At 35.1% G+C, this 72089-nt stretch overlaps 1 protein-coding gene and 1 long non-coding RNA gene across 2 annotated transcripts; one reads left to right on the forward strand and one right to left on the reverse strand.

The window, feature by feature from the left end:
* Window positions 1-14751: 14751 nt before the first annotated feature.
* On the reverse strand, window positions 14752-31242 carry LOC142229926 (uncharacterized). Its single transcript, XM_075300527.1, has 3 exons — window positions 30543-31242; window positions 15793-16960; window positions 14752-15553 (listed from the first exon to the last, which is right to left on the reverse strand). The coding sequence occupies exons 1-3, from the start codon at window positions 31240-31242 to the stop codon at window positions 14752-14754; spliced, it is 2670 nt and encodes an 889-aa protein (XP_075156642.1).
* Window positions 31243-35653: 4411 nt separating this feature from the next.
* LOC142240812 (uncharacterized) lies at window positions 35654-36265 on the forward strand. Its single transcript, XR_012723398.1, has 3 exons — window positions 35654-35730; window positions 35815-35913; window positions 35989-36265. It is a non-coding gene; the product is annotated as an uncharacterized LOC142240812 (long non-coding RNA).
* The last annotated feature ends 35824 nt before the right edge of the window (window positions 36266-72089 follow it).

Raw genomic sequence — 72089 nt, forward strand, 5'->3', positions numbered from 1 at the left:
TTAAAATTGCTTCAGATTTAAACGTTTCCCATATTTATACCCTTCACCACTACTGTGGTACAGGGTATAATAAGTTTGTGCATTTGTATGTAACGCCAAGAAGAAGTAATCATAGACCAACCTTTTAGTATACGGATCGGCTTAGAATTAAATTCTGAGTCGATTTAGCGATGTCCGTCTGTCTGTCCGTCTGTCTGTCCGTCTGTCTGTCTGTCTGTCTGTCTGTCTGTCTGATGATGTATTTTTGTGTGCAAAGTACAGCTCGCAGTTTTAGTCCGATTGTCCTAAAATTTGGTATAGGGTCCTGTTTCGGCTCAAAGACGATCCCTATTGATTTTGGAAAAAATCGGTTCAGATTTAGATATAGCTGCCATATATATTTTTCACCGATCTGGTCATAATTGGCGTGTATATCAACCGATCTTCCTCAAATTCCGTACATCCGAATATTTTATGAGTCTCGAAAAACTTGCAAAATATCAGCAAAATCGGTTCAGATTTAGATATAGCTCCCATATATAGCTTTCGCCCGATTTACACTCATTTGCCCACAGAGGCCAATTTTTTGCTCCGATTTAGCTGAAATTTTGCATAGGGAGTAGAATTAGCGTTGTAACTATTCGTGCCAAATTTGCTTGAAATCGGTTCAGATTTGGATATAGCTCCCATATATATGTTTTTCTGATTTCGACAAAAATGGTCAAAATACCAACATTTTCCTTGTAAAATCGCCACTGCTTAGTCGAAAAGTTGTAAAAATCGCTCTAATTTTCCTAAACTTCTAATACATATATATCGAGCGATAAATCATAAATAAACTTTTTCGAAGTTTCCTTAAAATTGCTTCAGATTTAAACGTTTCCCATATTTATACCCTTCACCACTACTGTGGTACAGGGTATAATAAGTTTGTGCATTTGTATGTAACGCCAAGAAGAAGTAATCATAGACCAACCTTTTAGTATACGGATCGGCTTAGAATTAAATTCTGAGTCGATTTAGCGATGTCCGTCTGTCTGTCTGTCTGTCTGTCTGTCTGTCTGTCTGTCTGTCTGTCTGTCTGTCTGTCTGTCTGTCTGTCCGTCTGTCTGTCTGTCTGTCTGTCTGTTGATGTATTTTTGTGTGCAAAGTACAGCTCGCAGTTTTAGTCCGATTGTCCTAAAATTTGGTATAGGGTCCTGTTTCGGCTCAAAGACGATCCCTATTGATTTTGGAAAAAATCGGTTCAGATTTAGATATAGCTGCCATATATATTTTTCACCGATCTGGTCATAATTGGCGTGTATATCAACCGATCTTCCTCAAATTCCGTACATCCGAATATTTTATGAATCTCGAAAAACTTGCAAAATATCAGCAAAATCGGTTCAGATTTTGATATAGCTCCCATATATAGCTTTCGCCCGATTTACACTCATTTGCCCACAGAGGCCAATTTTTTGCTCCGATTTAGCTGAAATTTTGCATAGGGAGTAGAATTAGCGTTGTAACTATTCGTGCCAAATTTGCTTGAAATCGGTTCAGATTTGGATATATCTCCCATATAAAGCTTTCGCCCGATTTACACTCATATGACCACAGAGGCCAATTTTTAACTCCGATTTAGTTGAAATTTTGCACAGGGAGTAAAATTAGCATTGTAGCTATGCGTGCCAAATTTGGTTGAAATCGGTTCAGATTTAGATATAGCTCCCATATATATGTTTCTCTGATTTCGACAAAAATGGTCAAAATACCAACATTTTCCTTGTAAAATCGCCACTGCTTAGTCGAAAAGTTGTAAAAATGACTCTAATTTTCCTAAACTTCTAATACATATATATCGAGCGATAAATCATAAATAAACTTTTTCGAAGTTTCCTTAAAATTGCTTCAGATTTAAACGTTTCCCATTTTCCCGATTTAGCGATGTCCGTCTGTCTGTCTGTCCGTCTGTCTGTCCGTATGTCTGTCTGTCTGTTGATGTATTTTTGTGTGCAAAGTACAGCTCGCAGTTTTAGTCCGATTGTCCTAAAATTTGGTATAGGGTCCTGTTTCGGCTCAAAGATGATCCCTATTGATTTTGGAAAAAATCGGTTCAGATTTAGATATAGCTGCCATATATATTTTTCACCGATCTGGTCATAATTGGCGTGTATATTAACCGATCTTCCTCAAATTCCGTACATCCGAATATTTTATGAGTCTCGAAAAACTTGCAAAATATCAGCAAAATCGGTTCAGATTTAGATATAGCTCCCATATATAGCTTTCGCCCGATTTACACTCATTTGCCCACAGAGGCCAATTTTTTGCTCCGATTTAGCTGAAATTTTGCATAGGGAGTAGAATTAGCGTTGTAACTATGCGTGCCAAATTTGTTTGAAATCGGTTCAGATTTGGATATATCTCCCATATAAAGCTTTCGCCCGATTTACACTCATATGACCACAGAGGCCAATTTTTAACTCCGATTTAGTTGAAATTTTGCACAGTTTTAGTCCGATTGTCCTAAAATTTGGTATAGGGTCCTGTTTCGGCTCAAAGACGATCCCTATTGATTTTGGAAAAAATCGGTTCAGATTTAGATATAGCTGCCATATATATTTTTCACCGATCTGGTCATAATTGGCGTGTATATCAAGCGATCTTCCTCAAATTCCGTACATCCGAATATTTTATGAGTCTCGAAAAACTTGCAGAATATCAGCAAAATCGGTTCAGATTTAGATATAGCTCCCATATATAGCTTTCGCCCGATTTACACTCATTTGCCCACAGAGTCCAATTTTTTGCTCCGATTTAGCTGAAATTTTGCATAGGGAGTAGAATTAGCGTTGTAACTATGCGTGCCAAATTTGGTTGAAATCGGTTCAGATTTAGATATAGCTCCCATATATATGTTTTTCTGATTTCGACAAAAATGGTCAAAATACCAACATTTTCCTTGTAAAATCGCCACTGCTTAGTCGAAAAGTTGTAAAAATCGCTCTAATTTTCCTAAACTTCTAATACATATATATCGAGCGATAAATCATAAATAAACTTTTTCGAAGTTTCCTTAAAGTTGCTTCAGATTTAAACGTTTCCCATATTTATACCCTTCACCACTACTGTGGTACAGGGTATAATAAGTTTGTGCATTTGTATGTAACGCCAAGAAGAAGTAATCATAGACCAACCTTTTAGTATACGGATCGGCTTAGAATTAAATTCTGAGTCGATTTAGCGATGTCCGTCTGTCTGTCCGTCTGTCTGTCTGTTGATGTATTTTTGTGTGCAAAGTACAGCTCGCAGTTTTAGTCCGATTGTCCTAAAATTTGGTATAGGGTCCTGTTTCGGCTCAAAGACGATCCCTATTGATTTTGGAAAAAATCGGTTCAGATTTAGATATAGCTGCCATATATATTTTTCACCGATCTGGTCATAATTGGCGTGTATATCAACCGATCTTCCTCAAATTCCGTACATCCGAATATTTTATGAGTCTCGAAAAACTTGCAAAATATCAGCAAAATCGGTTCAGATTTAGATATAGCTCCCATATATAGCTTTCGCCCGATTTACACTCATTTGCCCACAGAGGCCAATTTTTTGCTCCGATTTAGCTGAAATTTTGCATAGGGAGTAGAATTAGCGTTGTAACTATGCGTGCCAATTTGCTTGAAATCGGTTCAGATTTGGATATATCTCCCATATAAAGCTTTCGCCCGATTTACACTCATATGACCACAGAGGCCAATTTTTAACTCCGATTTAGTTGAAATTTTGCACAGGTAGTAAAATTAGCATTCTAGCTATGCGTGCCAAATTTAGTTGAAATCGGTTCAGATTTAGATATAGCTCCCATATATATGTTTTTCTGATTTCGACAAAAATGGTCAAAATACCAACATTTTCCTTGTAAAATCGCCACTGCTTAGTCGAAAAGTTGTAAAAATGACTCAAATTTTCCTAAACTTCTAATACATATATATCGAGCGATAAATCATAAATAAACTTTTTCGAAGTTTCCTTAAAATTGCTTCAGATTTAAACGTTTCCCATATTTATACCCTTCACCACTACTGTGGTACAGGGTATAATAAGTTTGTGCATTTGTATGTAACGCCAAGAAGGAGTAATCATAGACCAACCTTTTAGTATACGGATCGGCTTAGAATTAAATTCTGAGTCGATTTAGCGATGTCCGTCTGTCTGTCCGTCTGTCTGTCTGTCTGTCTGTCTGTCTGTCTGTCTGTTGATGTATTTTTGTGTGCAAAGTACAGCTCGCAGTTTTAGTCCGATTGTCCTAAAATTTGGTATAGGGTCCTGGTTCGGCTCAAAGACGATCCCTATTGATTTTGGAAAAAATCGGTTCAAATTTAGATATAGCTGCCATATATATTTTTCACCGATCTGGTCATAATTGGCGTGTATATCAACCGATCTTCCTCAAATTCCGTACATCCGAATATTTTATGAGTCTCGAAAAACTTGCAAAATATCAGCAAAATCGGTTCAGATTTAGATATAGCTCCCATATATAGCATTCGCCCGATTTACACTCATTTGCCCACAGAGGCCAATTTTTTGCTCCGATTTAGCTGAAATTTTGCATAGGGAGTAGAATTAGCGTTGTAACTATGCGTGCCAAATTTGTTTGATATCGGTTCAGATTTGGATATATCTCCCATATAAAGCTTTCGCCCGATTTACACTCATATGACCACAGAGGCCAATTTTTAACTCCGATTTAGTTGAAATTTTGCACAGGGAGTAAAATTAGCATTGTAGCTATGCGAGCCAAATTTGGTTGAAATCGGTTCAGATTTAGATATAGCTCCCATATATATGTTTTTCTGATTTCGACCAAAATGGTCAAAATACCAACATTTTCCTTGTAAAATCGCCACTGCTTAGTCGAAAAGTTGTAAAAATGACTCTAATTTTCCTAAACTTCTAATACATATATATCGAGCAATAAATCATAAATAAACTTTTTCGAAGTTTCCTTAAAATTGCTTCAGATTTAAACGTTTCCCATATTTATACCCTTCACCACTACTGTGGTACAGGGTATAATAAGTTTGTGCATTTGTATGTAACGCCAAGAAGGAGTAATCATAGACCAACCTTTTAGTATACGGATCGGCTTAGAATTAAATTCTGAGTCGATTTAGGGATGTCCGTCTGTCTGTCCGTCTGTCTGTCTGTCTGTTGATGTATTTTTGTGTGCAAAGTACAGCTCGCAGTTTTAGTCCGATTGTCCTAAAATTTGGTATAGTGTCCTGTTTCGGCTCAAAGACGATCCCTATTGATTTTGGAAAAAATCGGTTCAGATTTAGATATAGCTGCCATATATATTTTTCACCGATCTGGTCATAATTGGCGTGTATATTAACCGATCTTCCTCAAATTCCGTACATCCGAATATTTTATGAGTCTCGAAAAACTTGCAAAATATCAGCAAAATCGGTTCAGATTTAGATATAGCTCCCATATATAGCTTTCGCCCGATTTACACTCATTTGCCCACAGAGGCCATTTTTTTGCTCCGATTTAGCTGAAATTTTGCATAGGGAGTAGAATTAGCGTTGTAACTATGCGTGCCAAATTTGCTTGAAATCGGTTCAGATTTGGATATATCTCCCATATATAGCTTTCGCCCGATTTACACTCATTTGCCCACAGAGGCCAATTTTTTGCTCCGATTTAGTTGAAATTTTGCACAGGGAGTAAAATTAGCATTGTAGCTATGCGTGCCAAATTTGGTTGAAATCGGTTCAGATTTAGATATAGCTCCCATATATATGTTTTTCTGATTTCGACAAAAATGGTCAAAATACCAACATTTTCCTTGTAAAATCGCCACTGCTTAGTCGAAAAGTTGTAAAAATGACTCTAATTTCCAAGAAGGAGTAATCATAGACCAACCTTTTAGTATACGGATCGGCTTAGAATTAAATAAACTTTTTCGAAGTTTCCTTAAAATTGCTTCAGAATTAAACGTTTCCCATATTTATACCCTTCACCACTACTGTGGTACAGGGTATAATAAGTTTGTGCATTTGTATGTAACGCCAAGAAGGAGTAATCATAGACCAACCTTTTAGTATACGGTTCGGCTTAGAATTAAATTCTGAGTCGATTTAGCGATTTCCGTCTGTCTGTCTGTCCGTCTGTCCGTCTGTCTGTCTGTCTGTCTGTTGATGTATTTTTGTGTGCAAAGTACAGCTCGCAGTTTTAGTCCGATTGTCCTAAAATTTGGTATAGGGTCCTGTTTCGGCTCAAAGACGATCCCTATTAATTTTGGAAAAAATCGGTTCAAATTTAGATATAGCTGCCATATATATTTTTCACCGATCTGGTCATAATTGGCGTGTATATCAACCGATCTTCCTCAAATTCCGTACATCCGAATATTTTATGAGTCTCAAAAAACTTGCAAAATATCAGCAAAATCGGTTCAGATTTAGATATAGCTCCCATATATAGCTTTCGCCCGATTTACATTCATTTGCCCACAGAGGCCAATTTTTTGCTCCGATTTAGCTGAAATTTTGCATAGGGAGTAGAATTAGCGTTGTAACTATGCGTGCCAATTTGCTTGAAATCGGTTCAGATTTGGATATATCTCCCATATAAAGCTTTCGCCCGATTTACACTCATATGACCACAGAGGCCAATTTTTAACTTCGATTTAGTTGAAATTTTGCACAGGGAGTAAAATTAGCATTGTAGCTATGCGTGCCAAATTTGGTTGAAATCGGTTCAGATTTAGATATAGCTCCCATATATATGTTTTTCTGATTTCGACCAAAATGGTCAAAATACCAACATTTTCCTTGTAAAATCGCCACTGCTTTGTCGAAAAGTTGTAAAAATGACTCTAATTTTCCTAAACTTCTAATACATATATATCGAGCAATAAATCATAAATAAACTTTTTCGAAGTTTCCTTAAAATTGCTTCAGATTTAAACGTTTCCCATATTTATACCCTTCACCACTACTGTGGTACAGGGTATAATAAGTTTGTGCATTTGTATGTAACGCCAAGAAGGAGTAATCATAGACCAACCTTTTAGTATACGGATCGGCTTAGAATTAAATTCTGAGTCGATTTAGCGATGTCCGTCTGTCTGTCTGTCCGTCTGTCTGTCCGTCTGTCTGTCTGTCTGTTGATGTATTTTTGTGTGCAAAGTACAGCTCGCAGTTTTAGTCCGATTGTCCTAAAATTTGGTATAGTGTCCTGTTTCGGCTCAAAGACGATCCCTATTGATTTTGGAAAAAATCGGTTCAGATTTAGATATAGCTGCCATATATATTTTTCACCGATCTGGTCATAATTGGCGTGTATATTAACCGATCTTCCTCAAATTCCGTACATCCGAATATTTTATGAGTCTCGAAAAACTTGCAAAATATCAGCAAAATCGGTTCAGATTTAGATATAGCTCCCATATATAGCTTTCGCCCGATTTACACTCATTTGCCCACAGAGGCCAATTTTTTGCTCCGATTTAGCCGAAATTTGCATAGGGAGTAGAATTAGCGTTGTAACTATGCGTGCCAAATTTGCTTGAAATCGGTTCAGATTTGGATATATCTCCCATATAAAGCTTTCGCCCGATTTACACTCATATGACCACAGAGGCCAATTTTTAACTCCGATTTAGTTGAAATTTTGCACAGGGAGTAAAATTAGCATTGTAGCTATGCGTGCCAAATTTGGTTGAAATCGGTTCAGATTTAGATATAGCTCCCATATATATGTTTTTCTGATTTCGACCAAAATGGTCAAAATACCAACATTTTCCTTGTAAAATCGCCACTGCTTTGTCGAAAAGTTGTAAAAATGACTCTAATTTTCCTAAACTTCTAATACATATATATCGAGCAATAAATCATAAATAAACTTTTTCGAAGTTTCCTTAAAATTGCTTCAGATTTAAACGTTTCCCATATTTATACCCTTCACCACTACTGTGGTACAGGGTATAATAAGTTTGTGCATTTGTATGTAACGCCAAGAAGGAGTAATCATAGACCAACCTTTTAGTATACGGATCGGCTTAGAATTAAATTCTGAGTCGATTTAGCGATGTCCGTCTGTCCGTCTGTCTGTCTGTCTGTCTGTCTGTCTGTCTGTTGATGTATTTTTGTGTGCAAAGTACAGCTCGCAGTTTTAGTCCGATTGTCCTAAAATTTGGTATAGGGTCCTGGTTCGGCTCAAAGACGATCCCTATTGATTTTGGAAAAAATCGGTTCAAATTTAGATATAGCTGCCATATATATTTTTCACCGATCTGGTCATAATTGGCGTGTATATCAACCGATCTTCCTCAAATTCCGTACATCCGAATATTTTATGAGTCTCGAAAAACTTGCAAAATATCAGCAAAATCGGTTCAGATTTAGATATAGCTCCCATATATAGCTTTCGCCCGATTTACACTCATTTGCCCACAGAGGCCAATTTTTTGCTCCGATTTAGCTGAAATTTTGCATAGGGAGTAGAATTAGCGTTGTAACTATGCGTGCCAAATTTGCTTGAAATCGGTTCAGATTTGGATATATCTCCCATATAAAGCTTTCGCCCGATTTACACTCATATGACCACAGAGGCCAATTTTTTACTCCGATTTAGTTGAAATTTTGCACAGGGAGTAAAATTAGCATTGTAGCTATGCGTGCCAAATTTGGTTGAAATCGGTTCAGATTTAGATATAGCTCCCATATATATGTATTTCTGATTTCGACCAAAATGGTCAAAATACCAACATTTTCCTTGTAAAATCGCCACTGCTTAGTCGAAAAGTTGTAAAAATGACTCTAATTTTCCTAAAATTCTAATACATATATATCGAGCAATAAATCATAAATAAACTTTTTCGAAGTTTCCTTAAAATTGCTTCAGATTTAAACGTTTCCCATATTTATATCCTTCACCACTACTGTGGTACAGGGTATAATAAGTTTGTGCATTTGTATGTAACGCCAAGAAGGAGTAATCATAGACCAACCATTTAGTATACGGATCGGCTTAGAATTAAATTCTGAGTCGATTTAGCGATGTCCGTCTGTCTGTCTGTCCGTCTGTCTGTCTGTCTGTTGATGTATTTTTGTGTGCAAAGTACAGCTCGCAGTTTTAGTCCGATTGTCCTAAAATTTGGTATAGTGTCCTGTTTCGGCTCAAAGACGATCCCTATTGATTTTGGAAAAAATCGGTTCAGATTTAGATATAGCTGCCATATATATTTTTCACCGATCTGGTCATAATTGGCGTGTATATTAACCGATCTTCCTCAAATTCCGTACATCCGAATATTTTATGAGTCTCGAAAAACTTGCAAAATATCAGCAAAATCGGTTCAGATTTAGATATAGCTCCCATATATAGCTTTCGCCCGATTTACACTCATTTGCCCACAGAGGCCATTTTTTTGCTCCGATTTAGCTGAAATTTTGCATAGGGAGTAGAATTAGCGTTGTAACTATGCGTGCCAAATTTGCTTGAAATCGGTTCAGATTTGGATATATCTCCCATATAAAGCTTTCGCCCGATTTACACTCATATGACCACAGAGGCCAATTTTTAACTCCGATTTAGTTGAAATTTTGCACAGGGAGTAAAATTAGCATTGTAGCTATGCGTGCCAAATTTGGTTGAAATCGGTTCAGATTTAGATATAGCTCCCATATATATGTTTTTCTGATTTCGACAAAAATGGTCAAAATACCAACATTTTCCTTGTAAAATCGCCACTGCTTAGTCGAAAAGTTGTAAAAATGACTCTTATTTTCCTAAACTTCTAATACATATATATCGAGCGATAAATCATAAATAAACTTTTTCGAAGTTTCCTTAAAATTGCTTCAGATTTAAACGTTTCCCATATTTATACCCTTCACCACTACTGTGGTACAGGGTATAATAAGTTTGTGCATTTGTATGTAACGCCAAGAAGGAGTAATCATAGACCAACTTTTTAGTATACGGATCGGCTTAGAATTAAATTCTGAGTCGAGTTAGCGATGTCCGTCTGTCTGTCTGTCCGTCTGTCTGTCCGTCTGTCTGTCTGTCTGTCTGTTGATGTATTTTTGTGTGCAAAGGACAGCTCGCAGTTTTAGTCCGATTGTCCTAAAATTTGGTATAGGGTCCTGTTTCGGCTCAAAGACGATCCCTATTGATTTTGGAAAAAATCGGTTCAGATTTAGATATAGCTCCCATATATAGCTTTCGCCCGATTTACACTCATTTGCCCACAGAGGCCAATTTTTTGCTCCGATTTAGCTGAAATTTTGCATAGGGAGTAGAATTAGCGTTGTAACTATGCGTGCCAAATTTGCTTGAAATCGGTTCAGATTTGGATATATCTCCCATATAAAGCTTTCGCCCGATTTACACTCATATGACCACAGAGGCCAATTTTTAACTCCGATTTAGTTGAAATTTTGCACAGGGAGTAAAATTAGCATTGTAGCTATGCGTGCCAAATTTGGTTGAAATCGGTTCAGATTTAGATATAGCTCCCATATATATGTTTCTCTGATTTCGACAAAAATGGTCAAAATACCAACATTTTCCTTGTAAAATCGCCACTGCTTAGTCGAAAAGTTGTAAAAATGACTCTAATTTTCCTAAACTTCTAATACAAATATATCGAGCGATAAATCATAAATAAACTTTTTCGAAGTTTCCTTAAAATTGCTTCAGATTTAAACGTTTCCCATATTTATACCCTTCACCACTACTGTGGTACAGGGTATAATAAGTTTGTGCATTTGTATGTAACGCCAAGAAGGAGTAATCATAGACCAACCTTTTAGTATACGGATCGGCTTAGAATTAAATTCTGAGTCGATTTAGCGATGTCCGTCTGTCCGTCTGTCTGTCTGTCTGTCTGTCTGTCTGTCTGTCTGTCTGTTGATGTATTTTTGTGTGCAAACTACAGCTCGCAGTTTTAGTCCGATTGTCCTAAAATTTGGTATAGGGTCCTGTTTCGGCTCGAAGACGATCCCTATTGATTTTGGAAAAAATCGGTTCAGATTTAGATATAGCTCCCATATATAACTTTCGCCCGATTTACACTCATTTGCCCACAGAGGCCAATTTTTTGCTCCGATTTAGCTGAAATTTTGCATACACTGAAAAAACAGTGAACCCTTTTCCATTGCAAAATGAACTAAACTGTAGTAATATTGACCATGATTTAGCCCTGGGAGCCACCGTGGTGCAATGGTTAGCATGCCCGCCTTGCATACACAAGGTCGTGGGTTCGATTCCTGCTACGACCGAACACCAAAAAGTTTTTCAGCGGTGGATTATCCCACCTCAGTAATGCTGGTGACATTTCTGAGGGTTACAAAGCTTCTCTAAGTGGTTTCACTGCAATGTGGAACGCCGTTCGGACTCGGCTATAAAAAGGAGGTCCCTTGTCATTGAGCTTAACATGGAATCGGGCAGCACTCAGTGATAAGAGAGAAGTTCACCACTGTGGTATCACAATGGACTGAATAGTCTAAGTGAGCCTGATACATCGGGCTGCCACATAACCTATCCTACCTATCCTATGATTTAGCCCTTAAGATTTTTTTTAACTTGTCTAGTTTATACTTTTCTTCAATTTTAGTTCATCTATAACATTGTAGTTTAGTTCATTTTTACAACCCCATAAGATTTATATACCCCTACCAAGTTAAAAAGTCAGTATTATTTTGGTTTACTTGCTTATTTTGTGGGTAACCCGATAATAAAAATTGGTTAACAGTATCTTTAAAATGTCGAAAACTAAACTATTTTTAAATCAATCATTCCACAGTACAGAGAAATTATATAATTAAAGGAACAACAAACCGTTTTACTAAATATTATGAAAATTTTCATACATTAAAATTAAACTTTCTTTAAGCAAAAGTACTTTATTATAAAAACTTATGATGAAAGTTCTTAATACAATGTTTTTTGTGAATAAAAATTATGAACACGTGGAACAGAGAGTAGTTCATTTGAACCCGCTGGTTGGACATTTTGACTTATCCTTTTTTTATTCATCGTAGGTAGTTTTTCACATATCTTGCTGGAAAAAATGGAAACAATTATGAAAATTGTTAAAAATAGGTCGAAAACCTTAGTTGTTAGTACCTTCATTTTTTTGTATTTATTTTCATAATTTATTATGATTTTAAATAAACTAATAATAATAATAATAATAATAATAATAATAATAATAATAATAATAATAATAATAATAATAATAATAATAATAATAATAATAATAATAATAATAATAATAATAATAATAATAATAATAATAATAATAATAATAATAATAATAATAATAATAATAATAATAATTGTTACAAATTAACACCATGTAATGAAATATAATTTTTATACCCTCCACTATAGGATGGGGGTATATTAACTTTGTCATTCCGTTTGTAACACATCGAAATATTGCTCTAAGACCCCATAAAGTATATATATTCTGGGTCGTGGTGAAATTCTGAGTCGATCTGAGCATGTCCGTCCGTCCGTCTGTTGAAATCACGCTAACTTCCGAACGAAACAAGCTATCGACTTGAAACTTGGCACAAGTAGTTGTTATTGATGTAGGTCAGACGGTATTGAAAATGGGCCCTATCGGTCCACTTTTACGTATAGCCCCCATATAAACGGACCCCCAAATTTGGCTTGTGATTGCTCTAAAAGAAGCAACTTTCATCCGATCCGGCTGAAATTTAGTACATGGTGGTAGTATATGGTCTCTAACAACCATGCAAAAATTGGTCCATATCGGTCCACTTTTGCGTATAGCCCCCATATAAACGGACCCCCAAATTTGGCTTACGATTGCTCTAATAGAAGCAAATTTTATCCGATCAGGCTGAAATTTGGTACATGGTGTTAGTATATGGTCTCTAACAACCATGCAAAAATTCGTCCATATCGGTCCACTTTTACGTATAGCCCCCATATAAACGGACCCCCAAATCTGGCTTGCGATTGCTCTAAGAGAAGCAAATTTCATCCGATCCGGATGGAATTTGGTACATGGTGTTAGAATGTGGTCTCTAACAAGCACGCAAGAATTGGTCCATAATGATATATAGCCCCCATATAAACCGTTCCCCAGATTTGATCTCCGGACCCTCTTGGATGAGCAAAATTCATCCGATCCGGCTGAAATTTGCAACGTGGTGTTAGTATAAGGCCGCTAAGAACCATGCCAAAATTGGTCCATATCGGTCTATAGTTATATATAGCCGATCCCCAATCACACAAAAATTGGTCCATATCGGTTCATAATCATGGTTGCCTCTCGAGCCAAAAATAATCTACCAAAATTTTATGTTTATAGAAAACATTGTCAAAATGTTATTTCTATAGAAAATTTTGTCAAAATTTTATTTCTATAGAAAATTTTGTCAAAATTTTATTTCTATAGAAAATTTTGTCAAAATTTTATTTCTATAGAAATTTTTTCCCAAATTTTATTTCTATAGAAAATTTTGTCAAAATTTTATTTCTATAGACTCTTTAAACTTAATTATATACGTATTTATCGGCCTTTTTTAGTTTAATATACCACGTACGGACTATGTGGTATATATTACGGTGTTAGGAAGTTTTAAGATACCTTGCCATCGGCTTCAGTAGAAGTTTCTACGCAATCCATGGTGGAGGGTACATAAGCTTCGGCCTGGCCGAACTTACTGCCGTATATACTTGTTTTTTACTAACATTGTGTTCCACCCTAGTGCATTAGCCGACTTAAATTTTGAGTCTATAGATTTTGTAGAAGTCTATCAAATTCTTCCAGATCGAGTGATATTTAAATGTATGTATTTGGGACAAACCTTTATATATAGCCCCCAACACATTTGACGGATGTAATATGGTATCGAAAATTTAGATCTACAAAGTGGTGCAGGGTATAATATAGTCGGCCCCGCCCGACTTTAGACTTTCCTTACTGGTTTTTTACTAACATTGTGTTCCACCCTAGTGCATTAGCCGACTTAAATTTTGAGTCTATAGATTTTGTAGAAGTCTATCAATTCTTCCAGATCGAGTGATATTTAAATGTATGTATTTGGGACAAACCTTTATATATAGCCCCCAACACATTTGACGGATGTAATATGGTATCGAAAATTTAGATCTACAAAGTGGTGCAGGGTATAATATGGTCGGCCCCGCCCGACTTTAGACTTTCCTTACTGGTTTCGTCTAAATAAGTTCATGATTTTCTTATAAATTAGTTCATGCATTGCATCGTATTTAAGTTCATTACTACGCTATGGGAAAAATGTAGTCACCCTCATTCAAAATATTCCTGCTATTAAGAAATTGGTTTCAAATAAAATGTTTGTCAATATCTGTTGGAGAAGTTTCTCCTAGCCCCTTGTTTCCAATGAAGATTGTAAACACCAAGTAAAATCAGGACAACTTCGAGTAAATTCGATATATTTATTGGCTTAAACTTGTATGTTAAGATTCCTAAAAAATAACTTTCTAAACATTAGGTACACATTTAATATCAATTATTACTAACTTTTTTAGTTTGAAAACTCTGAGCGCTTTAATTTAAGGGAACAATGTTCTTCTATGATTTAGGACCGAATGATTTTAAAATGGCTGCAAGCTTAATACAATTAACAACTAAAACAAAAAGCCCGCCTGGAACTACTTACAATATTCGACACACAAAGTACGATAAAAGACATAAATTTTACGAAACATTTCCCAACTAACACAGTATGGCAAGAAGTTTTCGAAGCCTTACTCCAAACCACTAGCCACGTCCAATACAGCTAGCTTAACTGCAGGCCTCTCCAAGACACCACATGAAGTCAATACTTTTGCTCTTCTGACTTGGCCATCACTAGCTTTAAAAATTTCAATAACCTTCCCTCTAGGCCATACATTCCTGGGATTTGAAGGGTCTACCACAACCACGAGATCGCCAACCTCTAAAGGCTTTGCCTTTTCAAACCACTTTGTGCGACATGTAAGCGTAGATAAATATTCAGAGACCCACCTACGCCAAAACTGTTCTGCAACTTGCTGCGACGATAACCAGCTTTGTCGCAAAACTACCCCAGCATCGTCATATGAAGCCAATGGTTTTAGGCCATTGGAAGATCCCAGCAATAAATGATTTGGTGTAAGCGCCTCCTTATTTTCACCATCAATTGGAATGTATGTAAGAGGGCGTGAATTTATAATATTCTCGACTTCTGCCATCATACTCCTCAAAACTTCTTCGCTTGGACACCTTTCAGGTAGTATTTTATATAGAACAGTTTTAACGGATCTTACCAGCCTTTCCCATGCCCCTCCCATGTGGGGCGATGAAGGAGAATTAAAGTTCCATTTCATAGTTGCCGATGTAAATGACCGAATGAGTTCGTTGGTATCTATCTCTTTTATAGCTTGCCGTAGCTCCCGCTCTGCACCGACAAAATTGGTGCCATTATCGCTGAAAAGCTCCCGAGGAGTACCTCTTCTGCATATAAAATTTCGTATTGCCATAATACATGAGCTGGTATTGAGTGTGCTAACGAGTTCAATGTGTACTGCCCTGATAGTTAGACAGGTAAATAAAGCACCGTATCTTTTTTCCTTATGTCTATTTACCCTTACATATATTGGACCAAAGTAATCAATCCCAGTAAATGTAAATGGGGAAATAAAAGAAGAAACTCGTGCCCTCGGCAGTTTGGCATTTGAGGTGGGCACGGTGTAGCTTTCGTTACTTTACACATTTGACAACATTTCACAACAGACTTCAACACAACTCTAAGTCTGGGAATGTAGTACCTTTGACGAAGCTCGTTAACAGCAGTTTCACTGTTCGCATGATGAAACAGGTTATGGTAATGCAAAATCAGCAGTTTCGTTAGATAACAATCTTTTGGTAGAATTGCTGGGTACATCAACTCCTCTGGTACATTGGCGTTGGATATTCGGCTATTTACTCTAAGAATTCCATCACTGTGGAGAAAAGGCGATAGTTTGTAAATAGAACTCCCTTTTGGTATATATTTGTTTTTTTCCAAGAGCCCAATCTCATTGAAAAAGCTTTCCCTTTGAGCTTGTTTTACCAATAATACTTCGGCAGCAGAAATCTCACTTTGAGTTAGTTCGGTCTCTGGGCGATAAGATTTATTAATCAAGAGTCGACAAAACTTTATAACGAAAGCAGTAGTTCTTAAAGCTCTTGTCCAGAGGGAAAAACGGTTAAGAAGAATCAGTGGTTCAGAAGCGGTCACTACATTCAAGCACTGCTTTATTTCGACTTGAGTTGGAGCAGTATTAGAGATTTCTTTCGGCCACATATGCTCAGGAAGTTTTAAAAACTCAGGTCCATTAAACCATCTTCCGGATTCTGACAAATTTGGTACGGAAGTCCATTTTGTAGCCTCGTCAGCTACATTTTGTTTTCCTGGAACCCAATGCCAATCAGCTATTTCCGAAAGGTGAAGTATCTCACTCACGCGCACGGCAACAAATTGGTGGTATTTTCTATGGTCTGATCGAATCCAGCTTAGGACTGTTTTCGAGTCAGACCAAAAAACCTTTTTCCGGATTTCAATATCATGCCCTTCGATTATATTATTGGCATATCGAGCGGCTATCAAGGCTGCCATCAATTCTAAACGGGGAATCGAAGCTAGTTTTAAAGGGGCAACCCGAGTTTTCGATCCAATTAGGGCCACTACAAATTCATTGCCAGCAAAAATTCTAAAATATGCGACAGCCGCGTATCCATTTTCGCTGGCATCAGCAAATACATGGAGATCAACAACAGCAGTTTCATAATTATGAATATGTTTTATGTAACATCTTGGAATCTTAAGTTCTTGAAGTTTCGGCAAATGGATAAACCATTTTTTCCACTTTTCCACTTGCGGTTGTAAAACCGACTCATCCCAGCCTACCCCACTTCGCCAAATCTCCTGAAGTGTTATTATACCCTTCACCACTACTGTGGTACAGGGTATAATAAGTTTGTGCATTTGTATGTAACGCCAAGAAGGGGTAATCATAGACCAACCTTTTAGTATACGGATCGGCTTAGAATTAAATTCTGAGTCGATTTAGCGATGTCCGTCTGTCTGTCTGTCCGTCTGTCTGTCTGTCTGTCTGTTGATGTATTTTTGTGTGCAAAGTACAGCTCGCAGTTTTAGTCCGATTGTCCTAAAATTTGGTATAGGGTCCTGTTTCGGCTCAAAGACGATCCCTATTGATTTTGGAAAAAATCGGTTCAGATTTAGATATAGCTGTCATATATATTTTTCACCGATCTGGTCATAATTGGCGTGTATATCAACCGATCTTCCTCAAATTCCGTACATCCGAATATTTTATGAGTCTCGAAAAACTTGCAAAATATCAGCAAAATCGGTTCAGATTTAGATATAGCTCCCATATATAGCTTTCGCCCGATTTACACTCATTTGCCCACAGAGGCCAATTTTTTGCTCCGATTTAGCTGAAATTTTGCATAGGGAGTAGAATTAGCGTTGTAACTATGCGTGCCAAATTTGCTTGAAATCGGTTTAGATTTGGATATATCTCCCATATAAAGCTTTCGCCCGATTTACACTCATATGACCACAGAGGCCAATTTTTAACTCCGATTTAGTTGAAATTTTGCACAGGGAGTAAAATTAGCATTGTAGCTATGCGTGCCAAATTTGCTTGAAATCGGTTCAGATTTGGATATATCTCCCATATATATGTTTTTCTGATTTCGACAAAAATGGTCAAAATACCAACATTTTCCTTGTAAAATCGCCACTGCTTAGTCGAAAAGTTGTAAAAATCACTCTAATTTTCCTAAACTTCTAATACATATATATCGAGCGATAAATCATAAATAAACTTTTTCGAAGTTTCCTTAAAATTGCTTCAGATTTAAACGTTTCCCATATTTATACCCTTCACCACTACTGTGGTACAGGGTATAATAAGTTTGTGCATTTGTATGTAACGCCAAGAAGGAGTAATCATAGACCAACCTTTTAGTATACGGATCGGCTTAGAATTAAATTCTGAGTCGATTTAGCGATGTCCGTCTGTCTGTCTGTCCGTCTGTCTGTCTGTTGATGTATTTTTGTGTGCAAAGTACAGCTCGCAGTTTTAGTCCGATTGTCCTAAAATTTGGTATAGGGTCCTGTTTCGGCTCAAAGACGATCCCTATTGATTTTGGAAAAAATCGGTTCAGATTTAGATATAGCTGCCATATATATTTTTCACCGATCTGGTCATAATTGGCGTGTATATCAACCGATCTTCCTCAAATTCCGTACATCCGAATATTTTATGAGTCTCGAAAAATTTCCTTAAAATTGCTTCAGATTTAAACGTTTCCCATATTTATACCCTTCACCACTACTGTGGTACAGGGTATAATAAGTTTGTGCATTTGTATGTAACGCCAAGAAGGAGTAATCATAGACCAACCTTTTAGTATACGGATCGGCTTAGAATTAAATTCTGAGTCGATTTAGCGATGTCCGTCTGTCTGTCCGTCTGTCTGTCTGTCTGTCTGTTGATGTATTTTTGTGTGCAAAGTACAGCTCGCAGTTTTAGTCCGATTGTCCTAAAATTTGGTATAGGGTCCTGTTTCGGCTGAAAGACGATCCCTATTGATTTTGGAAAAAATCGGTTCAGATTTAGATATAGCTCCCATATATAGCTTTCGCCCGATTTACACTCATTTGCCCACAGAGGCCAATTTTTTGCTCCGATTTAGCTGAAATTTTGCATACACTGAAAAAACAGTGAACCCTTTTCCATTGCAAAATGAACTAAACTGTAGTAATATTGACCATGATTTAGCCCTTAAGATTTTTTTCAACTTGTCTAGTTTATACTTTTCTTCAATTTTAGTTCATCTATAACATTGTAGTTTAGTTCATTTTTACAACCCCATAAGATTTATATACCCCTACCAAGTTAAAAAGTCAGTATTATTTTGGTTTACTTGCTTATTTTGTGGGTAACCCGATAATAAAAATTGGTTAACAGTATCTTTAAAATGTCGAAAACTAAACTATTTTTAAATCAATCATTCCACAGTACAGAGAAATTATATAATTAAAGGAACAACAAACCGTTTTACTATTATGAAAATTTTCATACATTAAAATTAAACTTTCTTTAAGCAAAAGTACTTTATTATAAAAACTTATGATGAAAGTTCTTAATACAATGTTTTTTGTGAATAAAAATTATGAACACGTGGAACAGAGAGTAGTTCATTTGAACCCGCTGTTTGGACATTTTGACTTATCCTTTTTTTATTCATCGTAGGTAGTTTTTTCACATATCTTGCTGGAAAAAATGGAAACAATTATGAAAATTGTTAAAAATATGTCGAAAACCTTAGTTGTTAGTACCTTCATTATACCCTTCACCACTACTGTGGTACAGGGTATAATAAGTTTGTGCATTTGTATGTAACGCCAAGAAGGAGTAATCATAGACCAACCTTTTAGTATACGGATCGGCTTAGAATTAAATTCTGAGTCGATTTAGCGATGTCCGTCTGTCTGTCTGTCCGTCTGTCTGTCCGTCTGTCTGTCCGTCTGTCTGTCTGTCTGTTGATGTATTTTTGTGTGCAATGTACAGCTCGCAGTTTTAGTCCGATTGTCCTAAAATTTGGTATAGGGTCCTGTTTCGGCTCAAAGACGATCCCTATTGATTTTGGAAAAAATCGGTTCAGATTTAGATATAGCTGCCATATATATTTTTCACCGATCTGGTCATAATTGGCGTGTATATCAACCGATCTTCCTCAAATTCCGTACATCCGAATATTTTATGAGTCTCGAAAAACTTACAAAATATCAGCAAAATCGGTTCAGATTTAGATATAGCTCCCATATATAGCTTTCGCCCGATTTACACTCATTTGCCCACAGAGGCCAATTTTTTGCTCCGATTTAGCTGAAATTTTGCATAGGGAGTAAAATTAGCATTGTAGCTATGCGTGCCAAATTTGGTTGAAATCGGTTCAGATTTAGATATAGCTCCCATATATATGTTTTTCTGATTTCGACAAAAATGGTCAAAATACCAACATTTTCCTTGTAAAATCGCCACTGCTTAGTCGAAAAGTTGTAAAAATCACTCTAATTTTCCTAAACTTCTAATACATATATATCGAGCGATAAATCATAAATAAACTTTTTCGAAGTTTCCTTAAAATTGCTTCAGATTTAAACGTTTCCCATATTTATACCCTTCACCACTACTGTGGTACAGGGTATAATAAGTTTGTGCATTTGTATGTAACGCCAAGAAGGAGTAATCATAGACCAACCTTTTAGTATACGGATCGGCTTAGAATTAAATTCAGAGTCGATTTAGCGATGTCCGTCTGTCTGTCTGTCCGTCTGTCTGTCCGTCTGTCTGTCTGTCTGTTGATGTATTTTTGTGTGCAAAGGACAGCTCGCAGTTTTAGTCCGATTGTCCTAAAATTTGGTATAGGGTCCTGTTTCGGCTCAAAGACGATCCCTATTGATTTTGGAAAAAATCGGTTCAGATTTAGATATAGCTGCCATATATATTTTTCACCGATCTGGTCATAATTGGCGTGTATATCAACCGATCTTCCTCAAATTCCGTACATCCGAATATTTTATGAGTCTCGAAAAACTTGCAAAATATCAGCAAAATCGGTTCAGATTTAGATATAGCTCCCATATGTAGCTTTCGCCCGATTTACACTCATTTGCCCACAGAGGCCAATTTTTTGCTCCGATTTAGCTGAAATTTTGCATAGGGAGTAGAATTAGCGTTGTAACTATGCGTGCCAAATTTGCTTGAAATCGGTTCAGATTTGGATATATCTCCCATATAAAGCTTTCGCCCGATTTACACTCATATGACCATAGAGGCCAATTTTTAACTCCGATTTAGTTGAAATTTTGCACAGGGAGTAAAATTAGCATTGTAGCTATGCGTGCCAAATTTGGTTGAAATCGGTTCAGATTTGGATATAGCTCCCATATATATGTTTTTCTGATTTCGACAAAAATGGTCAAAATACCAACATTTTCCTTGTAAAATCGCCACTGCTTAGTCGAAAAGTTGTAAAAATGACTCTAATTTTCCTAAACTTCTAATACATATATATCGAGCGATAAATCATAAATAAACTTTTTCGAAGTTTCCTTAAAATTGCTTCAGATTTAAACGTTTCCCATATTTATACCCTTCACCACTACTGTGGTACAGGGTATAATAAGTTTGTGCATTTGTATGTAACGCCAAGAAGGAGTAATCATAGACCAACCTTTTAGTATACGGATCGGCTTAGAATTAAATTCTGAGTCGATTTAGCGATGTCCGTCTGTCTGTCTGTCCGTCTGTCTGTCCATCTGTCTGTCTGTCTGTCAAAATACCTACATTTTCCTTGTAAAATCGCCACTGCTTAGTCGAAAAGTTGTAAAAATGATTCTAATTTTCCTAAACTTCTAATACATATATATCGAGCGATAAATCATAAATAAACTTTTTCGAAGTTTCCTTAAAATTGCTTCAGATTTAAACGTTTCCCATATTTATACCCTTCACCACTACTGCGGTACAGGGTATAATAAGTTTGTGCAGTTGTATGTAACGCCAAGAAGGAGTAATCATAAACCAACCTTTTAGTATACGGATCGGCTTAGAATTAAATTCTGAGTCGATTTAGCGATGTCCGTCTGTCTGTCTGTCCGTCTGTCTGTCCGTCTGTCTGTCTGTCTGTCTGTCTGTTGATGTATTTTTGTGTGCAAAGGACAGCTCGCAGTTTTAGTCCGATTGTCCTAAAATTTGGTATAGGGTCCTGTTTCGGCTCAAAGACGATCCCTATTGATTTTGGAAAAAATCGGTTCAGATTTAGATATAGCTCCCATATATAGCTTTCGCCCGATTTACACTCATTTGCCCACAGAGGCCAATTTTTTGCTCCGATTTAGCTGAAATTTTGCATAGGGAGTAGAATTAGCGTTGTAACTATGCGTGCCAAATTTGTTTGAAATCGGTTCAGATTTGGATATATCTCCCATATAAAGCTTTCGCCCGATTTACACTCATATGACCACAGAGGCCAATTTTTAACTCCGATTTAGTTGAAATTTTGCACAGGGAGTAAAATTAGCATTGTAGCTATGCGTGCCAAATTTGGTTGAAATCGGTTCAGATTTAGATATAGCTCCCATATATATGTTTTTCTGATTTCGACAAAAATGGTCAAAATACCAACATTTTCCTTGTAAAATCGCCACTGCTTAGTCGAAAAGTTGTAAAAATGACTCTAATTTTCCTAAACTTCTAATACAAATATATCGAGCGATAAATCATAAATAAACTTTTTCGAAGTTTCCTTAAAATTGCTTCAGATTTAAACGTTTCCCATATTTATACCCTTCACCACTACTGTGGTACAGGGTATAATAAGTTTGTGCATTTGTATGTAACGCCAAGAAGGAGTAATCATAGACCAACCTTTTAGTATACGGATCGGCTTAGAATTAAATTCTGAGTCGATTTAGCGATGTCCGTCTGTCTGTCCGTCTGTCTGTCTGTCTGTCTGTCTGTTGATGTATTTTTGTGTGCAAAGTACAGCTCGCAGTTTTAGTCCGATTGTCCTAAAATTTGGTATAGGGTCCTGTTTCGGCTCAAAGACGATCCCTATTGATTTTGGAAAAAATCGGTTCAGATTTAGATATAGCTGCCATATATATTTTTCACCGATCTGGTCATAATTGGCGTGTATATCAACCGATCTTCCTCAAATTCCGTACATCCGAATATTTTATGAGTCTCCAAAAACTTGCAAAATATCAGCAAAATCGGTTCAGATTTAGATATAGCTCCCATATGTAGCTTTCGCCCGATTTACACTCATTTGCCCACAGAGGCCAATTTTTTGCTCCGATTTAGCTGAAATTTTGCATAGGGAGTAGAATTAGCGTTGTAACTATGCGTGCCAAATTTGCTTGAAATCGGTTCAGATTTGGATATATCTCCCATATAAAGCTTTCGCCCGATTTACACTCATATGACCATAGAGGCCAATTTTTAACTCCGATTTAGTTGAAATTTTGCACAGGGAGTAAAATTAGCATTGTAGCTATGCGTGCCAAATTTGGTTGAAATCGGTTCAGATTTGGATATAGCTCCCATATATATGTTTTTCTGATTTCGACAAAAATGGTCAAAATACCAACATTTTCCTTGTAAAATCGCCACTGCTTAGTCGAAAAGTTGTAAAAATGACTCTAATTTTCCTAAGCTTCTAATACATATATATCGAGCGATAAATCATAAATAAACTTTTTCGAAGTTTCCTTAAAATTGCTTCAGATTTAAACGTTTCCCATATTTATACCCTTCACCACTACTGTGGTACAGGGTATAATAAGTTTGTGCATTTGTATGTAACGCCAAGAAGGAGTAATCATAGACCAACTTTTTAGTATACGGATCGGCTTAGAATTAAATTCTGAGTCGATTTAGCGATGTCCGTCTGTCTGTCTGTCCGTCTGTCTGTCTGTCTGTCTGTTGATGTATTATTGTGTGCAAAGGACAGCTCGCAGTTTTAGTCCGATTGTCCTAAAATTTGGTATAGGGTCCTGTTTCGGCTCAAAGACGATCCCTATTGATTTTGGAAAAAATCGGTTCAGATTTAGATATAGCTCCCATATATAGCTTTCGCCCGATTTACACTCATTTGCCCACAGAGGCCAATTTTTTGCTCCGATTTAGCTGAAATTTTGCATAGGGAGTAGAATTAGCGTTGTAACTATGCGTGCCAAATTTGCTTGAAATCGGTTCAGATTTGGATATATCTCCCATATAAAGCTTTCGCCCGATTTACACTCATATGACCACAGAGGCCAATTTTTAACTCCGATTTAGTTGAAATTTTGCACAGGGAGTAAAATTAGCATTGTAGCTATGCGTGCCAAATTTGGTTAAAATCGGTTCAGATTTAGATATAGCTCCCATATATATGTTTTTCTGATTTCGACAAAAATGGTCAAAATACCAACATTTTCCTTGTAAAATCGCCACTGCTTAGTCGAAAAGTTGTAAAAATGACTCTAATTTTCCTAAACTTCTAATACAAATATATCGAGCGATAAATCATAAATAAACTTTTTCGAAGTTTCCTTAAAATTGCTTCAGATTTAAACGTTTCCCATATTTATACCCTTCACCACTACTGTGGTACAGGGTAGAGCATTGCATGAGAACATTCATTCATAGCGCACACAACTGAACTCATGAAACGGTTCGAGAAGACTGAATAATCTTCATTGATCGAATGAATAGAATGAGAACACTGGCTTGACCGAATCGGTTCGAATGAATGTAAATGTATGAATGAGACATGGTTTGAATCACACCCAATAATTCAGTATCGAGTGAATGTTGTTGTGACGTCACATCATTGAAGTTGTGCATTTGTTTCCATTCTCGGTCGCAAGCAAACATTCGATTGCATTTGGTGAAACGGGATAATCGAGAATACTCGAACATTTAGCGGGAGTTTCGGGAATTTGCAAAGTTCTCGAGTATGTTATGACAAAAAATGGAATCATGCTTAATGAGAAAAGAAGTCGTACAGTTTGTGTTTCTTTAGATATAAGTGTGTAATTAATAGTTAAGCTTATTGACGATAAAATGAGTAATTCTAACAAGGCAAATGTTTAAATTTGTTATGTTTTTATATGTAACTAGCAAAAGTAAATTTATTTTTGTATTTTTTGTCTGCTTTTTATACCATCCACCATAGGAAGGGGGTATATTAAGTTTGTCATTCCGTTTGTAATACATCGAAATATTGCTCTAAGACCCCATAAAGTATACATATTCTGGGTCGCGGTGAAATTCTGAGTCGATCTACGCATGTCCGTCCGACCGTCTGTTGAAATCACGCTAACTTCCGAACGAAACAAGCTATCGACTTGAAACTTGGCATAAGTAGTTGTCATTGATGTAGGTCGGATGGTATTGCAAACGGGCCATATTTTACAAAATTTTATTTGTATAGAAAATTTTATCAACATTGTATTTCTATAGAAAATGTTATCAAAATTTTATTTCTATAGAAAATTTTATCAAAATTTTATTTCTATAAAAAATGTTGTCATAATTTTATTTCTATAGAAAATTTTGTCAAAATTTTATTTCAATAGAAAATGTTGTTAACATCTATAAAAAAAATATCAAAATTCTATTTCTATAGAAAATTCTATCAAAATTGTATTTTTATAGAAAATTTTGTCAAAATTTTATTTCTATAGAAAATTTTGTCAAAATTTTATTTTTATAGAAAATTTTATCAACATTATATTTGTATAGTTCGGCTTGAGGTCATATGAATAAAAACAGATGTTGTTGTGTTTTTGAGTTGTATTTTTATTTAATATTATCCAATATTTCGAAAGATCTCCGATGTTCGTCTTCAGGGAAATTTTTTTAGAAGTAAAGAACAATGAACTTATTCGCAAACGAGTAAATATATATAAATATATATATATATATATATATATATATATATATATATATATATATATATATATATATATATATATATATATATATATATATATATATATATATATATATATATATATATATATATATATATATATATATATATATATATATATATATATATATATATATATATATATATATATATATATATATATATATATATATATATATATAAATATATATATATATATATATATATATATATATATATATATATATATATATATATATATATATATATATATATATAAAAATTTATTTCTATAAAAAATTATTAACATTTTATTTCTATAGAAAATTTTCTCAAAATTTTATTTCTATAGAAAATTTTGTCAACATCGTATTTCTATAAAAAAAAAATTAATCAAAATTTTATTTCTATAGAAAATTTTATCAAAAATTTTATTTCTCTAGAAAATTTGGTCAAAATTTTATTTCTCTAGAAAAATTTATCAACATTTTATTTCTATAAAAAATTTTGTGAAAATTTTATTTCAATAGAAAATTTTGTCGACATTTTATTTCTATGGAAAATTTTGTCAAAATTTTATTTCTATAGAAAAAGGAAAAATATTTTATTTCCTTTAAATAGGAATGCCCCTTATTTTTTATACGAGAAAGTGAATTGGATTTTTAACGATTACTTACTATAATGCCCAAAAATATCATCCCAAATGTTTCTCCTAAAAACTAGAGCAATATTTAGTTTTGCTGTTAATACCTTTTTACATAGAAATGCAGAAGGTTTTGTCCACTTTATGTTATTTTTTTTACTTCATACACAAGCGCCTTTTCAACTTACAACTAAACAAACGTACAATACATATAAAAGTTGTTGTTATTGTTACTACGTGAGGGCAAAAAAAGATTCGAAATCCTCGATTCCTTCACTTTGTTTTCGAAAACAATTTGACTCGTTGTGTTTGATCCCGAAGACTGAAGTTGTTTGATTGACCGTTTCATACAACACAAACGAGAACGAGTTATGGTTGTATTCGAACTTACAAACATCGGTCCAAACGGGAACGACTACAAATCTCTACCTTACTTGTTGGGCTTCGTGATGTTCTCGAACACAAAAATATATGACCGATGCAATGCTCTAGTACAGGGTATAATAAGTTTGTGCATTTGTATGTAACGCCAAGAAGGAGTAATCATAGACCAACCTTTTAGTATACGGATCGGCTTAGAATTAAATTCTGAGTCGATTTAGCGATGTCCGTCTGTCTGTCTGTCTGTCTGTCTGTTGATGTATTTTTGTGTGCAAAGTACAGCTCGCAGTTTTAGTCCGATTGTCCTAAAATTTGGTATAGGGTCCTGTTTCGGCTCAAAGACGATCCCTATCGGTTCAGATTTAGATATAGCTCCCATATATAGCTTTCGCCCGATTTACATTCATTTGCCCACAGAGGCCAATTTTTTGCTCCGATTTAGCTGAAATTTTGCATACACTGAAAAAACAGTGAACCCTTTTCCATTGCAAAATGAACTAAACTGTAGTAATATTGACCATGATTTAGCCCTTAAGATTTTTTTCAACTTGTCTAGTTTATACTTTTCTTCAATTTTAGTTCATCTATAACATTGTAGTTTAGTTCATTTTTACAACCCCATAAGATTTATATACCCCTACCAAGTTAAAAAGTCAGTATTATTTTGGTTTACTTGCTTATTTTGTGGGTAACCCGATAATAAAAATTGGTTAACAGTATCTTTAAAATGTCGAAAACTAAACTATTTTTAAATCAATCATTCCACAGTACAGAGAAATTATATAATTAAAGGAACAACAAACCGTTTTACTATTATGAAAATTTTCATACATTAAAATTAAACTTTCTTTAAGCAAAAGTACTTTATTATAAAAACTTATGATGAAAGTTCTTAATACAATGTTTTTTGTGAATAAAAATTATGAACACGTGGAACAGAGAGTAGTTCATTTGAACCCGCTGTTTGGACATTTAGACTTATCCTTTTTTTATTCATCGTAGGTAGTTTTTCACATATCTTGCTGGAAAAAATGGAAACAATTATGAAAATTGTTAAAAATAGGTCGAAAACCTTAGTTGTTAGTACCTTCATTTTTTTGTATTTATTTTCATTATTTATTATGATTTTAAATAAACTAATAATAATAATAATAATTGTTAAAAATTAACACCATGTAATGAAATATAATTTTTATACCCTACACCATAGGATGGGGGTATATTAACTTTGTCATTCCGTTTGTAACACATCGAAATATTGCTCTAAGACCCCATAACGTATATATATTCTGGGTCGTGGTGAAATTCTGAGTCGATCTGAGCATGTCCGTCCGTCCGTCTGTTGAAATCACGCTAACTTCCGAACGCAACAAGCTATCGACTTGAAACTTGGCACAAGTAGTTGTTATTGATGTAGGTCAGACGGTATTGAAAATGGGCCCTATCGGTCCACTTTTACGTATAGCCCCCATATAAACGGACCCCCAAATTTGGCTTGTGATTGCTCTAAAAGAAGCAACTTTCATCCGATCCGGCTGAAATTTAGTACATGGTGTTAATATATGGTCTCTAACAACCATGCAAAAATTGGTCCATATCGGTCCACTTTTGCGTATAGCCCCCATATAAACGGACCCCCAAATTTGGCTTACGATTGCTCTAATAGAAGCAAATTTTATCCGATCAGGCTGAAATTTGGTACATGGTGTTAGTATATGGTCTCTAACAACCATGCAAAAATTCGTCCATATCGGTCCACTTTTACGTATAGCCCCCATATAAACGGACCCCCAAATCTGGCTTGCGATTGCTCTAAGAGAAGCAAATTTCATCCGATCCGGATGGAATTTGGTACATGGTGTTAGAATGTGGTCTCTAACAAGCACGCAAGAATTGGTCCATAATGATATATAGCCCCCATATAAACCGTTCCCCAGATTTGATCTCCGGACCCTCTTGGATGAGCAAAATTCATCCGATCCGGCTGAAATTTGCAACGTGGTGTTAGTATAAGGCCGCTAAGAACCATGCCAAAATTGGTCCATATCGGTCTATAGTTATATATAGCCGATCCCCAATCACACAAAAATTGGTCCATATCGGTTCATAATCATGGTTGCCTCTCGAGCCAAAAATAATCTACCAAAATTTTATGTTTATAGAAAACATTGTCAAAATGTTATTTCTATAGAAAATTTTGTCAAAATTTTATTTCTATAGAAAATTTTGTCAAAATTTTATTTCTATAGAAATTTTTTTCCAAATTTTATTTCTATAGAAAATTTTGTCAAAATTTTATTTCTATAGACTCTTTAAACTTAATTATATACGTATTTATCGGCCTTTTTTAGTTTAATATACCACGTATGGACTATGTGGTATATATTACGGTGTTAGGAAGTTCTACTGAAGCCGATGGCAAGGTATCTTACTTGCCATCGGCTTCAGTAGAAGTTTCTACGCAATCCATGGTGGAGGGTACATAAGCTTCGGCCTGGCCGAACTTACTGCCGTATATACTTGTTTTTTACTAACATTGTGTTCCACCCTAGTGCATTAGCCGACTTAAATTTTGAGTCTATAGATTTTGTAGAAGTCTATCAAATTCTTCCAGATCGAGTGATATTTAAATGTATGTATTTGGGACAAACCTTTATATATAGCCCCCAACACATTTGACGGATGTGATATGGTATCGAAAATTTAGATCTACAAAGTGGTGCAGGGTATAATATAGTCGGCCCCGCCCGACTTTAGACTTTCCTTACTGGTTTTTTACTAACATTGTGTTCCACCCTAGTGCATTAGCGGACTTAAATTTTGAGTCTATAGATTTTGTAGAAGTCTATCAAATTCTTCCAGATCGAGTGATATTTAAATGTATGTATTTGGGACAAACCTTTATATATAGCCCCCAACACATTTGACGGATGTAATATGGTATCGAAAATTTAGATCTACAAAGTGGTGCAGGGTATAATATAGTCGGCCCCGCCCGACTTTAGACTTTCCTTACTGGTTTTTTACTAACATTGTGTTCCACCCTAGTGCATTAGCCGACTTAAATTTTGAGTCTATAGATTTTGTAGAAGTCTATCAAATTCTTCCAGATCGAGTGATATTTAAATGTATGTATTTGGGACAAACCTTTATATATAGCCCCCAACACATTTGACGGATGTAATATGGTATCGAAAATTTAGATCTACAAAGTGGTGCAGGGTATAATATAGTCGGCCCCGCCCGACTTTAGACTTTCCTTACTGGTTTTTTACTAACATTGTGTTCCACCCTAGTGCATTAGCCGACTTAAATTTTGAGTCTATAGATTTTGTAGAAGTCTATCAAATTCTTCCAGATCGAGTGATATTTAAATGTATGTATTTGGGACAAACCTTTATATATAGCCCCCAACACATTTGACGGATGTAATATGGTATCGAAAATTTAGATCTACAAAGTGGTGCAGGGTATAATATAGTCGGCCCCGCCCGACTTTAGACTTTCCTTACTGGTTTTTTACTAACATTGTGTTCCACCCTAGTGCATTAGCCGACTTAAATTTTGAGTCTATAGATTTTGTAGAAGTCTATCAAATTCTTCCAGATCGAGTGATATTTAAATGTATGTATTTGGGACAAACCTTTATATATAGCCCCCAACATATTTGACGGATGTAATATGGTATCGAAAATTTAGATCTACAAAGTGGTGCAGGGTATAATATAGTCGGCCCCGCCCGACTTTAGACTTTCCTTACTGTTTTTTTACTAACATTGTGTTCCACCCTAGTGCATTAGCCGACTTAAATTTTGAGTCTATAGATTTTGTAGAAGTCTATCAAATTCTTCCAGATCGAGTGATATTTAAATGTATGTATTTGGGACAAACCTTTATATATAGCCCCCAACATATTTGACGGATGTAATATGGTATCGAAAATTTAGATCTACAAAGTGGTGCAGGGTATAATATAGTCGGCCCCGCCCGACTTTAGACTTTCCTTACTGGTTTTTAAATACATTAAAAAGTTTCCAATCAGCCCCAATGAGTCGTAAACGCTCATAAGGATTTTTGGAAGTTCTCTTTTCGTAGGTTCTTTAGTTCCGATGAAAAGTTGGCTGTCTATTATAGTTTTCGAAATTTTAAAAGTAATGGTATCATCACAAGGCTTCCAAAATACCCCGAGCACCTTTTCAGTCTCAAATTTGTCCAGACCACTTAAGCACTTATCCTCAGTCCTTTGAGCATTCAAACTCTCTAACACCTCACTGCTGTTTGAACACCAGTTGCGCAAATTAAATCCTGCCTCGCTATGTATAAAATGCACATTTTTTGAAACTTTTATGGCCTGTTCCGCAGTGTCTGCAGAAAGCAGGAAATCATCGACGTAGTGATTGTTGATTATAGCCGACACAGCCTCTGGATATTGAACTTCATATTTGGACGCATGTAAATTTTTAACGTATTGAGAAATGCAAGGGGAACACGATGCTCCAAAAATTAAAACATTCATAATGTAGACATCAGGTTCTCTAGAAGCATCACAATTACGCCATAAAAATTTCTGAGCATAACGATCGTCTTCCTTTACAAAAATTCTATGAAACATCTGCTCAATGTCAGCTGTAACTGCGTATTGTTTTTGCCTAAATCTAAAGAGTATCGATGGTAGCGAAGCTAATAAATCTGGGCCCTTCAATAGCATAGAATTAAGTGACAGCCCGTGCACCTTCGCTGCCGCATCCCACACAATTCTAGTTTTATTTGGCTTATTTTTATTAAAAACTGAAAATATTGGAAGATACCACGACTTTCTTTCATTTTGGCAATCAGTTGACAATTTAGATATATAATTCTTTGCGGAATAGTCAGATATGGTCGATTCAAATACATTAAAAAGATCCTTATTTTTGTTCAGAACCTTCTCAAGACAAATCAATCTTTTTTTGCCATCTCATAGCTTTGTGGAAATTCTATGATATCATATCGCCATAATAGGGCTGTTTCATAATGTCCATTTGGCTTTTGCTTGGTATGTTTTTCCAACAACCTTAATGCTCTTTGATCCTCCTTGCCGAGAGCATTCGGCACACCGGTAATACCAGCGGTTTCTATTGTATGAAATTGCTTAACCAAATCATTTAGGGTACTGTCAGTGTCTTCGCATTGGCAAACATGGCAAGAATAAAAAGGTTTATGACATATTTCACTGGATACCTCTCCACATATTAACCATCCCAATCGGGTACATAATGCAATTGGTTGGCCCAATTCCCCCTCTCTTGTACGTTTAGTGGTACACAAATTACTATTGTTTAACCCAATCAATACAGATGGTTCAGCATTTAAGAAGCTTTTTATTGGTAAACCCTTCAAATGTGAAAATTGTTCACACAAACTCAAATAGTCTACGGTTTGGGAAGGAAGACACAAATATTTTACAGTACGCACCTCAATATTATGCCGCTTTTCATTTCCACCAGATACTTTGACAGTAAGCTTCATTGATTCAGGCTCACTTCTTTCAACGTTGTTTGTCCACTTTAAGCATAAAGACTCGATATTACCTTCTAGCCTTAACTCTTCGGCAATTCTACTATCCATAAGACTAACCGAAGAACCTTCGTCAATAAAAGCATAGGTATTCGTGTGCTTGACTTTCATTATACTCTTGTTGGTTTGACGTTTCATTTTCTTTTCGCACTAATTCGTTGTTTTGGCTAGAATGTAAGAGGGAATTATGTTTTTTTGACAATTCTCTATTCCACATGTTATGTTGCTTTTGCAAATTCCTTAATGTTTTCGTAAACATAACTTGCATAGCTTAAACATTCTCACCATATCCCACCTTTCATTCCTATCCGCAGCTAAGAATTCTGAGCAAAGAGAAATGTTCTTACAACTCTTCTCACAAACTGGACAAGTTCGTTCTCTTTGATCTGAGTGTGCATGTACATAAACAGGTTTCTGTCGGCTGCGTACATTCTCTGCTGCTGCATATACATTGCAGCTGTTCTCAAAACTTACGCAGCTAGCAGAAACTCCAATGTCATATATCCAATCAGCGAATGATGACAGATTAGCTTTTCTATTGTCATTCATCAACTTTGTTTTGTGTGCTCCCCAATTGAGTTGTAAACTTGGTGGCATTTTAAGAATTAAATCCTGCAACAGGGAAGAGTTATTTATTTCTTCGTATAATCCGCAAGCTTCAATCATGGCCTTCAAGCCTTTGACTTCAACAGCAAATGTGGTAATTGAGTCTAGCTTATTGGAATTTACTAAGGGCAGACGTTTAATTTTATTCCTCAACGCATTAAATATCTTTTCAGGCTGGCCGAAAAGAAGTCGTAGTGTTGACATAGCCGCTGACACGCAAGATGGGTGTATAAGAATGTGTTGAACTGCCTTCAATGCATCCCCATGTAGTGATTTTTGAAGTCTTACGAGATTCTCCGCATCTGTTAGTCCACAAACGTTTGTGGACCACTCATAAGTGGAACTAAATAAAGGCCACTCTTCTGGATTGCCAGAGAAAAATGGAAGTTCCTTTGGAACAGTTTGCCGTGCGCATATTTGTTGTTGGGTAAGATCCCTTTGGGTTGTGTTTGCAATTGAATGACTGCTGAGTTGATTTATTGTTGAGTTGGTTACACACTGATTTTCGGAACCCGGATTCACGAAATTGAAATATCTTGTTTGATCAATGTACGGCTCATTTAGGTTAGAATTTTGTGCATAGTTATGATTAAGCAATAAATTTGTATTTTGTGGTTCTGCATTGTTGCTGGCTTGTGCTGATAAAATTGGCACAGAATGCCGGTTATTCGTTGAGTTAATTTGGGTTGAGGTTATATTGGAATTAGACTGTAATAAAGGTATTATTGTTCCAGGTTCATGTTCTGTCACCGAAGTTTTTCGGTCTGCATCGCGTAGTATATTTCCTCTATCGACTGCTTAACTAGTCTCTAGTGAAATACTACTTTCCTGTGGAATGAATCCGTCGACAAAAGGGTTTGTAGTAAAATGGGATTCTGTAGAGAATTCTTCGCTTTGTTCCAAAAGCCGATACTTTCGTCTAATAAACTCGCGCTCAAGCATTCTCTCCTCTTCTAATCGCTGCAATTCTAGTGCCAATCTCCTAGAATTCAAAGTCTGCGTATTATTCGATCCAATACTTTCATGGCTTTGGACAGACGTAGGGGTCTCCGGAGGTGGATCAAAACAATTGTCGCAAATCCACGGAGTTTCATGTATAATATTTCTGCTAACACACTCGTTGTGAAATGATAAGCCACATTGGTCGCATTTGACGTGGTTATTTGTGGTAAGTGGTTGGTTGCAAATCTGGCAATTTATAGATCTCGTGATTGAGGTACTTACATTTTGAAGATTCGGTGATTGACCCTGTTGGTTAAGAGGATCCATTGTTCCCTGGCTTGATAGAGTGCGTTGGGCAATAGAATAAGATGGCCGCCGTAATCTTCTGACTTTAAAAAAGAATTTTAAAAATGTTGGAGAAGTTTCTCCTAGCCCCTTGTTTCCAATGAAGATTGTAAACACCAAGTAAAAGCAGGACAGCTTCGAGTAAATTCGATATATTTATTGGCTTAAACTTGTACACAGAAAAAAGAGTGTCTTTTAAATTTAAGGACCATTTTAACTATCACATAGTTCAACAAATTTACTGTAATATAGTTCATTTTTCGTAACCACAACGAAAATTAACTTAGCTAAAGGAAAACTTATAAAAATTCAGTAAATGATTTTTAGTTCACTAACTACGAAATGGGAAGGATTTTTCCTTAAATAAATTTCCAACACAGTAGTTAATGCATCGTTGATTCTATTACAAAAATACATGGGCAATATAAAAATCTTACTACGAAATGTGGACAATTTACTAAGAAAAAATTTTGTATGGAAAAAAATTTTTGTAGTAAAAATTAACTTAACGAAATTACCGATTCGTACGATGGCTACCTACAGATTATTTCCCTTTTTATTATATGTGGGAGTGTTTTTACTCACATTGAAAATTTTAGATAAAGTAGAATAAAAAGTAGTTAGTATAATCCTTGACGGGTGTATATAATTGTTTATAGATTCCTCATAGATTTGGTATATATTTTACCTTAACTTATATATAGAATTCCAACTAATCAATAACAGTGCTACTGGAAAATTTGAGTGCATCATGTGAGGGAGTTTTTAGAGACATTTTGTGTATATCTCGTATCTCGATTGTTTGTGTTTGTTATTGCGTCATTTATGCTGTTGTTGGTTGTTTTGATTCTAGAGACAATGGAATGTTCCTTGTGTGTTGTTGGTATCTTTTGTGGTGAGAGTTGTTTTCTTGCAATAGCGAGATCTGACAGGGATCGTGTGTGTGTGTGGAATTGTATGTATATTTTATGACTATTTGTGTCTTTGAGTTTTATTGTTGCATTCAGTTATGTTGATGCATTTATGAAGTGCACACGTGGGTTTAATTTTGCAAAATTGTACGTGCGGTATTGGTGTTTATTAATGAAAATATATTTATTCGAAACATTTTAGAAACTGAGAAGTGAATGATGTGATGTTAGAGTAATCAAGAACGCTTTTTATTGATAAAAAACAAATAACAGATTAAGGAACTGTATATTTCTGTTAATATGTTAGTTTAAAATTAGTGCGGATTTTAATTGATTTACATAAAAAATATACAACATGAGAAGTAATAGGAAGATCTATATTTATTCTATATCTGGATCACAGGTTGGAGATGCAACCATTTTTTTTAATCTATATTTTTTATGTTACAACAATTCCTACAGGTGAGTACTAGGTTCGAGTTTAGCCGCTAAAATTAAAAATAAATCACTAAGAAAAGTATAAATGTATACGTCTTCGATACAAATTTAAATATAACTTGATAGAGAATAGCCCAAACCAAGTTTTTTATAAAGATTATTTTTTATAATAGATTATTAAAGAAAACTTATCATGAAAATTGCGATTTTGGCCTCTAAACTCGAACTTAATATCCACCTTAAATACTAAATGCTATACTGACAATTGGAAATTATGTCTAATATTTCTTTTTTTCATTTTTTATTTCAAATATATTCTGAGAATAATTTCAAAAACGTCCCATTAGTCCATGGATATGATTTCAATAATGTACCAACTGGATGGATTTTTCAATGTGGTAAGTTTTTCTATAAACGGTATTTTGTCCGTTTCTAATAAAACTGAAATTTCAATTTATTAAAATTATTATTTTCACTTGCAGGTAAACAGGTCTTGTAATGGTGATTTTTTGAATATTCTTACTGTTTAATGCTAATTAAGCTGATATCCTTATTGGCTCTAGGAAATACTCTTGAAAACCGTAAGTTAAAAATCAATATGAACGATAGAATTTGATAATATTTTTCTTATATTTTGTATAACATTGCAATTTCAGATGCTTATAAGACAAATCCGCCCAACAAAAGTTAGCCAAAATCGATGAAATTGGACAATTCAATATATCTTTCATGTGGATAGAAAACATGGAAATTTAAATTAATTAGTTTAGTCCTAATAACGTAGAATATTACTCTTTTGAAGAAGCAATTACTAACTACCGACAAGTAACTGCATCCAACGTACTAATAAAAATATTTCCTTTATTGTATATCATAACCCATAGTTTTGTGTAATATAATAATAATTTTTTGGAATAAAATACTGGTGGTTATAAAAAATTGACTTGTTTTGTACGAAAAATTTATTAGTTGTATACAGGTTTGTTGTACCTTTGATTCCTCAATTACTCTACTTTTTTGAAAATTATACCGACAAAAAGTTTATTTCAAACCAATTTCTTAATACAGGCTTCCCAAAAAATTGTCCATTTTTCCGGATAGCAGGAATATTTTGAATGAGTTTAACTATATTCTTCCCACAACATAGTAATAATGAACTAAACTACGATGCAATACATTAACTAATTTATAAGAAAATCATGAACTTATATAGATGAAAAAAATCTTTGGCGCCAAATCATGGTCATTCTTACTATGGGTTAGTTCATTTTTCATAAAAAATAGTAAACTTTTTTTCGGTGTATGTTAAAATTCCTAAAAAATAACTTTCTAAACATTAGGTACAAATTTAATATCAATTATTACTAACTTTTTTAGTTTGAAAACTCAGAGCGCTTTAATTTAAGGGAACAATGTTCTTCTATGATTTAGGACCGAATGATTTTAAAATGGCTGCAAGCTTAATACAATTAACAACTAAAACAAAAAGCCCGCCTGGAACTACTTACAATATTCGACACACAAAGTACGATAAAAGACATAAATTTTACGAAACATTTCCCAACTAATCGATACTTTACAACATTCACAATAGTGTTAGGCAGTGGCGGTTACAATATCATTTTCAAAAAAGTAGATAAATTAAGGCATCAAAGTAAAGTGAAAACATTGGGAAACAGTGAAAAATTAAACAGTAAGATCTATAAAAACAAAGTTTAGTTTTATAGATCTTACTGTTTAATTTTTCACTGTTTCCCAATGTTTTCACTTTACTTTGATGCCTTAAGGAAACAATAGTGTTAGGCAGTGGCGGTTACAATATCATTTTCAAAAAAGTAGATAAATTAAGGCATCAAAGTAAAGTGAAAACATTGGGAAACAGTGAAAAATTAAACAGTAAGATCTATAAAAACAAAGTTTAGTTTTATAGATCTTACTGTTTAATTTTTCACTGTTTCCCAATGTTTTCACTTTACTTTGATGCCTTAAGGAAAGTCTAAAGTCGGGCGGGGCCGACTATATTATACCCTGCACCACTTTGTAGATCTAAATTTTCGATACCATATTACATCCGTCAAATGTGTTGGGGGCTATATATAAAGGTTTGTCCCAAATACATACATTTAAATATCACTCGATCTGGAAGAATTTGATAGACTTCTACAAAATCTATAGACTCAAAATTTAAGTCGGCTAATGCACTAGGGTGGAACACAATGTTAGTAAAAAAATATGGGAAACGTTTAAATCTGAAGCAATTTTAAGGAAACTTCGAAAAAGTTTATTTATGATTTATCGCTCGATATATATGTATTAGAAGTTTAGGAAAATTAGAGTCACTTTTACAACTTTTCGACTAAGCAGTGGCGATTTTACAAGGAAAATGTTGGTATTTTGACCATTTTTGTCGAAATCAGAAAAACATATATATGGGAGCTATATCTAAATCTGAACCGATTTCAACCAAATTTGGCACGCAAAGCTACAATGCTAATTTTACTCCCTGTGCAAAATTTCAACTAAATCGGAGTTAAAAATTGGCCTCTGTGGTCATATGAGTGTAAATCGGGCGAAAGCTTTATATGGGAGATATATCCAAATCTGAACCAATTTCAAGCAAATTTGGCACGCATTGTTACAACGCTAATTCTACTCCCTATGCAAAATTTCAGCTAAATCGGAGCAAAAAATTGGCCTCTGTGGGCAAATGAGTGTAAATCGGGCGAAAGCTATATATGGGAGCTATATCTAAATCTGAACCGATTTTGCTGATATTTGGAAAGTTTTTCGAGACTCATAAAATATTCGGATGTACGGAATTTGAGGAAGATCGGTTGATATACACGCCAATTATGACCAGATCGGTGAAAAATATATATGGCAGCTATATCTAAATCTGAACCGATTTTTTCCAAAATCAATAGGGATCGTCTTTGAGCCGAAACAGGACCCTATACCAAATTTTAGGACAATCGGACTAAAACTGCGAGCTGTACTTTGCACACAAAAATACATCAACAGACAGACAGACAGACGGACAGACAGACGGACGGACAGACAGACAGACGGACATCGCTAAATCGACTCAGAATTTAATTCTAAGCCGATCCGTATACTAAAAGGTTGGTCTATGATTACCCCTTCTTGGCGTTACATACAAATGCACAAACTTATTATACCCTGTACCACAGTAGTGGTGAAGGGTATAAATATGGGAAACGTTTAAATCTGAAGCAATTTTAAGGAAACTTCGAAAAAATGTATTTATGATTTATCGCTCGATATATATGTATTAGAAGTTTAGGAAAATTAGAGTCATTTTTACAACTTTTCGACTAAGCAGTGGCGATTTTACAAGGAAAATGTTGGTATTTTGACCATTTTTGTCGAAATCAGAAAAACATATATATGGGAGCTATATCTAAATCTGAACCGATTTCAACCAAATTTGGCACGCATAGCTACAATGCTAATTTTACTCCCTGTGCAAAATTTCAACTAAATCGGAGTTAAAAATTGGCCTCTGTGGTCATATGAGTGTAAATCGGGCGAAAGCTTTATATGGGAGATATATCCAAATCTTCACCGATTTCAAGCAAATTTGGCACGCTTAGTTACAACGCTAATTCTACTCCCTATGCAAAATTTCAGCTAAATCGGAGCAAAAAATTGGCCTCTGTGGGCAAATGAGTGTAAATCGGGCGAAAGCTATATATGGGAGCTATATCTAAATCTGAACCGATTTTGCTGATATTTTGCAAGTTTTTCGAGACTCATAAAATATTCGGATGTACGGAATTTGAGGAAGATCGGTTAATATACACGCCAATTATGACCAGATCGGTGAAAAATATATATGGCAGCTATATCTAAATCTGAACCGATTTTTTCCAAAATCAATAGGGATCGTCTTTGAGCAGAAACAGGACCCTATACCAAATTTTAGGACAATCGGACTAAAACTGCGAGCTGTACTTTGCACACAAAAATACATCAACAGACAGACAGACAGACGGACAGACAGACAGACGGACATCGCTAAATCGACTCAGAATTTAATTCTAAGCCGATCCGTATACTAAAAGGTTGGTCTATGATTACTCCTTCTTGGCGTTACATACAAATGCACAAACTTATTATACCCTGTACCACAGTAGTGGTGAAGGGTATAAATATGGGAAACGTTTAAATCTGAAGCAATTTTAAGGAAACTTCGAAAAAGTTTATTTATGATTTATCGCTCGATATATATGTATTAGAAGTTTAGGAAAATTAGAGTCATTTTTACAACTTTTCGACTAAGCAGTGGCGATTTTACAAGGAAAATGTTGGTATTTTGACCATTTTTGTCGAAATCAGAAAAACATATATATGGGAGCTATATTGTTATAGCTACACCTATGTTTGTAATATAAATCATCGTGAACCACATTATTGTTATAGCTACACCTATGTGAACCACCTTATTCATTTCATTTCATTTTCTTTTCATTCTTTATTTAATAAACAGAACGAAACTTCCGCTAAATTTATTTTAATCATAAAATGCATATTTCACCATTTCCAAAGAACTGTAAACTAAACATTAATTGTAAGACCATAATATTATTGATATTAAAATACATATTTCACCAATTCCAAGGAACTGTGCCAATATGCCAAAAGTTCCTCGGAATTAACTAATTGACAAACTAAGCATTAATTGTAAGACCATAATTTTATTGATATGTAAGCATTAATTTGGTATAAAAGAATCAATTGTCATCTTACAAGTTCAGTTAGTGTTTTAATTTTAATTAATAAAGTTTCTACGCAACTCAAAACCGTGGTTTTATTTTTATTATAAAAAACCCCGGATACCATTAGTCTATATCTAAATCTGAACCGATTTCAACCAAATTTGGCACGCATAGCTACAATGCTAATTTTACTCCCTGTGCAAAATTTCAACTAAATCGGAGTTAAAAATTGGCCTCTGTGGTCATATGAGTGTAAATCGGGCGAAAGCTTTATATGGGAGATATATCCAAATCTGAACCGATTTCAAGCAAATTTGGCACGCATAGTTACAACGCTAATTCTACTCCCTGTGCAAAATTTCAGCTAAATCGGAGCAAAAAATTGGCCTCTGTGGGCAAATGAGTGTAAATCGGGCGAAAGCTATATATGGGAGCTATATCTAAATCTGAACCGATTTTGCTGATATTTTGCAAGTTTTTCGAGACTCATAAAATATTCGGATGTACGGAATTTGAGGAAGATCGGTTGATATACACGCCAATTATGACCAGATCGGTGAAAAATATATATGACAGCTATATCTAAATCTGAACCGATTTTTTCCAAAATCAATAGGGATCGTCTTTGAGCCGAAACAGGACCCTATACCAAATTTTAGGACAATCGGACTAAAACTGCGAGCTGTACTTTGCACACAAAAATACATCAACAGACAGACAGACAGACAGACAGACAGACGGACATCGCTAAATCGACTCAGAATTTAATTCTAAGCCGATCCGTATACTAAAAGGTTGGTCTATGATTACTCCTTCTTGGCGTTACATACAAATGCACAAACTTATTATACCCTGTACCACAGTAGTGGTGAAGGGTATAAATATGGGAAACGTTTAAATCTGAAGCAATTTTAAGGAAACTTCGAAAAAGTTTATTTATGATTTATCGCTCGATATATATGTATTAGAAGTTTAGGAAAATTAGAGTGATTTTTACAACTTTTCGACTAAGCAGTGGCGATTTTACAAGGAAAATGTTGGTATTTTGACCATTTTTGTCGAAATCAGAAAAACATATATATGGGAGCTATATCTAAATCTGAACCGATTTCAACCAAATTTGGCACGCATAGCTACAATGCTAATTTTACTCCCTGTGCAAAATTTCAACTAAATCGGAGTTAAAAATTGGCCTCTGTGGTCATATGAGTGTAAATCGGGCGAAAGCTTTATATGGGAGGTATATCCAAATCTGAACCGATTTCAAGCAAATTTGGCACGCATAGTTACAACGCTAATTCTACTCCCTATGCAAAATTTCAGCTAAATCGGAGCAAAAAATTGGCCTCTGTGGGCAAATGAGTGTAAATCGGGCGAAAGCTATATATGGGAGCTATATCTAAATCTGAACCGATTTTGCTGATATTTTGCAAGTTTTTCGAGACTCATAAAATATTCGGATGTACGGAATTTGAGGAAGATCGGTTGATACACACGCCAATTATGACCAGATCGGTGAAAAATATATATGGCAGCTATATCTAAATCTGAACCGATTTTTTCCAAAATCAATAGGGATCGTCTTTGAGCCGAAACAGGACCCTATACCAAGTTTTAGGACAATCACTTTGCACACAAAAATACATCAACAGACAGACAGACAGACAGACAGACAGACAGACGGACAGACAGACAGACGGACATCGCTAAATCGACTCAGAATTTAATTCTAAGCCGATCCGTATACTAAAAGGTTGGTCTATGATTACTCCTTCTTGGCGTTACATACAAATGCACAAACTTATACCCTGTACCACAGTAGTGGTGAAGGGTATAAAAAACAAAGTTTAGTTCCTATATATTAATAAGTATTCCAAGAGGAGTTGACGGATACTTTCGCAAATAAAAGCGGGCATTGAGTTCGGCAAATTCTATTATAACTCTTTTCGGCAAATTCTATTATAACTTGGTGGGGAATGATCTAAAGTAACAATTGAATAAGTTTATTATACCCTTCACCACTACTGTGGTACAGGGTATAATAAGTTTGTGCATTTGTATGTAACGCCAAGAAGGAGTAATCATAGACCAACTTTTTAGTATACGGATCGGCTTAGAATTAATTTCTGAGTCGATTTAGCGAGGTCCGTCTGTCTGTCTGTCTGTCTGTTGATGTATTTTTGTGTGCAAAGTACAGCTCGCAGTTTTAGTCCGATTGCCCTAAAATTTGGTATAGGGTCCTGTTTCGGCTCAAAGACGATCCCTATTGATATAATGTTCATAAACTAACATAACATGTTTGGGACATATATGTTATGTTAATATGTTAGAACATGTGGGACATAAAATGTTTGTAAATATAATATACTTGGATGCAAACATATATTAATTTTGAAATAGACTATAAACATATATGTGTTTAGAAAAAGAGACATAAAGTGTATGCTGGAAGTAAAATAATGAACGTAACCAATAGGCGCCTTAAAAATATATATACACAAAGAAAATTTCATTAAAGATAGGGAAAATACTATGTGTGAATATAAACAAGTATAAATTTACAAATTTGGAGTAAACATATATATGTTGTGATATAAGACTTCGCCAAAAATTGTATATGCTTAAGTAAAAATATTAAAATGAGTATTCGGAGAGAAAATTCATTCGGAACCAAGAGAAAAGACATTTGGAAAAAGAGCATGAGTTTTGTTTATCATTTCGCATTACGGGCAATTTTTTTTTTGTTTTGTTTCGTCAAAACAAATCGGAACGTAGGACGAGTAAGTCAAAATATTCAAACAAAGGTACTTAAAGGGATCTTCATAAAAACTAACGAAAGGGCACTATACACTGAAAAAAATCATGCCCGGTTCCAAAGATTGTGTCCTACTTTAATAATTTTGGTATTGATTCCAAGCCAATGAAGGGGTGAATTCAAGTAAGGATACTTTTATTCTCTTTTAAATGTGGGTTTTGTGTATTTGACTCTATTAAGCAAATTTTAATTTTTCGCTTTTTCAGTTTTTTTCATATGCTATAAAAGTCCGTTAAAAATAAGACTTCCAGAAGAAGTTATGCTATGTTTCAAGTAAAAACGTCATTAAAATAAAGTGTTGAAAAACATGTCCTATTTTTTAACGATTTTTGCTTTGTAGTCAAGATGCAAAAATGCAACAAATTTAAAGAAAATTTCATTAATTTTAAAGAATTTTTCTGAATTATTAAAGTCAAGTTGACCTTAGTCCAAAAATGTTTTCTTTCATGTTATGATGCCCATTTTCAAGTTAAAGCACTTAATTATAAGGACAACACGACTTCATTGAAAAGTTTTTCGACATTTGAACATAGAAAAAACTTTATATTAGAGAAATGCGTTTTCTAAGCTAAGCAAAATTTTTATTCTTATTTTAAAGACATGAAATCTTTGGTCTCACGACAATATTTTTTTCAGTGTACTCTTTTTAGAGTTGTGACAGTAAAGTGAGAACATTGGGAAACAGTGAAAAATTAAACAGTAAGATCTATAAAAACAAAGTTTAGTTCCTCTATATTAATAAGTAGTCCAAGAGGAGTTGACAGATACTTTCGAAAATAAAAGCGGGCATTGAGTTCGGTGGCGGCAAAACTCGAATCGGTAAAACCAGAATAACATTATAACTCTTTTCGGCAAATTCTATTATAACTTGGTGGGGAATGATCTAAAGTAACAATTGAATAAGTTTATTTTCTTTAAAATAAGTTATTAAAGAAAGCAAACAATTGTTCAAACCCAAATAAATTTATCAGTTGGTTGTAAAATTATTGTTTAGAATTTAAATATAATGTGCTTTTGAATTGTTATCGTTAAAGGCCGGTATGCACCTCTGGCGAAATTTTCGTTAGCAAAAATTTATTTAAGTCTACAACAAAAAAACAGGGCTGTGTACACAAATTTTAAACCAGCTAATCGCCTTTAAAAATTGTTAATATATGTTCCAAATATTCCTCAAATAAATTGTTTATTATTTACAGACCTTTTAAAACTGTTACGCACACAATGATTGTAATAAATTAAATGTTTGCTGCCAAAATATGCTTTTGACAACCCTGTTATTTTCATTAGAGGTGCGTACCAGCTTACGAAATTGAACGCTACCGACAATTTCGTTAGCATAAATAGCAATGCATTTCTTATGGGAATGAAATTTTTCGCTAGAGGTGCATACCGGCCTTAACTTTAGGATTTGATGGAAAAATATTTTTATATACTCGACTTCACGTTCTTCTTTTGTAAGAGTTTTTGAATTGCTTCGAATATTTCAAACTTTATACGAAAACCATTTTTGTTACAAAATTTTTATTTTTGCAATAAAAAAACAAGTATATACGGCAGTAAGTTCGGCCAGGCCGAAGCTTATGTACCCTCCACCATGGATTGCGTAGAAACTTCTACTGAAGCCGATGGCAAGGTATCTTAAAACTTCCTAACACCGTAATATATACCACATAGTCCATATGTGGTATATTAAACTAAAAAAGGCCGATAAATACGTATATAATTAAGTTTAAAGAGTCTATAGAAATAAAATTTTGACAAAATTTTCTATAGAAATAAAATTTGGAAAAAAATTTCTATAGAAATAAAATTTTGACAAAATTTTCTATAGAAATAAAATTTTGACAAAATTTTCTATAGAAATAACATTTTGACAATGTTTTCTATAAACATAAAATTTTGGTAGATTATTTTTGGCTCGAGAGGCAACCATGATTATGAACCGATATGGACCAATTTTTGTGTGATTGGGGATCGGCTATATATAACTATAGACCGATATGGACCAATTTTGGCATGGTTCTTAGCGGCCTTATACTAACACCACGTTGCAAATTTCAGCCGGATCGGATGAATTTTGCTCATCCAAGAGGGTCCGGAGATCAAATCTGGGGAACGGTTTATATGGGGGCTATATATCATTATGGACCAATTCTTGCGTGCTTGTTAGAGACCACATTCTAACACCATGTACCAAATTCCATCCGGATCGGATGAAATTTGCTTCTCTTAGAGCAATCGCAAGCCAGATTTGGGGGTCCGTTTATATGGGGGCTATACGTAAAAGTGGACCGATATGGACGAATTTTTGCATGGTTGTTAGAGACCATATACTAACACCATGTACCAAATTTCAGCCTGATCGGATAAAATTTGCTTCTATTAGAGCAATCGTAAGCCAAATTTGGGGGTCCGTTTATATGGGGGCTATACGCAAAAGTGGACCGATATGGACCAATTTTTGCATGGTTGTTAGAGACCATATATTAACACCATGTACTAAATTTCAGCCGGATCGGATGAAAGTTGCTTCTTTTAGAGCAATCACAAGCCAAATTTGGGGGTCCGTTTATATGGGGGCTATACGTAAAAGTGGACCGATAGGGCCCATTTTCAATACCGTCTGACCTACATCAATAACAACTACTTGTGCCAAGTTTCAAGTCGATAGCTTGTTGCGTTCGGAAGTTAGCGTGATTTCAACAGACGGACGGACGGACATGCTCAGATCGACTCAGAATTTCACCACGACCCAGAATATATATACGTTATGGGGTCTTAGAGCAATATTTCGATGTGTTACAAACGGAATGACAAAGTTAATATACCCCCATCCTATGGTGTAGGGTATAAAAATTATATTTCATTACATGGTGTTAATTTTTAACAATTATTATTATTATTATTAGTTTATTTAAAATCATAATAAATAATGAAAATAAATACAAAAAAATGAAGGTACTAACAACTAAGGTTTTCGACCTATTTTTAACAATTTTCATAATTGTTTCCATTTTTTCCAGCAAGATATGTGAAAAACTACCTACGATGAATAAAAAAAGGATAAGTCTAAATGTCCAAACAGCGGGTTCAAATGAACTACTCTCTGTTCCACGTGTTCATAATTTTTATTCACAAAAAACATTGTATTAAGAACTTTCATCATAAGTTTTTATAATAAAGTACTTTTGCTTAAAGAAAGTTTAATTTTAATGTATGAAAATTTTCATAATAGTAAAACGGTTTGTTGTTCCTTTAATTATATAATTTCTCTGTACTGTGGAATGATTGATTTAAAAATAGTTTAGTTTTCGACATTTTAAAGATACTGTTAACCAATTTTTATTATCGGGTTACCCACAAAATAAGCAAGTAAACCAAAATAATACTGACTTTTTAACTTGGTAGGGGTATATAAATCTTATGGGGTTGTAAAAATGAACTAAACTACAATGTTATAGATGAACTAAAATTGAAGAAAAGTATAAACTAGACAAGTTGAAAAAAATCTTAAGGGCTAAATCATGGTCAATATTACTACAGTTTAGTTCATTTTGCAATGGAAAAGGGTTCACTGTTTTTTCAGTGTATGCAAAATTTCAGCTAAATCGGAGCAAAAAATTGGCCTCTGTGGGCAAATGAATGTAAATCGGGCGAAAGCTATATATGGGAGCTATATCTAAATCTGAACCGATAGGGATCGTCTTTGAGCCGAAACAGGACCCTATACCAAATTTTAGGACAATCGGACTAAAACTGCGAGCTGTACTTTGCACACAAAAATACATCAACAGACAGACAGACAGACAGACAGACGGACATCGCTAAATCGACTCAGAATTTAATTCTAAGCCGATCCGTATACTAAAAGGTTGGTCTATGATTACTCCTTCTTGGCGTTACATACAAATGCACAAACTTATTATACCCTGTACTAGAGCATTGCATCGGTCATATATTTTTGTGTTCGAGAACATCACGAAGCCCAACAAGTAAGGTAGAGATTTGTAGTCGTTCCCGTTTGGACCGATGTTTGTAAGTTCGAATACAACCATAACTCGTTCTCGTTTGTGTTGTATGAAACGGTCAATCAAACAACTTCAGTCTTCGGGATCAAACACAACGAGTCAAATTGTTTTCGAAAACAAAGTGAAGGAATCGAGGATTTCGAATCTTTTTTTGCCCTCACGTAGTAACAATAACAACAACTTTTATATGTATTGTACGTTTGTTTAGTTGTAAGTTGAAAAGGCGCTTGTGTATGAAGTAAAAAAAATAACATAAAGTGGACAAAACCTTCTGCATTTCTATGTAAAAAGGTATTAACAGCAAAACTAAATATTGCTCTAGTTTTTAGGAGAAACATTTGGGATGATATTTTTGGGCATTATAGTAAGTAATCGTTAAAAATCCAATTCACTTTCTCGTATAAAAAATAAGGGGCATTCCTATTTAAAGGAAATAAAATATTTTTCCTTTTTCTATAGAAATAAAATTTTGACAAAATTTTCCATAGAAATAAAATGTCGACAAAATTTTCTATTGAAATAAAATTTTCACAAAATTTTTTATAGAAATAAAATGTTGATAAATTTTTCTAGAGAAATAAAATTTTGACCAAATTTTCTAGAGAAATAAAATTTTTGATAAAATTTTCTATAGAAATAAAATTTTGATTAATTTTTTTTTTTATAGAAATACGATGTTGACAAAATTTTCTATAGAAATAAAATTTTGAGAAAATTTTCTATAGAAATAAAATGTTAATAATTTTTTATAGAAATAAATTTTTATATATATATATATATATATATATATATATATATATATATATATATATATATATATATATATATATATATATATATATATATATATATATATATATATATATATATATATATATATATATATATATATATATATATATATATATATATATATATATATATATATATATATATATATATATATATATATATATATATATATATATATATATATATATATATATATATATATATATATATATATATATATATATATATTTATATATATTTACTCGTTTGCGAATAAGTTCATTGTTCTTTACTTCTAAAAAAATTTCCCTGAAGACGAACATCGGAGATCTTTCGAAATATTGGATAATATTAAATAAAAATACAACTCAAAAACACAACAACATCTGTTTTTATTCATATGACCTCAAGCCGAACTATACAAATATAATGTTGATAAAATTTTCTATAAAAATAAAATTTTGACAAAATTTTCTATAGAAATAAAATTTTGACAAAATTTTCTATAAAAATACAATTTTGATAGAATTTTCTATAGAAATAGAATTTTGATATTTTTTTTATAGATGTTAACAACATTTTCTATTGAAATAAAATTTTGACAAAATTTTCTATAGAAATAAAATTATGACAACATTTTTTATAGAAATAAAATTTTGATAAAATTTTCTATAGAAATAAAATTTTGATAACATTTTCTATAGAAATACAATGTTGATAAAATTTTCTATACAAATAAAATTTTGTAAAATATGGCCCGTTTGCAATACCATCCGACCTACATCAATGACAACTACTTATGCCAAGTTTCAAGTCGATAGCTTGTTTCGTTCGGAAGTTAGCGTGATTTCAACAGACGGTCGGACGGACATGCGTAGATCGACTCAGAATTTCACCGCGACCCAGAATATGTATACTTTATGGGGTCTTAGAGCAATATTTCGATGTATTACAAACGGAATGACAAACTTAATATACCCCCTTCCTATGGTGGATGGTATAAAAAGCAGACAAAAAATACAAAAATAAATTTACTTTTGCTAGTTACATATAAAAACATAACAAATTTAAACATTTGCCTTGTTAGAATTACTCATTTTATCGTCAATAAGCTTAACTATTAATTACACACTTATATCTAAAGAAACACAAACTGTACGACTTCTTTTCTCATTAAGCATGATTCCATTTTTTGTCATAACATACTCGAGAACTTTGCAAATTCCCGAAACTCCCGCTAAATGTTCGAGTATTCTCGATTATCCCGTTTCACCAAATGCAATCGAATGTTTGCTTGCGACCGAGAATGGAAACAAATGCACAACTTCAATGATGTGACGTCACAACAACATTCACTCGATACTGAATTATTGGGTGTGATTCAAACCATGTCTCATTCATACATTTACATTCATTCGAACCGATTCGGTCAAGCCAGTGTTCTCATTCTATTCATTCGATCAATGAAGATTATTCAGTCTTCTCGAACCGTTTCATGAGTTCAGTTGTGTGCGCTATGAATGAATGTTCTCATGCAATGCTCTACCCTGTACCACAGTAGTGGTGAAGGGTATAAATATGGGAAACGTTTAAATCTGAAGCAATTTTAAGGAAACTTCGAAAAAGTTTATTTATGATTTATCGCTCGATATATTTGTATTAGAAGTTTAGGAAAATTAGAGTCATTTTTACAACTTTTCGACTAAGCAGTGGCGATTTTACAAGGAAAATGTTGGTATTTTGACCATTTTTGTCGAAATCAGAAAAACATATATATGGGAGCTATATCTAAATCTGAACCGATTTTAACCAAATTTGGCACGCATAGCTACAATGCTAATTTTACTCCCTGTGCAAAATTTCAACTAAATCGGAGTTAAAAATTGGCCTCTGTGGTCATATGAGTGTAAATCGGGCGAAAGCTTTATATGGGAGATATATCCAAATCTGAACCGATTTCAAGCAAATTTGGCACGCATAGTTACAACGCTAATTCTACTCCCTATGCAAAATTTCAGCTAAATCGGAGCAAAAAATTGGCCTCTGTGGGCAAATGAGTGTAAATCGGGCGAAAGCTATATATGGGAGCTATATCTAAATCTGAACCGATTTTTTCCAAAATCAATAGGGATCGTCTTTGAGCCGAAACAGGACCCTATACCAAATTTTAGGACAATCGGACTAAAACTGCTAGCTGTCCTTTGCACACAAAAATACATCAACAGACAGACAGACAGACAGACAGACAGACGGACAGACAGACAGACGGACATCGCTAACTCGACTCAGAATTTAATTCTAAGCCGATCCGTATACTAAAAAGTTGGTCTATGATTACTCCTTCTTGGCGTTACATACAAATGCACAAACTTATTATACCCTGTACCACAGTAGTGGTGAAGGGTATAAATATGGGAAACGTTTAAATCTGAAGCAATTTTAAGGAAACTTCGAAAAAGTTTATTTATGATTTATCGCTCGATATATATGTATTAGAAGTTTAGGAAAATAAGAGTCATTTTTACAACTTTTCGACAAGCAGTGGCGATTTTACAAGGAAAATGTTGGTATTTTGACCATTTTTGTCGAAATCAGAAAAACATATATATGGGAGCTATATCTAAATCTGAACCGATTTCAACCAAATTTGGCACGCATAGCTACAATGCTAATTTTACTCCCTGTGCAAAATTTCAACTAAATCGGAGTTAAAAATTGGCCTCTGTGGTCATATGAGTGTAAATCGGGCGAAAGCTTTATATGGGAGATATATCCAAATCTGAACCGATTTCAAGCAAATTTGGCACGCATAGTTACAACGCTAATTCTACTCCCTATGCAAAATTTCAGCTAAATCGGAGCAAACAATTGGCCTCTGTGGGCAAATGAGTGTAAATCGGGCGAAAGCTACATATGGGAGCTATATCTAAATCTGAACCGATTTTGCTGATATTTTGCAAGTTTTTCGAGACTCATAAAATATTCGGATGTACGGAATTTGAGGAAGATCGGTTGATATACACGCCAATTATGACCAGATCGGTGAAAAATATATATGGCAGCTATATCTAAATCTGAACCGATTTTTGCCAAAATCAATAGGGATCGTCTTTGAGCCGAAACAGGACCCTACACCAAATTTTAGGACAATCGGACTAAAACTGCGAGCTGTACTTTGCACACAAAAATACATCAACAGACAGACAGACAGACGGACAGACAGACGGATAGACAGACAGACGGACATCGCTAAATCGACTCAGACTTTAATTCTAAGCCGATCCGTATACTAAAAGGTTGGTCTATGATTACTCCTTCTTGGCGTTACATACAACTGCACAAACTTATTATACCCTGTACCGCAGTAGTGGTGAAGGGTATAAATATGGGAAACGTTTAAATCTGAAGCAATTTTAAGGAAACTTCGAAAAAGTTTATTTATGATTTATCGCTCGATATATATGCATTAGAAGTTTAGGAAAATTAGAGTGATTTTTACAACTTTTCGACTAAGCAGTGGCGATTTTACAAGGAAAATGTTGGTATTTTGACCATTTTTGTCGAAATCAGAAAAACATATATATGGGAGCTATATCTAAATCTGAACCGATTTCAAGCAAATTTGGCACGCATAGTTACAACGCTAATTCTACTCCCTATGCAAAATTTCAGCTAAATCGGAGCAAAAAATTGGCCTCTGTGGGCAAATAAGTGTAAATCGGGCGAAAGCTATATCTAAATCTGAACCGATTTTGCTGATATTTTGCAAGTTTTTCGAGACTCATAAAATATTCGGATGTACGGAATTTGAGGAAGATCGGTTGATATACACGCCAATTATGACCAGATCGGTGAAAAATATATATGGCAGCTATATCTAAATCTGAACCGATTTTTTCCAAAATCAATAGGGATCGTCTTTGAGCCGAAACAGGACCCTATACCAAATTTTAGGACAATCGGACTAAAACTGCGAGCTGTACTTTGCACACAAAAATACATCAACAGACAGACAGACAGACGGACAGACAGACGGACAGACAGACAGACGGACATCGCTAAATCGACTCAGAATTTAATTCTAAGCCGATCCGTATACTAAAAGGTTGGTCTATGATTACCCCTTCTTGGCGTTACATACAAATGCACAAACTTATTATACCCAGTACCACAGTAGTGGTGAAGGGTATAAAAATGGTGTTGTTCGAAGCAGGGATCGAACCCAGGACCCCTGTCACGCAAGGCGGACGACCAACCACTGCTCCACGCTGCCAACAAACGTATGTTTAACAATATTATGTTGTTAAACAATGTTATGTTTGCATCGGCTCGTGGGCGCCGCAAGCTATGCTATATAAATATAACTTATAACGATAATTATCTCTTGATGACCATAACAGCTACGTAGCCCAGTGGTTAGTGTGATGGCTTACAAACTGTGTGGTCCGCTGTTCGAGTCCCCGTGCGGCAAAAGGTAAAATTGAAAAAAAAAAATTATAAAATTTAATAATTTCTTCTACAATAGGTGTGTTCCTTTACTTTACTCGTAGTAAAAAGTAGTAAAAGAGAGAAATATTGAAAATCCTCTCAGATTTGTATATTTGTTAAATGTACAGGAACGAAAATATAGTAAAAATTGTAAAAATGTCAAATAAAAAACAAAAGAAACATTGTGATTTGAATAAATATTTTCAAAACATGTAGGTAAATTAAATACTTTTATATCGAAATTTTTTTTTTGACAAATGGCAGATTTTTTGCATGAAACTTTGAAATCCTTATTACGATAGAAAGAAGCTATGGTTTTTACTTTGTTATAAAAAGTACTCCTTTTGCAAAATTTTTAATCAAAGTAAAACTCTGGCTTCTGGGTCATAAAGTAGAGTAATAGCGCATATTATCAGTATCTTATAAGATGGGGTTTTTCATTCCGTTTGTAACACATACAAAAAACGAATTCTGACTATAGAAAGTATATATAGTCTTGATCAGGGAGAAATTATAAGACGATGTCTCCCTGTCTGGCTATCTGTTGTAATCAAGCTACTTCCTTCAATAATGAACCTATAGTGCTGAAATTTTACCAGACACGTTTTTCTTCTACATGCAGGTCAATTTTGAAGATGGGACTACTTCGGCCTAAGTTTCGATTTTGCTTCCATATGAACCGACCCCCCAATTGGGGTCTTCATGACATAAACATTAAAACTTTTATCCGATTTGCATGAAATTTAAAACGTAGAGGTACTTTTGGTCCATTAAAGGGTGTGCCGAATTTGGTGTGAGTCGGTCAATGTTTTGGTACTTTTTTCGAAACAAGTGGTATTGGTTAGGCATTGTTTTGAAATTCCAAATTGTGGAGTCCACACGTTAAATCTAAAGCACAAAGGTGCACAAAATTTTCCTCCAGAATACGTAGAATTTCATAAGGAATGTAGTCCTTCTAGACTCAAAATACAGACCCCACTTTGTTCAAATTTTGCAAAAAAATAAATTGTAAGGCCCTATCTCGCAAATATTAGATATATTCGCACACATACACAATCTATTTATGGTAGTTTATAAGTTCTATCCAGCAAAGCAAAAATCATGAAAATCGGTGCATAATTGAGCGTTTGCCAAGTAACACTAAATTTCATACATCCGAGGTGTTCAACTTCCAACGTCTATAGACCAGCCCGTGAATACACTAGGGACCTACAAACCTCTAAACATAGAGAAAAACATTTCAGCTTTGACACAAAGAAAAAAAATATGGTGATATCTTAATCCATTAAAAAGTTACAGAATTATTTCCAAAAAAAAGCGATTTGGAACTACCTTAGTTTCGAAAATTTGAAAACAAATAATTATTTTTGTCATGACATATCTACAACCTTTACTCGAAAAAATTTGTCGAGTAACTTGTAGTAAAAAAAATTTAAAAGAGACATGCATTTTGACATTGTTCTCTTAAAATTGTTTACTACTTTTACTATTTTTTGGGGTTGAGGAACGGTCTCTAGTAAAAACTAGTAAAAGTAGTAACTAGTAGTACGTAAAGGAACACAACTAATGTTTGTATTACAGAAAAAGGTGCTAAGAACTAAAAAAAAATCATGGAAGTGAAAAAAATGTGAGGCAATATACAATTAGGCAGAAAAAAATTTTGAGCAGAATATTCTTTGGGGGAAAATTCTTCTCAGCATATAATATTTTTGGGTCCAAAATGCCTCCAAACATATTATATGTTCACATAATAACATATAGTTTTTTGGAAGACAACATTATTGAATTTGGATGAAAAAATACAAAATGTTTGGAACTTAGACTACCCAAACACATTATATTGTTTAGACCAATATGCTTTCAAACATATTATATATTGGAAGAAATCAAACATGTAAATGTTTGGGCAATACCCAAAAATGTATGTGCTTGAAGCAAAATATGTTTGGGAGTATATGTTACAGAAGCGATTTTTTTTGAGGGTGCAGCAACTCACTCGCTCTTTTTGATTCTATTTATGGTAAAGCTATTATTTTTAAAGAGCTGGTATGCTTTCGACGAAGTTCTTATTTTTCGACTGCTGGTATGCTTGCACCGGAGTACTTTCCTCCAATGCCATGCCCGTGTAAAAGTATTGCTACTGACATATGTACGAAGAAGTTGTTACCTATTTTGGCACAGGCATAGTTGTACTCATACCTGGTAATAAGAGTTTTTGCTGGGCTATTTCAAACCTTTAAAGTATTGCGAAAGTATTTGAACACTGTTAGAAAAATATGTTTTTCATATGTTCCGATATAAACAAAATGTGTTTCGGGCACAATTTTTAAACACAATATATTTAAGTGGAAACATGTAATGTTCCTAAACTGACACTAAATGTTTGGGACGCATATGTTAATATGTTAGAATATATTATGTTTGGGGCATGAATGTTTCATAAAAATAATATGTGTGAATGTAAACATATATAAATTTACAAATTTCGTATAAACATATATATGTTGTGATATTTTATTCATAGACCGACAGAGAGGGAGTATAGAGAAAGAAATAGAGATGGAAACCGGGAAGGTTGACGAAAGATATCAACATAACACAGCGAGAGAATGAAAAAGAGAGCAATTTCTGTGAAACCGCTTGTATGTTGTTTCGGAAAACCGTTTTAAGATAAGGCCAAAAATTTTATATGCTTAAGTCTAAATATTATTTAATCTGATTATTAGAATGAGTATTTGGAGTAAAGAGAATAGACATTCGGAAACAAAAGAATTGACATATGAAAAAAACAGCATATGTTTTCGCCTTGGGAGCAGCATTATATGTATGTGTGGACATGTGTTTTGTCTATCATTTTGACATTATGGGCACAATTTTTTTCTTGGTTCGTTAAAAGAAATCGGAACGTACGAGGAATAAGTCAAAATATTCAGGCAAAGGAAATTAAAAAAAAACGGTGGAAAATATACAAAAATTACAAAGCGATCTTCATAAAAATAACGAAAGGGCACTATAGTCTTGTTAGAGTTGGGACAGTAAAATGAAAAAAGGAGGAAAAAGTGAAAAATTACAGTAAAATGTATAAAAACAAAGATTAGTTCTCTTTATTAATAAGTAGTCCAAGAGGAGTTGACGGACACCTTCAAATGCAAAAGCGGGCATTAAGTTCGTTTTTTGTAGCTAAAACAATTGAAAAAGTTTATTTTCTTTAAAATGAATTATTAAAGAAAAGTAAATAGAATAAATATAAATGTGTAAATTAAAAAAAATGGTGTTCGGTCGGAGCAGGGATTGAACCCACGACCCTTTGAATGCAAGGCAGACATGCTAACCACTGCTCCACGTGGCCAACAAATGTATGTTTCTGCTAAATAATGTTATGTTTGCATGGGCTCGTGGGCGCTGCAAACTATGCTATATAAATGTAACTTATAATGATAATTGTCTACTGGTGACTATAACAGCTGCGTAGCCCAGTGGATAGTGTGTTGGCTTACAAACTGTATGGTCCTCAGTTCGATTCTCCGTCCAGGCGAAAGGCAAAATTTAACAAATTTATAAAATTGAATAATTTCTTCAACATTATTTGTATTACAGAAAAAGGTGCCATGAACTAAAAATTTCGTGTAAGTGAAAATTATGTGAGGGAATGAGCACAATCGTCTTTGGGGAAAATTCTTCCAAGCATATAATATTTTTGGGCTCAACATGCTTCCAAACATATAATATGTTCACATAGAACAAACATATTAATGTTTCGGCAGTATCCAATAATATATATACTTCCTGCAAAATATGTTTGGAACATATGTTAGAAACCCGATTTTTTTTTTAGGGTGAACATATGATGTGTGACAAGTTGGGTTTTGTTTTGAAGTCTTTTGTTAGTATGGCCCAGCATGGATTGGTTCTCGGTACATATATGACTACTAATTTAGCAATTTGTACGAGATTTAGCATTGATAACTTCGAAAATGGTTATAAAATGGATGCAATATACACAGATTTTTCTAAGGCATTTGATCGTGTTCCACATAATTTACTTTTATATAAATTGCTAATGATTGGTTTTAGTTTGGAATTAGTTGACTGGTTTAGAACATATTTAAAGTGTAGGGCATGTTCGTTGTGTTATGAGGGTTGTTATCCTGATTCTTACAGTCCTTCATCGCAGTGATGCCATGCGTAGGGAAAATCCTTTTTTGTAGGAATTTTTTCCTAAATTACATCTGTAGGGAACAAAGGACAGATTTTTCATTTTTTCTACAAATGTAGGGAATTTTTCCAATTTCCACAGTTTACTACATTTTGCAACAAGAAGAGTACTTTTCCTTAATATTCCAAATATTTGAAGATCCAAAATATATGATAGTCAAAGCTTCAACTAATGGAACGCGATTCACCGTTAACGATGTTATTGTAATGATTTTATTTAGAAAATTTCAGCGGTAAAGTTAAAAGATGTTTTTACATTGGTATTTAATTACAAATGCGTAAATAGATTTCATTTGCAGGAATAAACGTTTCCATTAAGGTTCATAAACAGGTTATGGCTTCCTCAACTTGGTTCCTCTCAATATTTTCTAATACAAAGATCACTTGCATTACATACGCGGATACGTGTATATAAATGTAGGATTACATATTATCACAATACTTATTCGAGCCTATTGGACAAGAAGACTAAGGATATTAGTACTATTAAGTTACTGAAAAGAACTTGTTCAATAAGCTCGAATAAGTATTGTCCAATAAGCTCGTATGACTTGGTCATTAAACCGTCCTGCATTGGTGTCAGGCTAACATAAAAATAGTAAATGTAGAATTTTTATTCCGGAATATATTCAAAAACTGCTTTACAACTGTTACATTCACAACAGTTTTTAATGTTTTAGAAAAATCTCGTTTAGTGAAGAAAATAAAAGCATTCCAACAAAATTTAGAAAATGCCTTTTTGACCAAATTGGCTCACTGTTGAATTAAATTGGCTAGAGGCGGTCGAAAATGACGATTTTAAATACCAATGCTTATGGAAAGTTCGTAAATTGTAGAAATCTGACCTGAAGAAACTCGTTAGTGTTAAAAATGAGCAATGATGTTGCTATGTTCGAAATCCGAATAAAAATGTCAATATTCATATTATTGAACATTTGGTCCCTTTATTGAAGGATATAAACCCTGACTATTAATTTTAAAGAAATTGAATTCAATATAAAATATTTGTTATTTTCTTGCCAAATTTGTTTGAATATAGTACCGTAGGAAAAAATGTAGGCGAAAAAATTTTGGGCGTAGAGAAGAAAGGGGAATTTTCAAAAAACTTCCTGGCATCACTGCTTCATCGGGTATACCACAAGCCAGTGTGATAGGCCCGTTGTTATTATTATTATTGACATTAATTCATGTTTTTGCATGCAAGGCATCGTATGCTGATTATTTAAAGATATTCATGGGGATTCGCTCATTGAATGATGTGACACTCCTACACCCTCAAAAAAATCGCTTCTTCAACATATGTTCCAAACATATTTTGCAGGAAGCACATATATTATTGGATACTGCGGAAACATTAATATGTTTGTTTTATGTGAACATATTATATGTTTGGAAGCATTTTGAGCCCAAAAATATTATATGCTTGGAAGAATTTTTCCCAAAGACGATTGTGCTCATTCCCTAACATACTCGTAATTTTCACTTCCACGAAATATTTTAGTTCTTGGCACCTTTTTCTGTAACACAAATAATGTTGAAGAAATTATTCACTTTTATAAATTTTTTAAATTTTACCTTTCGCCTGCACGGAGAATCGAACCGAGGACCATACAGTTTGTAAGCCAACACACTATCCACTGGGCTACGTAGCTGTTATAGTCACCAGCAGATAAATATCGGTATAAGTTACATTTATTTAGCATAGTTTGCAGCGCCCACGAGCCCATGCAAACATAACATTATTTAACAGAAACATACCTTTGGTTGCCACGTGGAGCAGTGGTTAGCATGTCTGTCTTGCATGCAAAGGGTCGTGGGTTCAATCCCTGCTCCGATCGAACACTTTTTATTTATTTATTTTTTTTATTTACACATTTATATTTATACTATATTAAATTTTTATAATGAAACGTCGTAAAATGGGTTATTAAAGATTTATGGTCAGTAACAGTGCTTGATAAAAACGAAATTGACTGATTTTTGGATATTATTTTTTTATTGCAGAAATAACAATTTTGTAACAACAAACTGTTTTTAATACAAAACTTTAAAATTTGGAAGGAATTCAAAAACTCTAACAAAAGAAGAACGTGGAGTCGAGTATAAACATACATAAATAATTTTATAATATACACATAAATTTAGTTAGCCGTGAACAGTTTTTTACTAGCATTTAACACCATTTAAAATGCATTTAAAACTTATCGTGTTTTGTACATAATTTCATTTTTACCCTTAAGGCCGGTATTAAGTTGGCATTATCGTTCTAAAATGTTTTGCCTTTTACTTTTCTTTAATAATTCAATTTAAAGAAAATAACCTTTTTCAATTTTTTACCAAAACTCGAACTTAATGCCCGCTTCCGTATGTCTATTCTCTTTACACGAGTATTCAAATTAAATAATATTTAGACTTTCCGAAACAACATACAAGCAGTTTCACAGAAATTGACTCTTTTGATTCTCTCGCTGTGTTATGTTGATATCTCTCGTCAACCCTCCCGGTTTCCATCTCTATTTCTTTCTCTATACTCTCTCTCTCTCTCTGTCGCTCTCTGAATAATATATCACAATATATATATGTTTACTCGAAATTTGTAAATTTATATATGTTTACATTCACACATATTATTTTTATGAAACATTCATGCCCCAAACATAATATATTCTAACATATTAATATATGTGTCCCAAACATTTAGTGTTAGTTTAGGAACATTACATGTTTGCACTTAAATATATTGTGTTAAAAAATTGTGCCCGAAACACATTTTGTTTATATCGGAACATATGAAAAACATATTTTTCTAACAGTGTACCCTTCACCACTACTGTGGTACAGGGTATAATAAGTTTGTGCATTTGTATGTAACGCCAAGAAGGAGTAATCATAGACCAACCTTTTAGTATACGGATCGGCTTAGAATTAAATTCTGAGTCGATTTAGCGATGTCCGTCTGTCTGTCTGTCTGTTGATGTATTGATGAGTCCGATTGCCCTAAAATTTGGTATAGGGTCCTGTTTCGGCTCAAAGACGATCCCTATTGATTTTGGAAAAAATCGGTTCAGATTTAGATATAGCTGCCATATATATTTTTCACCGATCTGGTCATAATTGGCGTGTGTATCAACCGATCTTCCTCAAATTCCGTACATCCGAATATTTTATGGGTCTCGAAAAACTTGCAAAATATCAGCAAAATCGGTTCAGATTTAGATATAGCTCCCATATATAGCTTTCGCCCGATTTACACTCATTTGCCCACAGAGGCCAATTTTTTGCTCCGATTTAGTTGAAATTTTGCATAGGGAGTAGAATTAGCGTTATAACCATGCGTGCCAAATTTGCTTGAAATCGGTTCAGATTTGGATATATCTCCCATATAAAGCTTTCGCCCGATTTACACTCATATGACCACAGAGGCCAATTTTTAACTCCGATTTAGTTGAAATTTTGCACTGGTAGTAGGAGTAGAATTAGCATTGTAGCTATGCGTGCCAAATTTGGTTGAAATCGGTTCAGATCTAGATATAGCTCCCATATATATGTTTTTCTGATTTCGACAAAAATGGTCAAAATACCAACATTTTCCTTGTAAAATCGCCACTGCTTAGTCGAAAAGTTGTAAAAATGACTCTAATTTTCCTAAACTTCTAATACATATATATCGAGCGATAAATCATAAATAAACTTTTTCGAAGTTTCGAAGTAAAATTAGCATTGTAGCTATGCGTGCCAAATTTGGTTGAAATCGGTTCAGATTTAGATATAGCTCCCATATATATGTTTTTCTGATTTCGACAAAAATGGTCAAAATACCAACATTTTCCTTGTAAAATCGCCACTGCTTAGTCGAAAAGTTGTAAAAATGACTCTAATTTTCCTAAACTTCTAATACATATATATCGAGCGATAAATCATAAATAAACTTTTTCGAAGTTTCCTTAAAATTGCTTCAGATTTAAACGTTTCCCATATTTATACCCTTCACCACTACTGTGGTACAGGGTATAATAAGTTTGTGCATTTGTATGTAACGTCAAGAAGGAGTAATCATAGACCAACCTTTTAGTATACGGATCGGCGTAGAATTAAATTCTGAGTCGATTTAGCGATGTCCGTCTGTCTGTCTGTTGATGTATTTTTGAGTGCAAAGTACAGCTCGCAGTTTGAGTCCGATTGTCCTAAAATTTGGTATAGGGTCCTGTTTCGGCTCAAAGACGCCATATATATTTTTCACCGATCTGGTCATAATTGGCGTGTATATCAACCGATCTTCCTCAAATTCCGTACATCCGAATATTTTATGAGTCTCGAAAAACTTGCAAAATATCAGCAAAATCGGTTCAGATTTAGATATAGCTCCCATATATAGCTTTCGCCCGATTTACACTCATTTGCCCACAGAGGCCAATTTTTTGCTCCGATTTAGTTGAAATTTTGCATAGGGAGTAGAATTAGCGTTATAACTATGCGTGCCAAGTTTGCTTGAAATCGGTTCAGATTTGGATATATCTCCCATATAAAGCTTTCGCCCGATTTACACTCATATGACCACAGAGGCCAATCTTTAACTCCGATTTAGTTGAAATTTTGCACAGGGAGTAGAATTAGCATTGTAGCTATGCGTGCCAAATTTGGTTGAAATCGGTTCAGATTTAGATATAGCTCCCATATATATGTTTTTCTGATTTCGACAAAAATGGTCAAAATACCAACATTTTCCTTGTAAATTCGCCACTGCTTAGTCGAAAAGTTGTAAAAATCACTCTAATTTTCCTAAACTTGTAATACATATATATCGAGCGATAAATCATAAATAAACTTTTCGAAGTTTCCTTAAAATTGCTTCAGATTTAAACGTTTCCCATATTTATACCCTTCGCCACTACTGTGGTACAGGGTATAATAAGTTTGTGCATTTGTATGTAACGCCAAGAAGGAGTAATCATAGACCAACCGTTTAGTATACGGATCGGCTTAGAATTAAATTCTGAGTCGATTTAGCGATGTCCGTCTGTCTGTTGATGTATTTTTGTGTGCAAAGTACAGCTCGCAGTTTTGGTCCGATTGTCCTAAAATTTGGTATAGGGTCCTATTTCGGCTCAAAGACGATCCCTATTGATTTTGGAAAAAATCGGTTCAGATTTAGATATAGCTGTCATATATATTTTTCACCGATCTGGTCATAATTGGCGTGTATATCAACCGATCTTCCTCAAATTCCGTAAATCCGAATATTTTATGGGTCTCAAAAAACTTGCAAAATATCAGCCAAATCGGTTCAGATTTAGATATAGCTCCCATATATAGCTTTCGCCCGATTTACACTCATATGACCACAGAGGCCAATTTTTAACTCCGATTTAGTTGAAATTTTGCACTGGTAGTAGGAGTAGAATTAGCATTGTTGCCATGCGTGCTAAATTTGGTTGAAATCGGTTCAGATTTAGATATATCTCCCATATATAGCTTTCGCCCGATTTACACTCATATGTCCACAGAGGCCAATTTTTAACTCCGATTTAGTTGAAATTTTGCACAGGGAGTAGAATTAGCATTGTTGCTATGCGTGCCAAATTTGCTTGAAATCGGTTCAGATTTGGATATATCTCCCATATATAGCTTTCTCCCGATTTACACTCATATGACCACAGAGGCCAATTTTTAACTCCGATTTAGTTGAAATTTTGCACAGGGAGGAGAATAAGCATTGTTGCTATGCGTGCTAAATTTGGTTGAAATCGGTTCAGATTTAGATATAGCTCCCATATATACGTTTTTCTGATTTCGACAAAAATGGTCAAAATACCAACATTTTCCTTGTAAAATCGCCACTGCTTAGTCGAAAAGTTGTAAAAATGAATCTAATTTTCCTAAACTTCTAATGCATATATATCGAGCGATAAATCATAAATAAACTTTTTCGAAGTTTCCTTAAAATTGCTTCAGATTTAAACGTTTCCCATATTTATACCCTTCACCACTACTGTGGTACAGGGTATAATAAGTTTGTGCATTTGTATGTAACGCCAAGAAGGAGTAATCATAGCCCAACCTTTTAGTATACGGATCGGCTTAGAATTAAATTCTGAGTCGATTTAGCGAGGTCCGTCTGTCTGTCCGTCTGTCTGTCCGTCTGTCTGTCTGTCTGTCTATCTGTCTGTTGATGTATTTTTGTGTGCAAAGTACAGCTCGCAGTTTTAGTCCGATTGTCCTAAAATTTGGTATAGGGTCCTGTTTCGGCTCAAAGACGATCCCTATTGATTTTGGAAAAAATCGGTTCAGATTTAGATATAGCTGCCATATATATTTTTCACCGATCTGGTCATAATTGGCGTGTATATCAACCGATCTTCCTCAAATTCCGTACATCCGAATATTTTATGAGTCTCGAAAAACTTGCAAAATATCAGCAAAATCGGTTCAGATTTAGATATAGCTCCCATATATAGCTTTCGCCCGATTTACACTCATTTGCCCACAGAGGCCAATTTTTTGCTCCGATTTAGCTGAAATTTTGCATAGGGAGTAGAATTAGCGTTGTAACTATGCGTGCCAAATTTGCTTGAAATCGGTTCAGATTTGGATATATCTCCCATATAAAGCTTTCGCCCGATTTACACTCATATGACCACAGAGGCCAATTTTTAACTCCGATTTAGTTGAAATTTTGCACAGGGAGTAAAATTAGCATTGTAGCTATGCGTGCCAAATTTGGTTGAAATCGGTTCAGATTTAGATATAGCTCCCATATATATGTTTTTCTGATTTCGACAAAAATGGTCAAAATACCAACATTTTCCTTGTAAAATCGCCACTGCTTAGTCGAAAAGTTGTAAAAATGACTCTAATTTTCCCAAACTTCTAATACATATATATCGAGCGATAAATCATAAATAAACTTTTTCGAAGTTTCCTTAAAATTGCTTCAGATTTAAACGTTTCCCATATTTACACCCTTCACCACTACTGTGGTACAGGGTATAATAAGTTTGTGCATTTGTATGTAACGCCAAGAAGGGGTAATCATAGACCAACCTTTTAGTATACGGATCGGCTTAGAATTAAAGTCTGAGTCGATTTAGCGATGTCCGTCTGTCTGTCTATCCGTCTGTCTGTCCGTCTGTCTGTCTGTCTGTTGATGTATTTTTGTGTGCAAAGTACAGCTCGCAGTTTTAGTCCGATTGTCCTAAAATTTGGTGTAGGGTCCTGTTTCGGCTCAAAGACGATCCCTATTGATTTTGGCAAAAATCGGTTCAGATTTAGATATAGCTGCCATATATATTTTTCACCGATCTGGTCATAATTGGCCTGTATATCAACCGATCTTCCTCAAATTCCGTACATCCGAATATTTTATGAGTCTCGAAAAACTTGCAAAATATCAGCAAAATCGGTTCAGATTTAGATATAGCTCCCATATATAGCTTTCGCCCGATTTACACTCATTTGCCCACAGAGGCCAATTTTTTGCTCCGATTTAGCTGAAATTTTGCATAGGGAGTAGAATTAGCGTTGTAACTATGCGTGCCAAATTTGCTTGAAATCGGTTCAGATTTGGATATATCTCCCATATAAAGCTTTCGCCCGATTTACACTCATATGACCACAGAGGCCAATTTTTAACTCCGATTTAGTTGAAATTTTGCACAGGGAGTAAAATTAGCATTGTAGCTATGCGTGCCAAATTTGGTTGAAATCGGTTCAGATTTAGATATAGCTCCCATATATATGTTTTTCTGATTTCGACAAAAATGGTCAAAATACCAACATTTTCCTTGTAAAATCGCCACTGCTTAGTCGAAAAGTTGTAAAAATCACTCTAATTTTCCTAAACTTCTAATACATATATATCGAGCGATAAATCATAAATAAACTTTTTCGAAGTTTCCTTAAAATTGCTTCAGATTTAAACGTTTCCCATATTTATACCCTTCACCACTACTGTGGTACAGGGTATAATAAGTTTGTGCATTTGTATGTAACGCCAAGAAGGAGTAATCATAGACCAACCTTTTAGTATACGGATCGGCTTAGAATTAAATTCTGAGTCGATTTAGCGATGTCCGTCTGTATGTCTGTCCGTCTGTCTGTCCGTCTGTCTGTCTGTCTGTTTATGTATTTTTGTGTGCAAAGTACAGCTCGCAGTTTTAGTCCGATTGTCCTAAAATTTGGTATAGGGTCCTGTTTCGGCTCAAAGACGATCCCTATTGATTTTGGAAAAAATCGGTTCAGATTTAGATATAGCTGCCATATATATTTTTCACCGATCTGGTCATAATTGGCGTGTATATCAACCGATCTTCCTCAAATTCCGTACATCCGAATATTTTATGAGTCTCGAAAAACTTGCAAAATATCAGCAAAATCGGTTCAGATTTAGATATAGCTCCCATATATAGCTTTCGCCCGATTTACACTCATTTGCCCACAGAGGCCAATTTTTTGCTCCGATTTAGCTGAAATTTTGCATAGGGAGTAGAATTAGCGTTGTAACTATGCGTGCCAAATTTGCTTGAAATCGGTTCAGATTTGGATATATCTCCCATATAAAGCTTTCGCCCGATTTACACTCATATGACCACAGAGGCCAATCTTTAACTCCGATTTAGTTGAAATTTTGCACAGGGAGTAGAATTAGCATTGTAGCTATGCGTGCTAAATTTGGTTGAAATCGGTTCAGATTTAGATATAGCTCCCATATATATGTTTTTCTGATTTCGACAAAAATGGTCAAAATACCAACATTTTCCTTGTAAAATCGCCACTGCTTAGTCGAAAAGTTGTAAAAATGACTCTAATTTTCCTAAACTTGTAATACATATATATCGAGCGATAAATCATAAATAAACTTTTCGAAGTTTCTTTAAAATTGCTTCAGATTTAAACGTTTCCCATATTTATACCCTTCACCACTACTGTGGTACAGGGTATAATAAGTTTGTGCATTTGTATGTAACGTCAAGAAGGAGTAATCATAGACCAACCTTTTAGTATACGGATCGGCTTAGAATTAAAGTCTGAGTCGATTTAGCGATGTCCGTCTGTCTGTCCGTCTGTCTGTCTGTCTGTCTGTCTGTTGATGTATTTTTGTGTGCAAAGTACAGCTCGCAGTTTTAGTCCGATTGTCCTAAAATTGGGTATAGGGTCCTGTTTCGGCTCAAAGACGATCCCTATTGATTTTGGAAAAAATCGGTTCAGATTTAGATATAGCTGCCATATATATTTTTCACCGATCTGGTCATAATTGGCGTGTATATCAACCGATCTTCCTCAAATTCCGTACATCCGAATATTTTATGAGTCTCGAAAAACTTGCAAAATATCAGCAAAATCGGTTCAGATTTAGATATAGCTCCCATATATAGCTTTCGCCCGATTTACACTCATTTGCCCACAGAGGCCAATTTTTTGCTCCGATTTAGCTGAAATTTTGCATAGGGAGTAGAATTAGCGTTGTAACTATGCGTGATTATTATTTCAACCGTCGAACGGAACGGACGTGTTTTTTAATTGCGGATAAAATCATCGTAATAAGTACCTACTACGAATTTCAAGTGTGGTGGGATATTAGGCCACCATGCAGAGAAATTCAAAGACATCCACTGGGTTGCTAACTTCAGGGCCCAGTGGACGGGTATCGACTGGAGTTATAAATTTGGGCAATGACCAAGAGTTAGGCCCAATTAGTCGACCTGTAGACGGGTCGACAGGTGGCGACAATTTGACAAGTCGGACCTTTTCCAAGGTAACGGCATCAAAAGGAGGTAATCCCTCACGAAAGAGATTCAAAGAACGCAGAAATGCTTTGTTTATCCTAAAGAAATTAGGATCAGTCGACCCAAGCACGTTGTCGGCTAAACAAAGCGATTCCTTAAAATGGGCTCAAGGAATTCTTGAGGCTGGAAAAAGGGAACGATCACCGGATGAGCTGCCATCCTCCAAAAGGGATCAACGATCGTTTGCCTCAGTTGCTAAAGACAGCCTTGTGATGGCTATCATAAATAAAGGAGCATTGGACGGTATGGTTCCAAAGCAAAAATGGGGGGAAATTGAGAATGCTTTGTCTGGCGTCTACTCACAGGTGCTGGAAAAGTTTCCCGGCCCAGATCCTCGACACCAAGAGGCTGGTTGGTATCAAGGACGATTTAAGCTAGTCGCATTTGAGGACCAGAGGTCTATAGAATGTTTTAAAGCTGCTCTGATACTAATTGGTGAAGTTTGGGAAGGAGCTGCTCTAGAGTTAGTCGAGAAGAAAGACATACCGGCTAGACCAAGAGCACATGCGTGGATACCTGCAAACCCTCCTGACCCTGAATCTATTTTAAATAGACTGAAACAATGCAATCCAGATCTTCCAACAGCTGATTGGAAGGTTGGCCGTTTGGATGAAGTGGATGGGCCAAGACGGCATGCAGTGTTTATATTGAACACTCAGTCTTTGCCACATCTAGCAAAGTCCCAGGGCCGTGTATGTTATGGCTTTCATTATATCCAAATGAAGGTGTATAAAAACGATCAGCTAAAGGATTCAGAAATGGACAAGCCTCTGTCTGAATCAGAAGTAAGCGGATCCTCTTGCGAAGTCGAGGGGGATACCAAGACATTTGAAGACATGGATAGATACCGTATGCGTGAGGAGGCTTCTACTGCCTCAGAACTCACCAAAGTTGAACCTATGGTTATTGCGAGAGTCACCGATATCTCTGAAGAGGACATTCTTGATGACTCGATTGAAACGGCTGATGTGACGGTTGTTGAAAATCTCGATGGTCCTACGGATCCTCCAGATAAATCTTCATCATTGTAAGGCTGCATGTGCTGCCTTAAAAGTTCTCCTGATGAAAGAGGACATAGACATAGTTCTTATTCAAGAACCATATGTTTATAGAAACAAAATATGTGAATTAAGTACTCCGGGGTTCAAACTATTGCAGTATACTGGTAATGATGTAAATCGAGCCTGTATAATTGCTAAAAACGAGCTCAACTTGTTTCTGCTTCCTTCAATGTGCAATACAGACACTGTCGTTGCAAGTTTAGAAATAGCCAAATGCAAATATTGGGTATCTTCGGTCTACATGGGACATGACAGGGAGATGCCTCCATATGCCGTTAAGACCTTAGTGGAGGAGTCACTGAAAACAAAGACGAAACTCATTATGGGATGCGATGCGAATGCACATCATAGTATATGGGGAAGTAGTGATACTAATGCAAGGGGAGAGTCGCTAATAGAGTTTATTTTGCGTACTAATCTGGTAGTTTGCAACAAGGGAGATGTCCCAACCTTTGTCACTAAAAACAGGCAAGAGGTTTTGGACATCACCTTGGCCTCGCAAGAACTGAATGAAATGATATCTGAGTGGCAGGTTTTAAGTGAACACAGCTTCTCAGATCATCGCTACATCAGTTTCAAATTTGATGTTCATATCACCAAGATCATATTTCCGCCAAATGTTAGGAAAGCTGACTGGAATAGGTATAGGGAATCGTTCAATATGATGATACCGGAAATAACAGAGACAAATATTAGAAATGTGCAAGATATCGAACACGCAGTGGAGCGGATTACTAAGGCCTTCAACATCTCACTGAAAGCTGCATGCCCTAGAGGAAAGCCAAGGGGGAAACATCGACCACCATGGTGGTCTACGGAAATAAGTAATATGAGGAAATCCTGCAGGAAGCTCTTTAACAAGGCAAAGTCCACCAGAGCCCCTGAGGACTGGGACGCTTACAAGAAGAATCTGAGAGGATACAAGCGAGAACTGAGAAAGGCTCAGCATAACTCTTGGAATGCTTACTGCAGCAGTATTGAGAATACGTCCGAGGCTTCCAGACTACGGAAGGTTCTAGCATCCACCAACTCCGCTCCAGGTTTCATTAAAACATCGGAGGGCAATTGGACAACGTCCAGTGAGGAGACGCTGGAGGTACTATTGGACACACATTTTCCTGGAAATCAGACGGTTGAACCATGTACTGGCGGTGCCACAGTTGCTCAGCGGTCGTTTCCTGTCGAGGACATTGTATCGGAAACTAGAATAAGATGGGCGCTAAATAGCTTTGGACCATTCAAATCCCCTGGACCTGATGGAATTACTCCGGCGGAGTTACAAGCTGTAACTGACAAAATTATCCCCTGGTTGTCGGTGATATATAAAGGATGTATCAACTTATCATATATCCCAGGAAAGTGGAGGGAAACAAAAGTCGTTTTCATACCTAAAGCGGGAAAAGCCTCTCACTCGAGGGCGAAGGATTTCCGACCAATCAGTTTATCCTCATTCCTACTTAAGACTCTGGAGAGGATGATAGATATTTATCTTAGAACTAGCATCGATTCAAGTTTGTTCTCGAAACGACAGCATGCATACTCGAAGGGCAGGTCTACTGAGACCGCACTACATGAACTAGTCAGCTTTATTGAAAGCTCACTATCTGTCAAAGAATACACAATCGTGGCGTTTCTAGACATCGAAGGGGCGTTCAATAATGTCCATCCGAGCTCGATATTAAATGGACTGACAACTCTGAATGTTGATCCATGTATACTCAGGCTGTTAGACGAACTGTTAATGAAGAGACGTATTTCAGCCACACTAGGACAAGCAAACATACAAAAGTATGTGAACAGAGGCACTCCCCAAGGAGGAGTTCTATCACCTCTTCTTTGGAATGTTGCTATAAATAGCCTTCTGGTTACTCTAGAAAAAGAAAGGATAAAAGTGGTGGCATACGCAGATGATGTAGCTCTGGCAGTCAGGGGAAAATTCCCATCCACAATCAGAGATATTATTCAGAGGGCCCTCCGGATGACTGAACAATGGGCGAAAGACAATGGTCTTGGGGTAAATCCTGCAAAGACAGAATTAGTCATGTACTGCAAAGATCGCAAAACTCCCACGGTTAGGCCCATTTCCTTAGGGGGTATTGAAATTCCCTTTAGTGAGTGTGCAAAATACCTTGGCGTTATTTTGGACAGGAAGCTGAACTTTAACCTTAATATTGAAGAAAGGGCGAGGAAAACAACCGTAGCTTTGTACTCGTGCAAAAAGGCAATAGGAAAAAAGTAGGGACTAAAACCAAAAATTGTGCATTGGCTATACACTGCAGTGGTTAGACCTATAGTGCTATATGGTGTTGTAGTCTGGTGGCCGGCACTTCAGAAACCGAGTTGTTTAGATAAAGTTCAGCGTATGGCGTGTTTGTGTATTTCAGGCGCATTCAGCAAGACAGGAACAAATTCCCTTAATGTCATGCTACATCTATTGCCTTTAGACATTTTGGCCAAACAGTCAGCTGCAACAACGGCTGTGCGGTTGCGCGAACTATCGCTGTGGTCGGAAAATGGTTACGGTCACAGTTCTGTCCTCAAAATAATGTCAGATGTGCCTAACGTAGTGGATTACACTTTGGCGAGTCCACTTTTCCACAAAAAGTTTGAGACTCTAATCCCCAACAGTGAGGCGTGGTGCACACATACCCCGGGGAATAAAGAATATATAGATTTCTACACTGATGGCTCCAAATTGGATGGACAAGTGGGTTTCGGAGTATATTCTAATGATCTGGAACTTCAAATAGCGAAAAGATTACCTAATCACTGTAGTGTTTTTCAGGCTGAAATATTAGCAATAAGAGAGGTGGCGAATTGGCTGAGAAGTAATGTTCCAAAAATGTGGGCATTAATATATACTCAGACAGTCAACCTGCAATAAAATCCTTGGACTCTGTGTTCCTCAACTCGAAAACGGCCATCGATTGCCGCAAATCTCTCAATGAGATGGCTGAGCAGTACAATATTCACCTAATATGGGTGCCTGGCCATAGGAACATACCGGGGAACTGCGAAGCGGATGAGTTGGCAAGGCTAGGGACTACCTTACATATTCCAGGGGAACTAGAATTTGTTGGTATGCCCCTAGCTACCTGCAAGCTCATGCTGCGTGAGAAGGCTGTTATGATGGCAAATGTTCGATGGGAGAATTGCAAGGGTTGTAACGACACCAAGCAAATATGGCCCCATTTCAACTTAAACCGCACACTAGATATGCTAATGTTCTCGAGACGTCAGGTATCACTCCTGATATCTGCTATAACGGGTCGCTGCCTGATAGGAGATTTTGCAAAAACTATTGGCGCGAAGTATAATGACTATTGTATGAGCTGTCATGATGCGGAGGAAAAAGAATCAATTAAACACCTCTTGTGTGAGTGTCCTGCATTTTGTGTAAAGCGCAAGCAACTTTTAGGAGCATATAGCTTCAGATTACTGGCGGATCTGGAAAACGTTAACTTAAGCAGTCTGCTAATATTTTTGGAACAATCTGGTTGGTTCAACAAAGAAAAATAATCAAGAAGGTTCAGCGGTTAAAACTAGAAGTGCCCATATGTAATAGGTACTTTTAGTTAATGTGGTATCACAATGGACTGAATAGTCTAAGTGAGCCTGAATCTTAATCGGGCTGCCACTTTAACCTAACCTAACCTAACCTAACTATGCGTGCCAAATTTGCTTGAAATCGGTTCAGATTTGGATATATCTCCCATATAAAGCTTTCGCCCGATTTACACTCATATGACCACAGAGGCCAATTTTTAACTCCGATTTAGTTGAAATTTTGCACAGGGAGTAAAATTAGCATTGTAGCTATGCGTGCCAAATTTGGTTGAAATCGGTTCAGATTTAGATATAGCTCCCATATATATGTTTTTCTGATTTCGACAAAAATTGTCAAAATACCAACATTTTCCTTGTAAAATCGCCACTGCTTAGTCGAAAAGTTGTAAAAATCACTCTAATTTTCCTAAACTTCTAATACATATATATCGAGCGATAAATCATAAATAAACTTTTTCGAAGTTTCCTTAAAATTGCTTCAGATTTAAACGTTTCCCATATTTATACCCTTCACCACTACTGTGGTACAGGGTATAATAAGTTTGTGCATTTGTATGTAACGCCAAGAAGGAGTAATCATAGACCAACCTTTTAATATACGGATCGGCTTAGAATTAAATTCTGAGTCGATTTAGCGATGTCCGTCTGTCTGTCCGTCTGTCTGTCTGTCTGTTTATGTATTTTTGTGTGCAAAGTACAGCTCGCAGTTTTAGTCCGATTGTCCTAAAATTTGGTATAGGGTCCTGTTTCGGCTCAAAGACGATCCCTATTGATTTTGGAAAAAATCGGTTCAGATTTAGATATAGCTGCCATATATATTTTTCACCGATCTGGTCATAATTGGCGTGTATATCAACCGATCTTCCTCAAATTCCGTACATCCGAATATTTTATGAGTCTCGAAAAACTTGCAAAATATCAGCAAAATCGGTTCAGAGTTAGATATAGCTCCCATATATAGCTTTCGCCCGATTTACACTCATTTGCCCACAGAGGCCAATTTTTTGCTCCGATTTAGCTGAAATTTTGCATAGGGAGTAGAATTAGCGTTGTAACTATGCGTGCCAAATTTGCTTGAAATCGGTTTAGATTTGGATATATCTCCCATATAAAGCTTTCGCCCGATTTACACTCATATGACCACAGAGGCCAATTTTTAACTCCGATTTAGTTGAAATTTTGCACAGGGAGTAAAATTAGCATTGTAGCTATGCGTGCCAAATTTGGTTGAAATCGGTTCAGATTTAGATATAGCTCCCATATATATGTTTTTCTGATTTCGACAAAAATG

Source organism: Haematobia irritans, chromosome 1 (assembly GCF_050003625.1).
Source record: "Haematobia irritans isolate KBUSLIRL chromosome 1, ASM5000362v1, whole genome shotgun sequence".
In the NCBI taxonomy this organism is placed as follows: Eukaryota; Metazoa; Arthropoda; class Insecta; order Diptera; family Muscidae; genus Haematobia; species Haematobia irritans.

Coding starts and splice junctions, on each gene's coding strand:
- LOC142229926 (XM_075300527.1), bottom strand. CDS start 31,242: ATGCTATTGAAGGGCCCAGATTTATTAGCTTCGCTACCATCGATACTC. Junction 16,961..30,542: donor TTTAATGTATTTAAAAACCA/GTAAGGAAAGTC, acceptor CCTGTACCACAG/TAGTGGTGAAGGGTATAATA. Junction 15,554..15,792: donor GTTAACGAGCTTCGTCAAAG/GTACTACATTCC, acceptor TCTAACTATCAG/GGCAGTACACATTGAACTCG.